Raw genomic sequence first — 72,089 nt, 5'->3', positions numbered from 1 at the left:
CTGTACTGCATCTCAGCTGCATCCTGGCTGTTTGAGTTCCCTGTTGGGGTAATAAACTGACAGAATGCTCACACTGGAAGCTCATATATTGGAATTTGCCAAGCCACACGGGCTGCTGCACGAGCAGAGATCTAGGCTTATTGACCATTTGAACACTGTTGGGTTCGCAAGGCGCCGAAAGCTTCATTCTGAGAGGCAGTGCAGGCGGAGCTGAACAGCCGGCTTGCAGCTGGGCTGTTGACTGCCGGGTCGCTGCTGATGAGACTCTCCACAGACACTTCAATTGAACAAGAGCGGCTATAGAAATGACTCCAGCAGCTAGAATGACCTGTTTTGGTAGCTTTGTCACTGCTCATGAATAGAGTGCTTAAACGGGATCAATTTTCATGCACCGGCCACAGCTCATAATTGTCAGTATGCACTACTGAATTTTAAAGCTGAACATTTAGAAATCTAAATCTAAAACTTTCGAAATACCCATCTATATGCTTCTTACCTAACTGTTAAGGTTTTTTTTTTGTGGTAATATCTCTGAATATGATAATTGTACACTACCATTCAAACGTTTGGCACGATCCTACTCTGTGGCACGTATGGACACTAAAATGGAGGCTATTTTGAATAATCCAAAGCAAGAAACTTATTTAGTAATTTTGTAGCAGAAGAAAGTAAAGTGTGTTGTTGAATCAGTTTTTTCAGTGTTGCATCTTTTTAACTGACTGCTTTGGTCACTCATCATCAAAAGCCACTCTATGCAATCCCCATTGTCTAAGGTAGTTCAGAGAAGCCAATAGAGTGAAATGCTGCCACAGCATCCCTGCGTTGGAGAATTTCAAATATATGCAATATTATTGTTTATTACATAGCCTCACGTATTTCATAGTCCTGTGTCTTTAGCTCTATAATGCGAAAAATGCCAGAAATTAAATCTGCCTAATACTGTGTTGGTTAGCTGTAACCTAGTGAAGGTGGCCTGTCATAACTTGCAAAAGTGCTGGACTGCCCATCGGGGGCACCAGGAGAATTTTCACTGGCTGGACCAGCGTCAGTGAGCATTAGTTAGTAATCTCTCAAACACTGGGTGGAGTCAGAAGGGTTGTCCCCAGTCTAGCACCTCTTTCAGCAATGGACCCTTTACTTGATGCCCTTCGAATCCCATCCTTGAAAAGTGCAATTGTTACAAGAAAATCATGAAAATCATCTCTCACTGGCTTCAGTGTTGTGGCTGATTACTGCATACATTTGCACTGTCCAGTTCCATTTTGCAGCATAATGTTATGTTGCTGGAAATAGAACAGTTACGCTGAGACAATGCTTTGACAACCGAATCGGAGTAACTGATGAGGTGAACGGTGGAATGGTACCCAAGGGAGTGACAGGGGAGAAATGGTCACTCTCTCTCTGTGCTTTCCTGAAATCAGTTTACACCCACCATTGCCTTTTGTGACGTGGATAGAATCATGACTTTGAGAAACACATGCAATTCAGTCCACAGCTCTTGGCTCCAGAACGCCCGGCTTGTAGTATTTTTGTCATGCAGTACAACAAAAGGCACAGAAAAAAATCAGAAAATGAATGACCACCACTCACTTCTGAATCATAAGACTCTCAACTGAAAGAGATAATAATTATTTTCATGTTCAATTGCTAGTGTGTATCAGTTATATGATTATTTGATTTTCTATGCATACATTGGATACTTACAAAATGTACAGTACAGTACATTTACTTAAATGTATAGTACATTTAAGTATATTTAGTCCTGGGCTAAGTGAAAAGATGAGCATCATTTAACATGGATGGAAGCCAAAGTGATCCAATGTGCAACATATCCTACACAGATTCGTCTTTGGACCGTTGCTGGTCTGTTAAGTGAGTCTCTTACGAAATTGATATTTTCCAGACCTGGTGTCTGAGAAAATGGCTTTCTTAAAGGACTGACACATTGCTAATAAGAATCACTCAATGGTTCAAGAATATCAGTATTTAACACATGAGCCCTTATATTCAGTATTCCAAAAGAATGGTGACTATTTTAGCTGCAACAAAAATGAACAGTTAATGTAGAAAATAAATAAAATTTTCTCTTTTGACTTTATTTCTAATTGCAGACATGGGACTTTGACAAGCAGGAGCAGAAAGTGTTAAGAATGATCTGGTTAAACCACAAGAAGGCTTTATATATAAGATCTGGCAATTGCGAAACTTTGTTTAAAGTGAAAAGTGCAGAAGCAAGATAAGCTCTTTTCCCAAAAATAGCACTGAAGCCCTCCTCAAGAATGAAATCTCCCACCTGCTGTCACAATGCTATTCCTACACATTTTCTCAAAGATGTCTTTGGCAGGTTATCAGCATGAGAACTGTTATCAACGTCCTCTTGAAAACCGGCTGCTGTTGGAGTTCAGTGAAAGCATCTTATGTCAAACTTATACTTGTGAAAGCTCTGAAATTATTTATGTTTAAATGACTTATTGACTCCTTAATCTTCTTTAAAAAACACCATTTCTTCAGTAGTCAGTCCGTGAAGTCAATGTCTTCAAGGTCTCGATCCTGAGATTACCTTATCCAGACATTTTGTTCACTAAAACAGGGTTTTTAAGCAGGCTACCCACCACCCCAGATATCTGGAAAACAAAGTGAAAGTGAAGTGATTGTCATTGTGAAACACAGCACAGCACAGGGTGCACACAACAAAATGTATCCTCTGCTCATACCAATCACCTTGGTGAGCAGTGGGCAGCCATGACAGGCGCCCGGGGAGCAGTGTGTGGGGACGGTGCTTTGCTCAGTGGCACCACAGTGGCCCCTTGGCGGTTCAGGATTCGAAGCCACAAGCTTCCGATTACAGGTCCCCTTGCTTACACACTAGGCCACCACTGCCCTTATGATATTAAATAATTATGAAATAAAAAACTGTGGACAGTGTGTCTGGTTGAATAGAAACCACATTGTTTAAATGCAACATCTCCCAGGCATTGTTAAATGAGAATGTCTGGACTGTGGAGATTTTCATATTTGCATCACCATCTGTCACCGGCATGCACTGAAACTTAGAATATGTTGGTTTGTGAAATATTCAACAGATAGGATTTTCTTGAAGTTGTGTTGTAACGAGTCTTCAAATGCAGTCTAAGAAGAAAATGGCCCTGAAATGAAACAGAGCTCAAAGGAATTCTGGAAATCTGTTAACGTGAGGTGATGTTACCTTGAATATGACTGGAGAGGGGTTTGGAGAGGGGTTTATCAACCTCATTATCTCTGTAAATACTGTATGTGATTAAGTCTGCCGTTATAATGCGTCCATGTACTTTTAATGTAAAAGCAATACCTTTATTTAGAGGACCTCTCAATGAATTACAGGTCAAGCTCCTGACATCTGTCTCCATTTAATGTCAGGGGACATATTTGTGGGCTGTAGACACATGATGTGTTTGTGTGTTTGCTGTGGAAAATTCTGGAGCTGTAGAATGTGAACATCTACATAAGACACAGTTTATATAAAAGGTAATATTTTCCATTGTCTTTTGTTCTGCAAATAGAAACCAGCATGCATACAAGAACGTGGTCATAAGACAGACAATTGTGGGGTCTCATGTAAGAAAGCACAATTCTGTAATTTTTCTTTTCAGAGGTGGTTGCAGATGAGGGCTGAGGAATTGAAAATCACTTTGAGCAGGAGCATTTCTGACAAATGGGTTGTTAACCTGATACACGCAGTAAAACTTGGTTTCCGAGCAGCGAGGCTTGTAGCCTGACAGTCGCCGCAGAGACAGAGGGATTGTGCTAACGACTCAGAGTGTTCCAGTAAATGTTATTGGTTGGACGCTGGAGCCATCGGTCTCATCCCAGTCGGGTGCACACATTCGGTCATTAATCACATACACACACAGGCACACACGCGCACACACACACACACACACACACACACACACACACACACACACACTGTGGTGACAGTCAATAGAGGGGCAAGTTATGAAACGCCAGCACTTTTCTGTTCCCCTCTCATTATATGCACATGTACACCCTCATATACACACACACACACACATTTACACATGCACTCATTCTCAGCACCTTTCTCCCATGCGTCATCATGGTCGTACACATATACAATCTTTGTGTGTGTCTGCACTTTATTCTGCTTAAAACGAGTCTTTCTCTTCACTCTGTGAAAGCAATTAGAGCACCATTCATCTTTAAATGGTCTCTTCCTTTATTACTGTAACGCATGCATTGCTGGCCACTGTCTCCATAGCGCGTGTGTGTTCTCAGTTTAAATATCCATTTGTCTTTTTCTACAACACAAGAAAGAAGCCTCCATTAGTAAACTGGTGAGTGTGGTTAATATAAACAGATGAGTACCAATAAAGGGAATATTTCCCACATGCCAGCTGCCTCAGCATCCTGTGACTGCAACAGTAAATAGGACAGGGCAGATGTAATAATTTTTTTTTAATGCGAGGAAAAACTTTATTTCCATGTCTGGAACATCATTCTTTTGACAAGCACGAACAAAATGTAAGCCGGAGCTCATGCCGGGCTTCGAGGAGTGGCAGTGGCTCAGTGCTCACAACTCAGCCATTACCCATAATCCCCTGCTGAGTGTGTCACAGTTGGAGCGGTGCGCGGGGGAAGGGACTTGTGTCGTTCAGTTCGTCGTGCAGGTGTCTTGTTTGTCTCTAGATGAGATCAGCTCGGCCCCATGAAGAGAGCACCGAGTGTGTGAATTTCTGTTTGTGGGTGCTTTCTTTACGTTAATAACCAGTCTTACCCGGTGGACATGTTTTCTCAGCAGTCTGTGGAGCTCTTTGACGGCCTCAGAATTGTGTGGCAAAGACACACACAAAAGTTTTTAAAAGGAAGCTTGCCATCAATTTTATTTTCTAACCATTTGGACATCATAGTTTAATGTATATTTTTTGTGACTCATGCTGTCTGTGGTTGCATATTGTGTGGGAGGACATTTGAATCTCCAGATTCCACAGTGACGATGATGGACAATGATTGACATTGCCTTGAACTTGAACTTATCAGAAGACCACTAGCAGTTGAGCGGAGGTGGAATTTAAGACCTGCACTGATGTTGTCATCTGTGGCAGGTTGTGTTGTTGGTCGCACTGTCTGCAGTAGATGTCACCTTGTCATAGCGTTTGAGTGGTTGATCGGAATATTTGTTTAGACCCTCGGTGTGTTGGCTCAGTCTCAGCCCCTGGTTTCTTAGTCTCATATATGATGTAGAGTAACCTGTTGGGATCATTTTTTGAGGGTTTCCGGGGATTATCACTATTAAATTAAATATTGTAATTCTACAGTTTGGGGCTTTTCGTTGAGCTGCCAGAAGATGGATTTGTTTGCTGCGGCAGCCCGTTTAATGCCGCTGTGCCTCGGGCTTTAGCAAAAAATAGAATTATATTGCACAACGCTGGAGTTCTCAGTGGATGGAAGGGTGCTACGTAGAGAGTAGATTGTGAATGATCTTGGGGTCCCTGCTCATGTTCGGACTAAAGCTAATTTGCCACATTGGCATGTATTGACACAAACATACAAATATGGGAGCATTACCTCTATGTTCGTAGCACTTTTAAAAAGGAAGAACAACTCCAGGACGTTGGCTTGCGGGCAATGAAGACTGTGTTAGTTGCTGCCACCCCCTGCTGTGCCTGCAACCCTGCAGACAGACCTAAGGAGTCATCGGTCGCACCACTTAGAGAATCGGTATCCTGCCTCATTCACAACCTCTTTGAAGTTCTCAAACTGTTTATCATATCTTGATGACCTTATTAATTTTTCTCCTGATTTATTGGACGAGTCAACACTGAAGAAGGTTTTTGGGTGGTTAACCAAATTCCTCCCTTTCATTTTAGCTGCTTGTGAGTATGACCTCAGGTGGGGTGAATTGTAATTGTTCACACAAAGATTGTAACTTTCGCTTTTTCCTCATCATGGTGTAAAAAAGACCATGTAGTGTGAGAGAACAGAGTGTAGAAAAACTCTTTCTCCCTCCACACAAAGCACTGTATTCAAACCACTCCAATTTGATGTTACCTGGCAGAAAGAGGCATGGCACAATAGAGGTTAAAAATGAACAGTTTCTAATTTATTAACATCGGTAAATAATTATTGTAGTTACATGTGATTATTGAATGTAAAAAGGTACCAATGTTACAGAGAAAACAAAAATAAGAAGAAAGAGTAAAGAGAGAGAGGGAAAGGGAGAGAAAAAGCCATGAGAGAGAAGCCTTCCGGCTTCCAATGGAAAAACCCCTGAGCACGAAAGCTCAGTCCCTTTTCCACATATGAGCAGACCTTTATACCCCTGGCCTACAGGAAGTTGTCACTGGCCTACAGGAAATTGTCACTGGCCTACAGGAAGTTGTCACTGACCAATCAGAACCTGTTGTTTCTGATGTCACGGCCCCGGTGCCTCCCATCTGGGGAAGACAAAGAGAGTGGGCGGTCCTGACGGCCGACACTTCACACGTTGCCGTCAGACAAAAGGCATGTAAAACAGAGGTGTTGAATCTTCACGCACAACAATTGACACAGGAATGTCACATATCTTCTTGTAGACGGTCGCTATGCAAAACAAAGGCATGGTCCTGCGACGGCCGCTAGGCAAAACAAAAGCATGGTCCTGTGATGTCCAATCTTACAAATGGCTGGTTACTAGTTTTTGTTAAGTACCCCAGTTGGAGAAGGAGACACTTTGTAGGCATTTTGATGTTTACGTAAGCTTCATCCCTCTTTTTTCTTATCACAACCCACTCTTATTGTTGTGAGTACAACCATTGTCTAAGAAGTGGGTGCATTTGTTTAAGCAGCATAATGACACAGTCACACTCAAAACAACAGAAGGCAACAACACCACCCACCAAGACATGATCTTAGCGGAGAGTTTCTATTGAACATCAGTTGTTGGTTTTAAGAATAGTTATACAGGTATGAAGATCAGATACAGAACACAATGCCTCGATGTACATAGCTCTGCTAAATGCCGTAAATGTAAAATATTATGTTCTTCTATTATGTGGACAGTAGGGTGAAAATGTGAAATATTTACATACCTAAATTGTTTAAACTATATTTTCTCTACTGTAAATTGAATATGGCATTTTGTTGTATTGTTTCTAACCCTGATTGCAGCATGCATTTGCTGTGGCAATGATTTGATGAGCTTGAACAATTATCAATTATTTCCATCCAGATTTGCATTATGTTTGCTAAGATCTTGTGGGAATGGGACAGTCAAACCAGTGTACAAATTCTTCTCCAGCACAATCTTCTCCAGATTCTCTGTGGGGTTAAGGTCTGGTGAGAGATTCATATATGAAAATTATGTCAGATTAATCCTGACATTGTTATCTTACATTTACATTTACAGCATTTATCAGACGCCCTTATCCAGAGCGACTTACAATCAGGGACAGTCCACCCTGGAGCACTTAGGGTTAAGTGTCTTGCTCAGGGACACAATGGTAGTAAGTCGGGTTCGAACCTGAGTCTTCTGGTTCTGGGTGACAGAAAGGTGTGGCAGCATGCAGAGATCATGGTTTCACTGGGGACAGGCAAACTCGAGGTTTCTATGAAGAAGCTAGCATCTCTGAGAATTAAATTCACCAAAGAGTGGCAGCATCTCACCTGCCCACCTGACGTTTATTCTGGACACTGCCCCCCCTCACTGGCGCTTCCGGGACGCTGTCTCCCTGGCTGATCTTGCTCCCTCTGGGGACTGGAGGTGATATGTTGGCTGTGACAGAACTATTTTGTTTCTGCTGAAAGAGGGCACTACCATCAGTGTGTTGGAGGTCCATGGAGGAACATGATTTAGACTATTACACCTGCTTCCATTACCCCATGGTCCAGTTCTGTTGCTCATTTGCCAACTGTATTTGCTTTAGTCTCCCCACTGTTCCCTCAGGGGACAGAGCCCACATTTCACTGTGTGCACTGGGTGCTGTGCTTTGGGGTGTCACATGTGACAAATAATTACTTTCACCACTTTCATATACAGTGGGTACGGAGAGTATTCAGACCCCCTTAAATTTTTCACTCTTTTTTTGTACCCACAGCACCCCATATTGACAGAAAAACACAGAATTGTAGACATTTTTGCAGATTTATTAACAAAGAAAAACTGAAATATCATATGGTCCTAAGTATTCAGACCCTTTGCTCTGTATTTAGTAGAAGCACAGACCCATCTTGGAGGGAAAAGTCACACACCTTTCTATTTAAGACCTTACAGATCACAATGCATGTCAGAGCAAATGAGAATCATGAGGTCAATAGAACTGCCTGAAGAGCTGAAAGACTGATTTTTTTTTTGCTCCACTTAAGCACAGTGGGAGGAATTTGGGAAGATCAGAACTTTTCCTAGAGTTGGCCAAGGAAATGAATCCTGAACCGCCAAGGTGGCACTGAGCAATGTGTCATCCCCACACACTGCTCCCCAGGTGTCTCTCTTTGTAATTCTTCTACTGGATCTAACAACATCCCATAAGAGCTGAAGTTCTTGAGATGCTATGGCCCAGCCTTAAAGCCATGACATTTTTTCACAGGCCAACCACTACCTGCCTAGCCCTACAACATCCACAGCCCTATACTGTCAGTCAAAACCATAATGTAAATGCCTGTAAAAACTGAAAAAAATTCTCTGACAGGGTTCCTAAATCACTGCTTGCAGCACAGGCCTGCAGCTTGAAAAAGTAAGTTTATGGGTGGTAGTAGCCTAGTGGGTAACACACTCGCCTATGAACCAGAAGACCCGGGTTCGAATCCCACTTACTACCATTGTGTCCCTGAGCAAGACACTTAACCCTATAATTGCTCCAGGGGGGGACTGTCCCTGTAACTACTGATTGTAAGTCGCTCTGGATAAGGGCGTCTGATAAATGCTGTAAATGTAAATGTAAAAATGCCACAACGTCCATCTCCAAAGAGCTTGGAGTCATGCTGCAGGCAGTCAATCACCACTAAGAGATAGAAGCCTCCATCCCTCTTTGTGTCAGGATTGCCTGCAGCTGGGCTCCACACCTGACTTTAATCCTGACGCCCCATAAATGCCGGAAGTTTCCGCCCTTTCTGGGTCTCTGGCATTTTCGTGAACTTCAGTTGGTAACACTGTTTATAATTTGAGTTCTGGCAATCGCCACACGCCTACGGGTTAGTTTTAGTTTATCTGTATTTAAGTTAAATCGTTTTCGGCCACCGCTCCATTGTTTCTTTGAGTTTATTGTTTATTTGTTGTATAATAAAACCCCCTTCCCAGCATGTCAGACCTCTGCGCTTCCTTCCCTCGTAAGTCCGTAGTCGTGACAGAATGCCAGAGACCTCCCCAAAAGCGCAGAGGTAGAAAACAGAGGAGAAGAAACGCCGCGAAGGACGCAGCCCGGCGCGGCGAACGCGGACACCAAGGGAGAGACGCGCCGCCCGTTCTGGTGGAGCGTTTTCTCCCCGAGAAGCCGTGGTACGCGGCGCCGCGTGATGACGTCACCCCCGGGAAACTCCGCGAAACCCGGAAGCGACAACGTCGGCGGGTGAGTGGGCGGAGCGAGGACGTTGGCGTCGGCAGCAGCGAGGAAGTGACGTGGGCAGCGAGCGCAGAAGATGCGACCCCCACGATCTTCGCCATGTCGAGCCAAGAACTCTGCGCTCTGCTGGCAAGGCTCCCCGTGGACTGGGACGACACGGACGACGACGAGAGCACTGGAGACGAGAGTTGGGCTCCGCCCATCGCGCCAGTCTGCGATCGTCGCAAGGTCCGTGGGGACCCACGTCACTTCCAGGGGGGTGAGAAGCGGCAACAACAACGGCGGCGTTCCTCCAGCGAGGAGGTGGGCAGCCTCCAGCCCAAATGGCCAGAGTACTGCCCATGGGAGCTTATCGCGCCATGGGTCCAGGATGTCCGCAGGGTGGACGACCCTCGGAGTCACCGGTGGGAGGACACGGATGACGAAAGCGATGATGACGTGGATTTTCGATGGGCGGTCGGTGCCGGGATGGCTCCGCCCAGCGTGCGCGTCCAAGATCATCGCGGCGTCCGTGATGACCCATGTGACTTCCGGGGGTACGAGGTTGACACGGACGACGACCAGGATGACGCCGTTTGGGCAGTCGGTGCCGGGATGGCTCCGCCCATTGCGCCCATCCAGGATCGTCACGAGGTCCGTGGAGACCCACGTCCCTCCCAGCAGTGTGAGGAAAGCTGGTGGAAGAGGGCGACGGGAGGTCGCCAGCCAGCAACTGCGCTGCCGGGACTGCCTCGCAGGGAATCCTCCATTCCTGCTCCAGTCGCCGACCCGCCTTCCCTCTGCCCGGACGTTCCCCAGCGAAATGGCAGCACAGCACCAGCGTCCACACCTGCTGGAGAAGACGTCCACCCCCCTCCACACCACACACCTACCACCATCTCCAGCGACGTGCCCAGCCCCGTGTGGGACAGCCCAAATGTCCCGGGACCCTTCAGTGGGGCAGCAGACACAGACGAGATCACTACCATCCTCACGTTTCTGACTGGATCAGCATGGGGCTGGAGCACAACCCTCTGGCAGCAGGGAGAGACAGACAGGAGTTTTCGGGACTTCCAACAGAGACTGAGGGCGGAGTTTGATCGGCCTGAGCCAGGGATCGAACTCTGCCCCTCCACCACATCCAGTGCCAGTCAGGATCCGGGGCAAGAAGACCCAGCACTGGTGGGCGACGAGAAGGTCGCTCCTCCCGAGATCCTGGCTGTGCCCCCTGAGGAGGTTCCGGAGAGCCCAGAGAGGGAGCCAGACGACCCTCTCTTCTGTCTGTCTCTGTCTGTGTGTGTGTGCGTGGTTTATGTGTCCGTATGTCGCCCCCACTTCCCCTCTTTGTGTCCACCAGATGGCGACCCAGCTGTGGAGCCGAACCCCAGGGAGGAGGTTCCTGACCCGAATGTGCTGGTCCAAGGCGAGGTGGACAAGCCCCAAGGTACCCCTAAGTCCAGCCGGGGGGGGTGCTCCCCCAAAGAATTTTTTGGGGGGGTGCAGTTCGGGTTGGGGACTCCTCCTGAGGGGAGGGGAGGTGGGGAAGCGATTGAGCTGGGTCCTCCGGTAGCCAGTGAGGAGGGCGGGCCAGGCATGGGCCTGCGTCTGCCTCCAGAGGGGTGGAGCGCTATAGAGCCCCCGGGTAGGCATGAGGACCCAGCTGGGACAGGCAGGAAGAGGGCCTGCTTGTCCCAACGGACGCAGAAGGGGCTAGCCGGATGGTCTGGCAATGCCCCCCCCTTGGCACCAGGGCCGGGCAGCGAGAGGGGCTGCATAGTCCCAGAAGGCACCAGCCTGGGGTGCCTGGAACAGTCGCCGGAGGTTCTGGGACAATCTCCCTGCGCGGTGCAGGGGGTGACACAAGACGTGTCAGAGGAGACGTGTGGAGACAGGGCCCACACGTACCCAGATGGATCGGCCCTGATTATTGTGTGCAGGTACGAGGGTCCGGGGCCGCCATGCGGGACCACGCCGGGGAGCCAGGCTGAGGGTCCGGGGCCGCCATGCGGGACCACGCCGGGGAGCCACGCCGAGGGTCCGGGGCCGCCACGCGGGAACACGCCGGGGAGCCAGGCCGAGGGTCCGGGGCCGCCACGCGGGACCACGCCGGGGAGCCAGGCCGAGGGTCCGGGGCCGCCACGCGGGACCACGCCGGGGAGCCAGGCCGAGGGTCCGGGGCCGCCACGCCTGACCACGCCGGGGAGCCAGGCCGAGGGTCCGGGGCCGCCACGCCTGACCACGCCGGGGAGCCAGGCCGAGGGACCGGGGCCGCCACGCCTGACCACGCCGGGGAGCCAGGCCGAGGGACCGGGGCCGCCACGCCTGACCACGCCGGGGAGCCAGGCCGAGGGACCGGGGCCGCCACGCCTGACCACGCCGGGGAGCCAGCCGAGGGACCGGGGCCGCCACGCCTGACCACGCCGGGGAGCCAGCCCGAGGGACCGGGGCCGCCACGCCTGACCACGCCGGGAGCCAGCCCGAGGGACCGGGGCCGCCACGCCTGACCACGCCGGGGAGCCAGCCCGAGGGACCGGGGCCGCCACGCCTGACCACGCCGGGGAGCCAGCCCGAGGGACCGGGGCCGCCACACCTGACCACGCCGGGGAGCAGGGCAGGAGCCCTGTGGTTGCCGCCGTCCGCCCCGCCGCCTCCACTGATGGTACTGTTGGGGCTCCGAGGACGTAGCCCTTGGAGGGGGGGCTCTGTCAGGATTGCCTGCAGCTGGGCTCCACACCTGACTTTAATCCTGACGCCCCATAAATGCCGGAAGTTTCCGCCCTTTCTGGGTCTCTGGCATTTTCGTGAACTTCAGTTGGTAACACTGTTTATAATTTGAGTTCTGGCAATCGCCACACGCCTACGGGTTAGTTTTAGTTTATCTGTATTTAAGTTAAATCGTTTTCGGCCACCGCTCCATTGTTTCTTTGAGTTTATTGTTTATTTGTTGTATAATAAAACCCCCTTCCCAGCATGTCAGACCTCTGCGCTTCCTTCCCTCGTAAGTCCGTAGTCGTGACACTTTGCTCTGTAAATCTGGAACAATTTTTAAGCCCAGTGGGAACTAATGCCATTGGTTACACTTAAAATGGCAAAACCTCTTGTTATCAATGAAATAAAGATCTTGAAAAATCTCCACATGATGGTGTACACAGTTATTCTCAAGCACCATCTGGATTTAACAAAGCATATATTCAAGAGCCTCCCATTGGATAATTATTGTATTGATGTTTATGTTCCATCATTATTTAACTCTAACTGTTGCAGTACTGGTTCTGCTACTTATGGCTTAGTGTCAGATAACGCAGTATAACTTCCTTTATTTTTTCCTCCGGCCAGTTATAGTTGACACATGAAAGTGTCTATGTGTCACACCCCAGTCTAGGGGTGGGGAAACGTGACAACGAAGGAGAGGGATGTGTGAGGCGGGAATACACAAGTACCAGGCCCAAGTGAAATATTGTGCTTTTATTTACAGTGAGAAGTGAACAACCCTCCAAAACCTAAAGTGCTGTACATAACCATAATCCCAATCTCCGCCCAGCAGACAGCCTAAAAGGGAAAGACGCACCAACACAGAGCACCCCAAACCATTCTATGGCCCAAATGACATAACAGTAAGTTGAGGAGAAAGTCAACATATGAAAGAGGGAGAGGGGGGAGATGTTGGAGAAGGAGGAAGAAAGAACAGTATAATCTTCCAAGTTGGGTTCCATGCCTTAATGAGTCATGGAAAAATTCTAGTTGTAATATTACAGTTGTTCACTGTATAGTCTTCTGTAGTTTTATAAATTCTTAGATGCAGAAAGCGTAAGTTTTATGATGAGGCGTGATGGAGAGTCCAGGCTAGTGTTCAGTGAGGATGGTGTTCAAAATGTGAAAGGGAGAAGGTTTAGGATCAGACAGCAGTATGTGCTGAACTGGATATTTGGTGTTTAGTTTCTAAATGAAAAACATTTTATTTATGAGATTTTATTGTATTTACAGATCTACTGGGGAAATTACCCTTACAAGGTCTTGTTTTCCTCCCCTCTTGGACAAGAGGACTTGTTTCTCATTGTCTCAGGCTCTCCTTTCCAGCCAGGTCCAATAGTTGGTATCAAATTTTAGTAACATTTAGATTATGATGAAGACTTCCCAGAAGTTCTGTCTATTTTCAGAAATGGCAATTCAAAATGAGTTCTGTGTATGTTCACAATCACAGACATTGTGGGATGGTAACATCAATCTTGTACTGGATGTAGCATTTAATAATATCTGTGTCTGATAATTATAGTAAGGTATTGGCACAGACATGGTATATCATGGAGGAATTGATAACAATTGTTTAACAGCTGAGTGGAGGGTAGATAGAGGCTGTCATCAGACAGTCATCTCAGAAGCTATTGATTGGCCGGTTTTTGAGAGAACTCCCACTTTCTTATTGATTGGCAGCAAAATGAATACCAGCAAATGCTGAGTATTAAAAATGATTGGTGTGTTTACCGACTGAATTACTTTCATTGCCTTCCAGTAAAGTCCTGAGGGGGAAAAGCCCTGATTGCAGTAATTCTACATTATGCAAGAACATCATCGTTCATTCAGTCTTCATTCAATGAGTGCAGTGAATAAGACCTCCTGTTCTGGAATCAAATGCACGCACTGTACCTACCACACCACAGTGGAAAACTATGCTGGTTCGAAAAGTTTGGCATGTCATTCAACCAAGATGTGTGTATCGTTTTTTTAATGCCATTGTGGTGGGGAACTGTATTGCCTAAGAGTGTAATGAGCTTTTGCTCGGTTTGTGCTCTGCTAATGCTCACAAGTGCTGCCGAGTACAGTATGTACTGTCTCTCCTCCCAGCACACACACTCACACATTCTCACTGGCTCTTTGAGGAGTCTGTCCTCTGTTCTTTGATGCCCATGAGCTTCCTCTCCCTCTCTGCAGATAGAGTGCTAATGAGTTGTGCTCAGTGGGAGCATCAGTGAGGCATAAGTTGCTGCTGTTCTGAGGGAGGTGTGTGTTTTACCCAAATTCAAATCACCCTGCCTGTCCCTCATAGCTTCGCATATTGTGCTCTAACACCCAGACGTCACTCACACATAACATCACGCATGCAGACAACACATAAAGATGTGAAATCAACACCCACAAACAGCCTTATAACAGCCAATAATACACACAATAACAATTAATTAATCCGGCTGCAATTCCACTATCAGACCAGGCTTGTCATTTCACACACAAACACACACACATACATAATAAGCTCTGACTTTCCTTTCAAAATCATTTTTTTCTACCTGTCAGCATGGACTACACTGTAAAATAATCCTGGTGATGTCTCATTGGCATAATTAGATGCATCTGTTTATACTGTGTCTAAATTCAAAAGAATCCCCATTAACGAACAGTTTCAAATAAATAAAATATTTAATCTGACAACAGCACTGGTGGCAAGATGTTTCTACTGCAATTGGCTGTTTGTGACAAGACATGCTTGCAGGAAAGTTTGTTCTGAAAATATGAAAGACAGGTCAAGAATATCATGCTGTGAACATTAAAGGGACACTTAAAAGCCTAAGAGCTTATAATGGGACTGTGCACATGTAAAGGTTGTTTATTTGCAATAGAAACCTTGAGTTCGAACAACATGGCTAAGGGCACCACAGATTGCTTGCAGCCGATGACTCTGAGCCTTCCTGGTCGATAGTATCTGCACACCAATCTGAGACCTTGCCTGTGAGCCAGTTGTGGTTAGCTGTTTCGACATTTGTGTTTCCTCTGAGGATTTCACAGGCTTGCCAACAGTGGTTTGGCAGGTAGAGTTTCAGCCCAACATTGGATTGGGTCCCTCTACTCCACATGAAGGGGATATGTTGTCTCAAAAACACACCAAACATTTAAGTAACACACATGACTATTGTGTTTGATATCAAGTAGTTTGTTGGATGAAGTCTGATTTCCAGAAGTGCCCTCCATTATTATTGGAACCATTTGAAATAAAAAATAGCCAATGGGTAAGAAAAACTGAAACTCTCTTAATTACCTACATGTGTTTTCTAAAATTCATAAAATAAATATTAACACGTGCCGAATTTCTCTTTCAAGAATCTTGATGCCGTAGCCTATCAAGCTTATCTGGGCAGATAATCTTTTGGCATAGTGGTGCATAGTGGTTCTGAGGGTAGTTCAGGAGACTTGGTAACTCCAGGATTTTATCTGCAGTTTCCGCATTCTTAGAACAGAGCTGTGTTCTGTTACCAGTCCCTGATTTATACTGGCCTGCATACTTTCCCCTGAATGTTTTCTTTATTTTTGGAATGTATTCTTTATACATTAACATTATCTCCTTTTTAGATGGGAATCATGCTTCATAAATATATATATATTTATTGTCAAAGTGAGTTTTGTTATAGAAATTGAAACACTGCAATATTTTTACACTGTAAAAACACACAAGTTGTTCTATCCGTTTTATCTCGTTTTTAAAAGTGGTGCCAGTGAGACTGGAGGATACTCTAATTTTTTTAAGAATTTAAGAATCATGGACATATTCTCTTTGAATCTGTGGAACATCTGCCACAACCAGCATGGACAAGTAAAGTAAATAACATTGATTATTTTACAGTGGAATCAGGGATCGGATATAAAGTATTAGGCAGCCATTAAACAGTCAATGTGACTGACAGGTATTGTGGAATGCTTCACCAGATCAGATCGCTTTTGGCATAAGGGGTACCCCAGAGTTAACGATGTTTGACATTGGTTTTAATGTTGCGGTGATGAGTCTACTGAAGTGTTATATATGGGTCTTCATGCAGGTCAGGCTCAGCTCCTGCATTCATAAGGCATGTTAAATACTCCAGTGCTGTGATTTTATCTCTGAGTACATTTATTGCTATTGATGAACCAATAGAAATGGGCCAATCAATAATAGCTTGACGTCCTACAAAGAGAACCGCCTAGCAAACAAACGGACAGCGACATGAAGAGAAGGGGCTCTATTGAAGGTCAATAGAGAAGAAGTAAGATTAAATTAGTTAATATATTGACAGAATCAGTCAGCCTGTTTTCAGAGATCAGCACCAAGGACAGTGACTTTTCTCTTCGACGTTAAAATTCAATAGAAAATATAGCACAATGCATTATTTTGGTGTAAATAAAATATACATTTCATTTGTTTTTCATAAACTACATGTGTGTACAGTCCTATTCAGGTGAATACATTATTCTTATTGAGAGATTTGAAATGGGGCAAGCCAGAAACAGAACTGAACAGCTGGCTAGAACTGGCTTGTCTGTGTGGGAATGTACTTGGTGTTAAGGTAAACACAATCCCTGTGTTAAAACATATTTAGAGCTTTCGGACCAATGTAAAAAGTGCACCAAGGAGCACTTTAGAGATGGCTTCAGGGGCTCAGGCTAAATCACTGTGGAAACGCCCCCTAACCAGTGTTGTAATGGGATACAGTGGCCACAGGAAATGGGGGTGTCAGTATCATTACTTTCACCCCAGGCAGGAGCACAGAACCTCCAGAGATACAATGCAGTTATGTGTCTTCGGGGAAGCATCTTGGTTGGAATGATACATGGTAGATCTATCTCAGCTCGTACTAGCAAACCTTTGTCTTGAAAAAAAATGTGAAAACACCTTGGTTGCAGGGCAAGAGCTTTACATATATCCTGCTTATTCATTTATTTGTCTTCGATAACCCAGGTTTACATGGCAATCAATTCTTTCTGTCCTCTAATGGTGTTGATCTCAGTGATACCCGTCTAGGGTGCGGTTTATGAAGATGGGTTCAGCGTGCAGCTGAAAAGAGAATAGTAGAGAAATTATATACACCCCTGGGGGTTGAATGAGCTATTGATCGGAGAAAGGGGAAAAGAATGTTAACACATCGGAGTGTGGTTATAATAGATCACAGCATGTGTGAGTTTGAGCTCCTAATTGGAATTGCATGCAATACATGTCAAACAACAGCCAATAGCAATCAAATGCTTCTCTTTTTTCCTCTTTTTTTAGGGAAACTTTGGAGAGAACACCTCTGACCGGGGCTATGAACAACTTGCCATTTATTAAACTACTTTTACACCACTGCTTGCACTTTCATTAAAAGTGATGCAAACCTCTAAAAAGAGGATTTCCTTTGGAAAACAAATAAAAAAACATGCATTACCAGTTGCTGTGATTGCTGTCACTTTAGCACTTCCTAGCTTTTTCATAAAGGCATTATTTGTGGGTGTAAATCACCTCATGCATATTGGTTTTCATTCACCATTGGGAAACACAATCTAGGAAGATAATCAACATCCCCCATGAGCTTCGAATGAATGACTGAGGCTCTAAAGTGTACTGTAAAACAAAACACAGCCACACACATGCACAAGGAGACAAGGTCAAAGATTAAAATTGATCTTGTGTTGCATGATAAAATCTCTTAAAAATGCCTGCACCACACACACACACACACACACACACACACACAATCCTCTCAGGTTTCTTTTCAGAGACTTGTGTAGCGGGACATTCTGCGGGCAATTTCGTGTGGTTCCTGCCGTCTCTTCCTGCATGAAAGTAATATTGATTTCCACCCCTCTCTTTTCCCCACTCGCTGGAGCTCACACACAAACACATGCTTGGTGTCACTGCACATTTGGGAGTGTGCCTGTGTGCCTGTGCGCCCTAAATACAAGCTGCCAGCACAGTCACAGCTTCGCTGTCTGTCATCTCAACACTAAACTGCCTCTAGACCCATATTCTCCACAACCCGTCCCAATGAGACACATGGAGAACTAATAACTGATGAATTTACCCCCCAAAAAAAGAACAGTTTTGTGACCAAATTTTTGTACTATTACGATTGCATACAGTACTGTATATTGTAAAGCACATATTGTATATGAAGTACCACGCAGAGCATAAGATTAAGTAAAATTTCAGCCAGGAAATGACCCTCAGGATGCTACAAGATTAGAAGAGACCAGATAACAAAACAGCAGGAGCACAGACTGCAGCAAGACCACAGCTTTCAGTTTCTCCTCAGGGCCTCTTTCGGGATTTACCTTCATAAAGAAGGTTGCCTGACACACGACACCGGGACCCTGAGAGCAGGTACAGTGCTGCACTACATCAATTGATACACTTGTTTAAGATTGCCGATAATGAAAATATGGAAATATGTATTGGCTCCTTCAATATTTAATGAGAGGAAAGTCATAGGGAAAGCAAAAATACAGAAAAAAACAGCAGATGCTGTAGACACAGAAGCTGAAACTGGATCCTGAATTAATAATTAAAGCCGGGTATCGCTATTGATTTTATTTTTTAATTCCCCCTGCCGCATCTGCTGGTTTTGCCTAGGAACACTTGAGAGCATGGTTATGAAGAGAGAGGTTAACCATGCTGTGTGCCCCTCCATTATTGTTTTTTTCTTCATCCCTTTTGAGCCGGATGTAATATCTTACTCAATAATCCCTTAAGATATTATTGCTTGTCTTTGATTGAGGACAGCAAAATTAAGCCTTTTGAATATTATTTATTTATTTGATCACTTGCTTGTCAGTTCAGTGCTATTTTGATGGAGTGACAAATCTCCACTGAGCACTAGACATTTATGTTCCATAAACACTAATGGCATTGCTGAGGGCTTTTTTTTTGTCCTGATGAAAGCAATTGACCATGTATTGTTTTTTAGCACTCGGTTTATTTTCGCGTTCAAACCTGCAGCGCTAAGCCAAAAACATCCTTGTTTGTCTTTGGGCTGCGGAGAGAGATGTGAAGGGCAGATCTGTCATTTAATCACGGCTGTTTCAGTGCGCCTTCATTAGCGCCGGGCCAAGTCCCCTACCTAACGCAATAATATCAGGTGGAGGAGCCGGAACGCAGGCGCTCCGAGGAAAGGGCGAGACGGTACTTGCGTGGGGGTGTATGAGCTGTCTGCTCTGTCAAGATAACCTTTACATCAAACAAGAGTGACTGAATATTTCTTAAACAGGAGGGAGAGAGGGAGAGGGAGAGGGAGACAGAGAGCAAGGAGTTTATGGGGTGTGAGAGAGAGGGAGACATTTGTGAAAGGGATTTTAAATGTGAACAAAAAAGTTGGATTCCTTTGCAACACTTTAACTACAATGATAACTATAATAATACTGTGAAACATTCTAAACTGTTGATTTTAACAAAAGCTCTTAAGTAATAAAATGATTACCCTATAAAAAACTGGTAAGCATACGATCGTGCAAAGCAATAAAGTCTGCATTAGTACGGTGAGTTGTAAGGGCCGTGTAATGTCTCAACTGGGACATGCAGTGCCATTGTGTGAGTGGGTGAAGGGTGGTGGGCATTGAGAGAATAGATTATGTTCAGATATAATGGAAGGGAGAGATTGTGTTTGCAGTTTGAAGGGTACGCCTCATTTCTCTTGATCTTCTGCTTTATCCAGTCTCCGCCGGGACCCGGCTTCAGAGCAATGCCCTTCACAAGCTGTGCAAAGACCTTCTTTGTGCGTTTTTTTCAGCACCTACCCTCAAAGGCAAGAAGGCCTGGAGCCAGACAGAGGGCAGAGGTTATGTCTTTTAAAATATATAAAACTGTATTTTTTTTTCTTTGTGTTTAATTTATGAAGGGTTATGTTTGTTCTTTTGATGCTTACATCTTGCTTTCATATCCTATTGTAAATCTGCTGCAAAAACTGACATGTGGTTATTATACCGAGAATATACCCATCACAAGCACTTTGCCAATCTCTTTGATTTGGTTTTTTGTCTGGAGTTGGTTGCTTGAAAACCACACTTTTGGGTTGCGTGTGCGTGTTTGAGGCTTCACCTCTGCTGACTGGAGGGAATTCAAAGCTATTACCTGAAAACTCCACCAGCCCTGGCACTAGCTAAATTACCCTCACGTCTCAAGACATGTCATTCAGAGATTTCTTGGTCCTTGGCTTCCTTGATCTTCTTGTAGAACCTGGTGTCAATCTGAAACCAATCAGATGTTCCTACTCTGGGGTATGTGAAAACAAAAGTGAAGTTATTGTCATTTTGATACACTGCAGCACAGCACATGGTAACACAACGAAAGGTGTCCTCTGCTTTTAACCCATCACCCACACCATGACAGGTGCCCGGGGAGCAGTGTGTTGGGACGGTGCTTTGCTCAGTGGCACCTTGGCGGATCGAGATTCAAACTGGCAGCCTTCTGATTACGGGGCCGCTTCCTTATCCGCTAGGCCACCACTGCTTACATCTTGTATCCATAATTACATATGGCAGCAGGACTCCAAAGACACTTTATTGCAGTCTGAGCCTCATCACACACAATGAATCTCTTTGTTCTTGGAACGTTGTGGAGTGTGAGCTTCAAGTGTGTGGGGGGTACATTTAAGTGCATAAGTATACGTTTTGATCATTTATTTATTCTGTTTCCTTCTCACGTCATTTTTATGCCATTTAGGAGACGTGCATTGCATTTTGATCTCTTCCTGGCCCCACATCATACTCCTCAGATTATCCGGAGATGCTCTGTTAGCTTGAATTGGATATTAGCTGATTCACTCAACCCATTTGCCCCTCAAAGTCAGGAGCGCTGGCTCCTCCACAGCGAAATCTCGTACGGAAGGCTTTGAAGTGACACTGCTTTGATCTCCTCTTCTGCTTTTGAATTGTTGGATACTTTTGTTTTGATCACATCCAAACGCACGAAACATTAGCAGTACGTGTATACATATATTTTCCAGAAATAAGGAATTTGAGAGTGAATAATTGACGTGGTATTAGATTAATGGACCTTTCAAATCACCACGAGCACACAAAAACACACATATTATATGTGAACTGGGAACTGTGCGTTTTGATGCACGTATGATCTTCTAACAGATGCTTATTTTGATAAAGAGGAATACACAACAAGGCATAGATAAAGTGCCATTCACAACAGCATAACAGCATTTGTCTGGAAGAGTGGCACCTGCGACAGTCTCCGCTGCATGTGCATTGTTCTGATGCATTTAAGGTAGCAGCTTCGCTCAGAACTCAGTGTTCTCCTTTATCGCTGCTATAGTCACTGGTGGTGTTTACTTGACCCATATCTTGGCTTAGAAGAAGCATTCCCAACCACACATGAATGAGGGGGGGCTTTACTGGGATTTGAACCCCTGCTGTCTAGTGCGGGCCTAGTCAGAAGTATGATTTATACTTTATACTCTGCACAACACTTCTATCTAATACTAAAGAGGTTTGTCTTTGAAAATCTATTCATGACTACTTCTTTTTTTAGACGGCTCGCCCTTGCATATTGTAAACAAAGTGAAGTGTATCATGTTCATGTCAGTACTTCGAATTCCTTTTGATGCTTCAAGAGCTCCGCGCTCCCCCTTTTAAAAAGGTTTCTTCTCCATTCAAGTCGATTTGGAATATGGAAAGTCACCTCGTCTTTAGGCTCCTTCACAGATTCTTCCTCCTCGCTGGAAGCATCTTTAGTCTCTCACCCTTCTTCTCACCAGGAGTTCAGTAGGTAAGCCATGCATTAATGAGGTGTGAGTGTGTGTCTCTTTGTGACATGCGCTTCCATTTCCCCCTTTCTCTCTGGAACGAGATCAAACCCCTTCTCCTGGGGGATCTTCAGAGATAGAGTTGTTGCTTTGCCTAAGTCCTGGTGGCATGGTTTAGTACAGCACTGCAGGCTGAAGTCACACATGTTAGATGACTTTCGAACCCTTCATTTGACCACGGACCTATTAAAGCTGTTGAAAGTGAAAGTGAAGTGATTGTCATCGTGAAACACTGCATCACAGCACACGGTGACACAACGAAACCAGGGACGGATTACAGATTACAGCGGGGGCGCTGCCCAGGGGCCTTTGGGGCCCGTGGGGCCCCTAGCCCAAAACAATTTGCAACGCAAACATTTTTTTTTCACATTGGAGAACTTGCAATGCGTAAATCATGGGGCGAGACCGATCTTTTCCCATGGTAATAACCAGGCTGCTGAATAGAAATGGGATGATTAGCAAAAGTGCTTTGATTTAGAGCATGAATTGTATGCCATTCAAATAATAATTGTTATGGTACGATCTGGTTGTGCTACGTTGCTACCTGTCTCTATAAACAGAGAGACAGGTAACCTGGTGCTAACATTAACGTGAGGTAATGGCATTAGGCTGTACTGATTATAATTTGAGATCCAACTTACTGTATCAACTTAAGCCACCTTCTTTTCGCTTTTTCCGAGGTAAAAAGCGGCAAAAGATCTTGTCCATATCATTCTGCTTTTACAACACGGCACACCGCACTAGTTTGGACCCACAAGTGGCATGGTGACCAGCAACTAGCCATCCCAGAAAATGCTGGCGTTATTTAGTTCTTTATTTTGGGGGGGGGCACACGACCCATAATCCGTCCCTGAACGAAACGTGTCCTCTGGTGAGCAGTGAGCATGTCTAATATGTCCATTGTTTTTCTTCTTACCAATTTAGCAACTCCTTTGAAGTGAACCGTCCTGCTTCATAGGCGTGATAGAATGCGTTTGACGTGGTGTGTGTGTGTGTGTGTGTGTGTGTGTGTGTGTGTGTGTGTGTGTGTGTGTGTGTGTGTGTGTGTGTGAAGGCAGAAAGCAGAGAGAGAGAGAGGTAGAGAGAGGTAGGGTTGAGGTAGAGGGCTGGTCTGACGCGTCTCTCTCGCCCGTGACCGCCCTCTCATCTCTCGCCTGGCTGAGGCGCACTCCGTGGATCCGCGCGTCTCGGAGAGGACGCGCCTTCGCCGGGATGCTGTGCCGCTGGGATTCGGGGGGCATGGAGCGCTTTGGCGCGGGATCTCGGAGACGCTGCTGGCTTTTTGCTTTCGCCGCGCTGAGCGTCCTCGGTTCTGCTCGGACGGGGAACAACTGTGAGTAACTTCGGTGCGGGAGCTGGTGCAGAGTTGTTCCGAATAAAAGGGCTGATGTTGACGTCCGGGAAACTGAGTTCGGCTCATTTCGGCCCCCTGACAGTCTGTGGTTGTTTTGCAAATAAAAGGCTGCGGTTAGTCAGTTTTACAACCATTTTACAATATCGAATCATCTCAAATATAATATTCCCTTGCTGTCTGTGTGTGTGGAATACCGAGGGTGGTAGTAGCCTAGTGGGTAACACACTCGCCTATGAACCAGAAGACCCGGGTTCGAATCCCACTTACTACCATTGTGTCCCTGAGCAAGACACTTAACCCTAAGTTGCTCCAGGGAAACTGTCCCTGTAACTACTGACTGTAAGTCGCTCTGGATAAGGGCGTCTGATAAATGCTGTAAATGTAAATGTAAATGTAAATGAGTCATTCGACATCCATGAACTCGCGTAATTAATTGAGTTACTTTGAATGAATTGAACGATTGTGTTATTTGTATTTAAGTATTTAAGTGTCAGATTTAGTTAGCAAAGTTTAGTTTAGTGTGTATACACATATACAGGGTATACTGCTGAATCTTGAATCTGACAGAAAAGAAAAGCCCCGGACCTTTTTTGTTTTCTTTGCAAGTCTCGCGATATCTGTCGATGTCCGAGTTCACGTAAACAGCCGTAAAAAGTTGGCGGCACCTGGTTTTGTGTAGCTGGCTAGTTGACTACCGCAGGCAGTGTGAAACGTCCGCGTTTTCGTCTCAGCGGTCGGGTGAAGCATCGGAAAGGTGAAAACACGCACAGGGACGACGGTAAACACGCGCGGAGAGACCCTGTTTGTCGCCAGTCCCTCCTCTGGCGAGGTCCTTTTTACTCCACAGAGGGCAGAAGCAGAAGCGGCCTCGTTTCGACCTGGAATATTTCCATCGCAAATGCGGACAGAAGAGATGCGTGTGGCGGCTTCTCGCGGAAATAGCAACACATTTTATGCGGCGTTCAGTCCCTTCTGGAGACGCTTTTATCGTTTTCAGCATGCAGGAACGCTGTTGTTATACACGTAATAATGCTGCACGTTGTCATACATTTTTTTAATCAGTTACCTACTGTTACGCTATATACAACTGGCAAGAAAAAGTGTGTGAACCTTTGGGAAATGTCGTGGGTTTCCGCATTAATTTGTCATAAAATGTGATTTAGACCCATTTTTCTTGCCACTGTATGTGCACAGAATGGTTATTTCAGAGAGCCGCTGGTCTCCGCAAGGCAGCATTCATCCACCTCTCAGAATTGCTCTCTGACACTCGTTCTCACATATTTTTTTCCACATTTTTAAAATTATTTTTGTCACAACAACAAGAACTATGAATAGGACATATTCTCGAGTAAGTGTAGTTGACACAACAATCTGTCATAGCCAGTCACTTAACAAGTCATTCAATATGGAAAGAGGGAATAATAATCTGTTTGCTGCTGTAAATGGCCTTATTATTCATCTCATACCATCATTATCCCACTTCCTGCAATGTGCATTACAGATTTACACCTACTGCACTGAGTGCACTAATGAAACTGGACAAATCAAGTGAATAGTGAAGTGAACGGATTGATTATCTTGCTATAATGGCAAGTGTCAAAGGGGAAATTAATAAATAGAGGCAAGTGAAAGGATCTGGGCCAAATGGTGATGGATGGATGACTAGGCAGTGTTAAAAATGCTCCAAGTAAGGACGACCTGTGAAGCACCGACAGGTGTCATTGGCACCCTTATGCATGGGGAGTCTAGGCTTGCCAGTCTGGTCTGATCCCACACAAGGATGACTGTACCATACTGCTGAAAGCCTTACACTGGTCATGATAGAAAGTTGTCAGAACGCACAGTGCATCACAGCTTGCTGCATATGGAATGTGTAGAGTCCATGCTGACCGCTGTCCAGCACTGAAAGCTGAAACAATGGGCGTGTGAGCCATAGAGTGATAAAATGCGACCTGGTCTGATCATGTTGTCTTTAAGATCACTTTTAGGGTTCATGTGCTAAGGAAATGCAGCAGAATTATCATTCAGTATTATGAACCATGGGTGTGTCCCAGTTAGGCTGTATAGTTCTGGTGCTGGATTTAAAGGCTGAATGCATCACAGCAGATGAAAACATTTTAATGGAGGCGTGGCAAGGCTATCCAAAACCTAAGACTCAAATATAGTTGTGAACCTTCACTCTTCTCATGACTCGATTTGATTAGATTATGATTATCAGTGCCTAGATATCAATGCCTCGCTATGCATCCCACAAATGGCAGAAAAACAGCTGATTTAGACATCCGTTTTTCTGGTCATTGGAGAAAATCTAAAGCCGCTTTCAGTCCAAACGCGACTGTGGCGCCACAGTCACCACCGGACCTACTTTTTACAGAGAATTTTTCTACCGTCGGCAGAAAATCACCAAGCAACGTCATTAGGATGTAATCGATAATGTTCTGCACTGCATCGATGCAGAAACGTCCACGTCTGCATGGCAATGCATCGATTATACGATTCATTTTAACACCCCTACTTTCAAATACAGTTAAAAACATGCGCTCTTATGCCATCATTTTTTCCGAACAGTGCAGCTGTCACAATGTAATCGACAGAGGAACACACTTTTACAACGTTCCTCCAGGATAAGATAAAAAAAAAAGAAACTGATTCATACCTTGTTGGAAATGTTGCTAATGTGATGTGAGAGGTGCTGTAATTATCATTTAACAACGGTTGGAGACTGCAGGCGTTGGAAAATGCAGCTGACAAAAGGCCAAAGAATTATCACGTATTAATCTTGAACATCATCTCCGCAGTCACTTCCTGACTTGCACCATCTGTACAGCAGTGTTTCTGTGATAAAGGTTAATGCGACTTGTTTCAAGTCTACTCCACACCTAACTACAGGCTGCCTTACTGAACGTTCACTTATCCAACTCTTCAGACCTGTCCAGGGCTGATAGCGATCAAGCACGTATCTCATAATCAAAAGCGCTGGAGCATTACCATAAAAAATCTTTAAGTGCTTTTCATCTGATGTTGCGTTCACTCACTCATTATTTAATTTTTTACATCCAATTGCCACGGCATCTGAAATGCTTCAGTGAGGAAGAAGTCCCTCTGTTGTGGCTAGCTCAAGTGTGTGAGTGATGGAGGGAGTCCTGCATCATTCATACCCTTCATCTTCAGCACAAGACTCAACCGCGGCGGAGGGCGTGACGAGAGAAATTGGAGTAGCATGGCGTCTGCAACAGCAATTTGTGCCAACTTAACCTTAAGTGCCATTCCCAACGGCAACAAGATAAAGTACTGCCACATAGTTGACATTTTTTTGTGGTGGCTTAAAACATTTAGCGGTATTTTCAAACTGGCGTATTTTCTAAGCATGGGCCATGTTTGCTTCAGTAAAGTTGGACGTGTCCACATTTTTTTTGTAAGTAAAAAGTAAGTGATTTTTGCACATTTGGCGTGTTGACGGCCACGGGTTTTAATCATCCAGAATGAGTAAGCAGCCTGCGTGAGACCTGTCAGTCATGAGGCTCCTCCCATTAATACTACATTATTATGGAGCATGTTCTGTCCAAAAGCAATAATTAGACTCTAAAAGAGTTTCTTGTTTTCATGTTTTTTTTTTATTATTTGTGACGCTCAGTTTGAAAAAAGTGCCCATGGTCTTGCGTCATCTTGAATGTCCTTTTTGCAGTAGGCTGACAGCAGTTTCTGAATGAAAGAGAATCATGCCCTGGAGATAATAACCTGCTATTAAAGATGCATGCATGAATTAGGTTGGGATGTTTTCACAATCTGAACAAACAGACCTACAAACGTATCTTACAAAATGCATGTGGATGTAGTGTGCTAGTGACAGGCAGGCGAATGTTTTTTTTTTAATATATACATATTATGTATTTATTTTTATTCTAGGACGCATCCACTAGGGTTTGTTAAGTTTTGTTCTTTCTGTCAGTTCAAAGAAGATTTATCCTGCGCCTGTTTCATTCCTGAATTCTTCCGGCAGATTTTGCATGATTGTAGCTTTTACCAGATTCACAAAATGTCCTTGACACCAGTCTTTTCCCCCAGAAATCAAGCAGGTACTTCTTAGAGAAGGAACACGGTTGATTTTTTTTTTTGAGAAAGGAAAACAGTCCTTCTTGTTTAAAACTGTTGTCAGTCATCAAGCCACAGTTATTTTGCACAGTTGTCCCCCAAAGAATCGTATGAGACTTGGCTGATTTCATTCTTAAGCATTTTAGCCTCTGCTTGACGACAGTTTGCATGTTGTCTTACATAAGGTTTAATCATTGACTGTACATCTGATCATTTTACAGCGAGTCATTTCAGGACTACATGGAGAGTGATTCATTCAAATCCCCTTCATTTGTGTTGACACTTGGTATTGGTAGCTGGTCTTTTTTTAATCTGGGTTGGGGTAAAATCATCATTTTAGGAGTAATAAAAAAAAATTTTCATTTTGAAGTCATTTTTTTTATATAATGTGTGCTCTCTAGCTTTCAAGCTACAATCATACATTTAAAAAAATGGACAGACAGATGCTTTCAGCAGATTCTCCTGATGCTTTACAAGCTGCATTTCAGTGGTAAAGATTAGGCTAGTCATCTGTCACTCTGATGAAGTAAAGGGGGGTTTTAATACATATTTTTAATATCGTGGAATATTTGGTTTTATAAGTTCATGCCAGGTCGTGTAGCCTACATAAAGGTTCGTACACTAGCTGGAACAGCTTGAACAGTGCTGATTAATACTCTGGCAGATAATATTCCAGGCTGGATATAATTGTGCACAATACCACTGTGTCTGTCAAACTCAGCCCCTCCATCTTTCTGCCTCTGGCAGCCTGTGCGCCGGACTCTGGCGGGGTGTGCGTCGTCTCTGCATGACGGTACGCGCTCACACAGTGGCCAGGCTCTTGACACTGACATCCTGGGGCGCCGATGCTTTTGCACTGTCTGGCAGCATTTTGTATTCCGACCACTTGCCCAGCGGGTGCCTGTCACATGGTGATGTCAGGTCGCTACCGTTTCCCCCCCATTTTATTCCTCCCTCTGGTGTGGTGGCGGGGGGCTTGTGGTCCAGGCACGAGTGCAATTGTCAAGTGTGAGCTCGCTCTGTGTGGCATGGAAAATATTGAATGCTTTCCTACTGTTTGGGAGCGAAATATTTTCACTGGCCCGGCTGGAGGAAAACACTGTCTACTCTATTCTGGGAGGACACGCAGTCATTCTCTTCATTTGAAAGCGAATATGTCCTCCAGGGTAATCGCAGCTCAAAAAGTGTCTCATATCTTGCCCATCACCTTGACCGCACTGTTGTCTTTAGCACCAGTAAGTGTAAAACATAAATATCCTATAAAAGAACAATGCAACAGTTATTCATTGTCCAACATGCATTATAGCCAGACAACCTGGCTTAAGAATATGGTCCTTTTCAAACCAATTAGCTGCTTCTATTTGACTTGTTTTGGAGTATAAGCTGCGAAGGACACTCTGGTCAAGTCCTCAATGTGTTTTACCATATGTGTTATGATTTTATTTCAATTGGCAGAGTCACTCTCCTATTGCTGGCTGTCTAGCTTTGGATTCCCTTTCTTCTGTTCTCCCAGCAACCTCATCTGCTGTAAGATCATTACGTATGTAACAGTGCCTGACTACCTGCCCTGCCTTGTCAGTTCAGTTTTCCTTATAAAGCGCTTGTTACAGTGGTCGTGTTCAAGATGTCCGTAAAAGAGCCCCAGAGAAAAGGAGTGCTTAATGAACACAGTTAATATTAATGTGCTAATATAAGATTGCGGAAGACTTTACTTTAGCTCAAGTTATTGAAGTTATTTATTGTCATTTCAGCTACATATGTTAGACAGTACACAGTGAAATGAAACGTTTCTCTGTAACCTGCTACATGTAACATTTAAACAACGTTACATACTGACATAACGTGCATGTGTGGCTAACCGGCTACTTAAAGTGCAAACCTTTACAGGACACAAGCAGTGCAAGACGAGCAGTGCAAGAATAACAATACAGACAGCGCTAAAACGCAGTGATACTGCTGTAATAGAAATGTAATACAGAACTGTTCTGAACATAAGAGGTTGGGTGTGTGTTTGTCAGTGCAGAGTGGAAAGTCCCTGAGTGTTCAGGTGTCTGATGGCCTGTGGTATGAAGCTGTTGCACAGTCTGGAAGTGAGGGCCCAAATGCTTCGGTACTTTTTTCCGGATGGTAAGAGGGTGAAGAGTGCATGTGTGTAGAGTCCTTCACAACGCTGGTGGCTTTCCAGATGCAGCATCTTAACTTTACACCTAACATTACAACTCCTGTAAACTTTTATTCTGTCACTGCTGCTTCAATGATGTGCTGAAAGCTAAAATTTTTCTTGAAATTTAGCTTTCTGAAAGATGCAAGGCAGCATGCCAGATTTTCATGATCCCCTCCATCTCCGGTTCCCAGACAAAATAAAGCAAACCCCAGAGCCTGGTGTCTTGCTGAGCTTTCAGATATTCTAAATTCTTAGAACATTAGAAACATCATGATTATTGCACAGACTCCTGTGGAATATTTGCTCCAAAGACATTTTTACAATGTTCCCGTGTTACATAATAAAAAAAGGAACACCACTCGTTGAAATTTGCTGAAAGCACAATAAATCCATGGGTATTGTTGAGTGTTGTTTGCACCGATAATTGCACCACAGTTGTTATCCCACTCCTGCCGAATGACTTGACAGCCAGGTCTTGCTGAAGGGCATCCCAGAGGTGCTCTGTGGGCCAAGGTCAGGAGAAACTGCAGGCCAGGGCAGCAGCTGCTCACAGGCTTTAAGGTGATGTTTCACGGTGCCTGTCAGGTCATCACGTTGCCTTGGTTCTGTTGCTCAATTGTTCAGACAAAGCTCTAAATAAACCTCTTCTTGCTAAAAGAGCATCTGACATCTATAAGCATTGAACACAGACTTGGCAGAAGGTCTCAGATCATGGCTGAGAAGTTGCAGTATGGATAAGTGGATGCAGGACTGAAGGGACGAGGAAGCCTAAAGTAAAGTCCAGACAGTCCAAAAGCTGGTAATCCATAGTAGGAAAAAAATTCAAGTGGCTAAATCCACCCCTTAAAAAAAAACAGAAAAACATGGACAGTCTGTAAATCCAGTTCAGAGAAGAGGTAATCCAAAAAGCTTGCAGAAGGTGAAATTGGACCATGTCCAAGCAACACGTGTGATCTGATTGACCCTTTAAAATGGCCCCGCTTGAGGTTTCCAGATTGTATCCTCCTGGTGAGGCATATTTCAGGGATCACCGCATCCTGACTACAGCCAAGTGAGATAGGAAGGGTGGCATATTGTATCTGTTTTATCTCTTTCACATAACGTGTCATTCTAAGCACTTGCATATCCTTGCAAGTGCAAGTCATTTGGAACGTTGATTGTTTCCAGACACAACGTCAGAATGGCAAGTTTTGGAATAGCAGGTCTGACATAATTGTTGGCCTTGGTAAAAACAAACGAGTCCCTTACAGAGCTATGTGAGTGGGGACCTGAGCGACGCACAAAAGGACGGCTGCATGCCGGAGAGAGTCCCACCAGGGCTTAAAAAGGCGTTCTCACTCCAAAGCGCATCATCTGCAGCTCACTTCAAAGAGAATGGCACACATTCCTCTCCTTTTTTCTCACTCCTCTCTTTCATAATCTTGGCACTCTTCTCCCGCAGAGCCTTGATCCTTTGGGGTCATGAAAAGGTCTCTACAAACAAGGCTGCAGAGTTTAGGGCGGGGCGGGGGGGGGGGGGGGGGGGGGGGGGTGGGGGGGGGGGGCAGTCGGGGTTCAAATTGTCAAATCAAGACTCCCCTGCACCGGCTGGTGGTGTAGGGCTAAAGACAGGCTTTCTGACAACAAGTGCAGAGGGGCCGAGTGTGGAGCGGAGGCAGGATCTGGGCAAGAGGCCTCGGTAATGATGAGGCTACACCGAGCATTGCAGATGGAGATCAAAGCTGTGGGTGGGCGTTTCCAAGACGAAGGAGGGGAAAAAAAAGAGGGAGATTAAAGAGAGACGAACAAAATCCCCTGACTTTTAACGAGGAAAATTAAGGCCGCGGCTAAGTGTCGGATGAATGCAAACAAACAGAGGCGACCCGCAGACAACGCGTCCCAAATCATCTTGGGGTTTACCCGCATCTCCGTTGCGGCCTACGGCCAAGGCGCTCAGCTTCCTCGCAAGCTCTTAAGAGCTGGGGGTACAGGCTTTTCGGTGTGTACACAGCTCGGATAAATACTCAGAGGATTACTGTTCTCTGCTGCACGGTCAGCTGCTCTTTGATTGCATTTTTTTTTTAAATCAAATGGCCTAGCCGAGAGATTAGCATTAACAAAGTTTTAAGAGTTTGCGCCGACCCTGTGGCTCCGTGTATTAGCAATGAATATGCTCAGACATGTGGAGGATTCTGTCCATTTCTCCATGCACGTTTCAGTCACAATTAAACCGGTGCTGACTCGGCCATTTCAAATTTTAAAGTGGTTCTCTCAACTCATACCTGACCCTCAGCCTCTCCGATCACGATACAGCATGCGGCAGAAAGTGCTGACGTGTGCTGGACCGGCAGAGTAATTTAGCGAATGATCCTGTTACAAGGGAGTCTTGAGTATTGAGTGCTCGGGTTGATCTGTGAGGGTATGATTAAAAAAAAAAAAGCAGCAATGGGAACGTCGGTGAAATCTGCTAACCTCCCTGCCTAATTCCGCCCATTAATCAGTCTAAGCATGGTGGCTCATCGCTGGCTAATCGATGCCTTCAGCTGTGAATAGAAACCAAATACTGGTACGTGGAGGCTTTGTTTGTCCGTTGGCTTATTTGAGGATGGGTTTTCGTTCTTTCAGGCAGCGCCGGAACCCGAGGGGGTTTGTGTGTGAGAAAAGGGAGGCAGTGAGAAGTTTAGTTGTTTTTTTTTTTTTTAACAATAATCCCACACACACACAAACAAACACAACCTGCCATCTCTAACCGTGCACTGAATGTAAGCGTATTCCCTCCACACGAATACACATGAGACTGGGAAGGTGCGATCGCTGATTCTGTCACGCCACTTGCCTTTATCGGGGTTTTGTACATGTACGTAAAAAAGAACGGGATGGCCTGCTGATTAGCTGAGTTTGTGGAAAAAAGGCACTAACTAGCCAGCAGAACTGTCCCGACCTCATACATTCCTTCCCGAGACGGAGGAAACCACACCGCTAACTGGAGACGTTGGCAAATCCTTCCCATGTGCTAAGTCTCATTAGCTCCATTCTGACCGCCTGACCTTTTTTGTTTCTTATTCACTGGCATTTCATCTCCCTTCATTCCATGTCTCTCCCTGCCCTCCACTCTGTATCACTGGTACATAATAACGTCCCCTGTGTTCCCCCCTTTTTTCTCAGTACGTCAGCACCTGTCATGAGCTGTGCTTTAACAATGGCTGACCTTTAGAGTAATGGTGTCGAGTTCCCTCTGTAGGACAGGTTAAAAGCTGAGAGGACTGGTCATTGTCAAACCTGCACAGCTTTCTTAAGGTTTAAACGTGCACATTTGAAAAAGAGACGGTTGAATTGCTATTGCAAAGATGGGATCTGTAATTCTAGGCCACCAGGAGGCTGTTGACCATTGCCATCCATGTCGTCATCTTCAAGCCAGAGGTCGGCTTGAGGCTTTTCCTTAAGTTTTCAAATTCAAATGTGGCTGTGTGCCTTTTTTGTTTTTTGCTTTGCATGCATCTGGAGTTTCGCAGTGAATGGATTTCAGCATCCTTTCAAAAAAGCACTGCTTCATTTGTGCCATTATCATGCAGGAACCTGTGACCTACAGCGTTGGTGTGTGCTAAGCGCTGGTCTGTCGGTTAAGCTCAGGAAAAGAGCACCAAATCACCTTTGAAAAATGTAGACCCTGGACACTGACATGAGCAGCCTGCATGCATGCAAATGCTCATCTGAAAACACACTTTTTAAGTTTTTTTTCTGCATTGCCTGTTGGTGTTTGGCAGCATCTTTTTTTTTTTTGTATCTATACACTTTCTTTTACATGTGAAATATAAAGGCCAAACTCCAAATCCTCATTGACTCTTAGCTATCAAAGGGGTCTCTGCTTCTTTCCCAAATGCTCTTTTCTTTGACCTTGAGGTTGAATTGCCTGCTCCCGTTGAGTCGGCTCCGCATGCCATGATTTCACCTCCTTCTTTCTCTGTACAGAAGAGCTTTGTGGTCTTTTTTTTGTGAACTTTTCTCTGTAAGAGGCTTGACACACTCTGAAGCACTGTCTGAAGCACTGTCTGAAACACTTTATTGGCCAGTTGCATGGACCCATTGTTCACCATGTATTCACGAGCGTATAAACTCAGATGTACAGTGGCAGAACTTGTGTAAATGTGGCAACTTGTACTTCACGCAAAATAGATGAGTGACTGTGTTTGAGAATTTGAAAAGCAAGAATGAAACTGCAAAGCAGAAGTTCAATGAGCCACTGGATACCCCCTTAATGCAGTGCGTTACTTCCCACTGTATGTATTCCGTGAACATCGTTGGATAATGCTGAGTCTCACAGGTTTGTCTGATGGATTCTGTAAACCTATAAATGCTTGTTTTGGTCTGGTGCCCTGAATACACAAGTACTGTATAACAAATCTCCGAAGGTTGACAGTGAGCGTCGTGCTGACTAAGGTTATCGCTCCCTTGTGGAAACACTGATGTTTCAGCTCCTTTTCCCAACATTTTTTTTTTTTTTATCTAATTCAGTGTCAAATTAGTAATTGTTGTACAAAATGTTTCGGTGGCTGTTTTAGCCATGCCGTGTGCAATGCACTCTAAACTGCTTACTCAACCAATAAATTTCAAATGCTCCCTGGATGGAGCTAATGGCTCCTGATCTTGCAGTTGAGTTCCCATCCAGTGGCAACATTTCATATCTTGCTGCTCAGCTAACAAGCGTAATATGAAAAGAATTGTCCATCAGTTTTTCAGCATGTGAGCAGATAAAAAAAGAAATATGTTACTACATTTTTAACTACTACATTTTTAACTATTTGTTCCTACTAGCCTGACATTTCTCCACAAAATGCTGTTCACAAGGGACATATCAGTCCCAAATGATGTTGACTGAGACCAATTAAAGCAAAAAGCAGGCTGCTTAGATGCTCATACCCAGTGGTAGCTGTAAACGAACATTTTATGAGCCTCTGCAAATCATTTGCATCTGCAGTTGTAGAAGTTTAATTGGTGCATTAATCATCTTTCTTTCTCACTATGCATCATCTGTGTCCTTTCAGGTAATAAGTCAATGTGAAGAGGTTGTCTGACAGCATAATGTCTGGTATAGGACACTCAGCCTTCTATGTCTGATGCTCTGCACAGATATTATGCATAACAGAAACAATGCGATCTTTTTCCATGAATTTTGGATTTAATATTCTACATGAAATTAAAAAGCTTTTAGCTCTGTTTCCATCTTTTAGCAAGTGCTCAACATGTGTGTAATCTCCCGTCTAGGACATGTTGCGAGGCCAGATCCCTGGAACTGTTCAGCCTCCTTAAGGGCAAGCAGGGGCAGGGGTGCAGAAATTTTAAATAAGAACTAATGGTTTCGGGGCATGTGTGTATAATGCTCTTAAATCTCTTAAGATGACAGTGGATGTACAGAAGCTGTTTCAGATGGATTTGCACAGATCAAACCTGTGTCATCAGGCTTCTGTTTTCTGCAGAATTCAGTTTTTCTCAGAAATCCATGTGACTGACACCAGATTCTTTTTCTCCCCCAGACCCCTGTGATGACCCTTTGGTGGCAGGTCTGCCTCAGACTTCCTTTGACAGCTCCTCAAGGTTGTCCAGTAGTCATTCAGCACATTTTGCCAAGTTCAACAGAAGAGAAGGTGAATATTCATGAGTCAGTTCTTTCTTTGCATGTCCTCACGGTGACTGTTTTTAGATTTTTATTTTCATGTAGCATTGCTTCTGACCTTCTGAATCAAGTTGGTTTCCTAATAGAGATTTTACATTTGTGGCATTTAGCAGATGTTCTTAACCAGAGTGACTTAGAACATGCATTCTTGTTACCATCAATTCTGGTTCACTGGGACCCGAACTATTAATACAAATAATTTATTTGTGTGCTAGACGGTTGTAGTTTTCCTTGTACCTTCAGAGGTGGAGGGACCAGACAAGCAGTACTGGAGGGTCAGAGGGTGCCAGGTGCAGAGCGAGGTATAATAATGGCTGTGAGGTAGGATGGTGAAAACCCATGTTTGGCTTTGTAGGTCTGCATCAGTATTTTGAATAGCTTTTCTTTGAATAGTCGTGAGATTACTAGGGACTGAAGGAGGATCTGTGTTGATAGATGTGTTGATAGATAAGGGCGGATCCATCTGATATTGCAGAGAAGGAATGGTGATGTGAGTCAAGAAGGAGGGTTGTTGTCTATAGCTACTCCAAGGTTGCTTGCATTTGCAGAAGGAGATATATGTGAGTTGTCCAGGTAGATAACAAGATCCTGATGTGGCAAAGAATATGCTGGAATGAATATTAGTTTGGTTTTGATGGAACTGAGTTTTAGATGAAGGGGGCACCATCCAAGATGAAATGTTAGTTAGAAATGCAGAGATTTTTATCTAAGCATGTATACCTGTAGGAGGAAAAGAGAAGATAAGTTGTGTGTCATCAGCATAGCAGAGATAGGATAACCTATGTATACCTCACCAAGTGATCTCGTGTAGAGGGTGAAAAGGAGAGGACCGGGTACTGAGCCCAGAGGGACACCAGTGGAGAGTCTGCGTGAATCAGACATAGTTCCTTTCCAAGTCACTTAGTAAGACCACTCATCAAGGTAGGAAGCAAACCACTGCCAAGCTGAACCCCAAATTCCAAGTCATTCAGGACAGACAGGAGAGTCTTGTGGTTGACTGTATCAAATGCTGCAGAGTGATCGAGGAAAATAAGCACAGATGGGAGTTTTGCTAAAGGATTTTGAGGGCAAAAAAAACACTAGACACATGTACTGTACAATGTGGACAGAAGTTTCATGAACTGCAAACAACAATAGAAGGAACGCTGATTTGATGTGGGACCTCTTTCTGTTCCCTGGTTTTCTGTAAGTATATTCCATATTGGGACTTGGACATTCTCTTTTATCCCTTTCTCCCTCTGTCCTGCTTTCCTTTTTGACTTCACTCAGGTGTCATGATTCCCCTTCCTTCTCTGTCAGTTTACAGCAGGGTGCCTCTTCTTGAGAGGGAAAGGCCAACTGTTCATTTTCAGAGGCTGCCAAGTCCCACTGGACGTGGGCAGATAGAGGGATTGATTGTCATTCTCCCCGAGGACTGATATTTCTTTTTCAGACTGTGTGTGCCCAGAAACCCATTCCTCTTATGTTTGTCAAGGTCTACACACTTTCTCTCTGTTTCAGCAGAAACAACTACACCACAGTTACACTTTGTGTGTGTAGAGTTAAAGACCATAGACACATCTGCTTTGTACAGTCTTCCAATTTTTGACCTCAGAACATCAGCTGGTTTAACCATCTCATGCACTCCACTCTTTACGCTACTGTTGTTACATAGTGCTCTCTCTGACTCTGACATGCACTTTTGAAATAAAAACTAGTGTATTGCATATTGTGTGCATTTTGTGGGTGTCAGGTAGCCATTATCAATATGCGGGAGACTCCTGAAACTCCCTGAAGAGGTGGGATGTCTGCTTTATATTGTTCACCTCTCCTTAGCCTCATGACGATAGCTGAAATTGTAGACAGCGCCTATACTTTATTTATTTATTTACCTTTTTTTTTTGGGGTGTCCTGCATTCAACCACTGAATCATGTCTCAAAATACATGATACAATACAAACTGCACAAGTGCAGGTGGGGAAGAGTCTACTATCTATCTATATATCTATCTATCTAATCTATCTATGAAAACCTGTATATTTTAAAATATATTAGGACATAAGGATATTTAAAATCAATTTTAATGATATTGAGGGATCCAAATAATGTAACTAAACAACTAAACAACTTTTTAAAAATGCAATTCTTTTTATGCAATAAAATAATGCAATTTCTGGTGAGGAATAAATTAGGACACCCCCACATATTATCCCACTTAAAATGGTCCAAGCAAATTGAGCCCCAGAGCAGACCGTAAGATGCTCATAGAAGTCATCAAAAAGGCTCTGGCTACTGTCAATGTGAAAGTGCATGACTCTACTATCAGAAAGAGACTACACAAGTTTGACTTTCATGGGAGGTGTGCAAGGAGGAAACCTTTGGTAAGAGAAACATAAAGGCCAGACTGAAGTTTGCCAGAGCGAACGTAGACAAAGACAAGGACTTCTGGAATAATGTTCTTTGGACAGATGAGTCTAAAATTAAATTTTTTGGACACCAGAACAGAAGACGTGTTTGGTGTAAACCAAATACAGCCTTCCAAGAAAAGAACCTCATACTAACTGTGAAACATGGAGGTGGCAGTATTTGGTTTGGGGATGCTTTGCTGCAGCAGGACCTGGCCAGCTCACCATCATAGAATCCATCAGGAATTCTACTGAGTATCAGAGGGTGCTTGAAGATCATGTGAAACCATCTGCAAAAAAAATTAAAGCTGAAGCGGAACTGGATACTGCAATATGACAATGACCCAAAGCATACCAGCAAATCCACCAAGGACTGGCTAAAAACTAAGAAGTAGAGAGTCCTGGAATGGACAAGTCAAGCCCTGATCTTAATCCCATTTTGATGCTGTGGGGTGACTTGAAACGTGCTGTACATGCAAGAAAACCCTCAAACATCTCACAACTGAAAGAATTCTGCATTGAGGAGTGGGGCAAACTTTCTTCTTATCGATGTCAGAGACTGGTAAAAGGCTACCAAAGTTATATCAGCCAAAGGGGGCAACAATAATTATTAGGGGGTAGGGTTTCCTAACCTTTTCCTCCATTAAAATACACATATTTTTGATGTGTTAAAAAATGCACATTTTTGTTGTTTAATTATAATTAAGTCACTTTCTTTTCCAGACATACATACATAAAAACATGATTGGACATTGATATGTGAACATTTCCTAATAAAAAGCTGATTATTTTAATGGGGTGTCCTAATTTTCTCACATGACTGTGTGTGTGTGTGTGTGTGTGTGTGTGTGTGTGTGTGTGCGCACGCTATTTTTTTTTTTTTTTTTTTTTTTTTTTTTTTTTGGATAAATTGAAATGAAGGAAGCTGATTATGGGAAAGATCTCAGTGTGTACTTTGACAAATCCATGTTTCACTCTCTCCTGTGTGGTTTAGCAGGCAAGAAGGTTAGTAGGATGCATGTGATTCGAACATTATATAACATAATTGTCATGATCTGGTCCGGCAGGGGCTTCTCCGGGTTTGGAGTTCGAACCGTTTAATGTTGGTCCTGTGCTATTATGTGACATATGCGTCCTTCATCCTCACCATGTCCAGCCATCGTAACAATAATGTAGCGTTTAGCCAACCAAACGCTGTTGCTAAACGCCCATGTGGACCCTTTGATTTGCTCCAATGAGCACATGGACTGAGTCATGTTCAGTCCATGACTGTCAACTGTAGAAAAATTGATATGCACATTGATAATTGATAAGGGGCAGTGGTGGCCTAGCGATTAAGGAAGCGGCCCCGTAATCAGAAAGTTGCTGGTTGGAATCCCGATCTTCCAAGGTGCCACTGAGCAAAGCACTGTCCCCACACGCTGCTCCCCGGGCACCTGTCATGGCTACCCACTGCTCACCAAGTGTGATGGTTAAAAACAGAGCATTCATTTCGTTGTGTGCATTGTGTGCTGTGCTGCAGTGTTTCACAATGACAATCACTTTGCCTTCATAATCGCTTCGTCAATAATTGGAGAATGGCTAATCATTATCGAATAGAATCATGAGACCAGTTAAGGTTGACACCTCTAGTCCTCATACAGTTAGTAATGGAAACTCCCAGGTTAATACAGCACTTATATTGTGCTACACAGAGGCTTCAATATTGGCTACAAAATCTGCCATTTTGGTTCATTCTGTGTGGTTAGAAACTGTCCTCAGGCAAAAAAAGCCCCACAGTGTCCATAATGCATAAGACTGGCCGAGTGTTATTTGTTGTGTGGGGAAAAAAAATGCTGTAGCCAGTGCCTTACTCTGCAGCACAGACTCTGAACCCTTTATAGCTCCAGGGTTTATGCATTTAGCTATCAAAGGATCTCACATTTCCACCAAAGGCAATGCCTCATCTTCTCCCCATCTCACCTGTTTTCATTCTGCTTACATTTGCTTCGAGGCAGCAAAGTAAACTTGACCTAATGCATCAATAACACAACTATTCTCCACTGATATCTTGCTGTACTGCTTTGACATGCAGCTATTTATATTTTTTTCAGGCTTTGGTCCAGGCAAACAAACAGAAAATATATCGGCAAGGGGAGGCAGATGTCTAGTGTTGGCAGAGCCAGCATTTGAGAGACTTTTGGGATGTTTTTGTAGGGCAAAAAATGAAAGCGCATTTTAGAATGAGGAAATCCAGCAGGCCTTCATTTCCTTGTTAGTATTACAACTGTGTGTGAAGTTGTAGCATCTTTTGCATTTAATTGGTTTGCTCATCAAATGTGTGATCAGAGAAATTCACCCTCTGCAGGTGGTGGTGGCTGGTCCCCAGCCCCTGAAGACCAGCAACCATGGCTGCAGCTCACACTGAGGGATAGGCTGGAGGTCACAGCCATTTCTACGCAGGGCCGCTGGGGCAGTGAGCACTGGGTCAGGCGCTACCAGCTCCTGTACAGCGACACTGGCCACAACTGGAGGCAGTACAGACATGAGAGTGTCTTGTGGGTGAGTGCCAATCAGATGTATTGTATGTGTAAGCAGTCCAGATTCGGCTACATGGTCTACTTTACACCTATGATCCAGATCAGGATGTGAAATGATAAATCCATAAGGTTGTAGGATACCAAATCACAGTTTCATCTACATCCCAATGGTCTGATTACCATTTAATAAATTATATCAATTAAATCAATATAAAAAAATAAAATCAGGCCAACACCTGGTTGCTTAGCAACATACAAAAGTATTATACAAAGTAAAACTTGGTGTATTTATATGCAATTAAATTATTATGCAGTAAGAGTGGTTATCTTTGAATGTGGCTATATAATACAGCGTAACATTTGCTCTAAACTTTGTTAATTTCTAATCTGTTTTGAATCTTTATCTGCCAGGGTTATGTCAGACAGCTTACTAATTACATTTGGACTGTAATGAATGGCCCGGGAAAAATGTCTTTCAGCTCTTTATTTAGAAGAGTTTGGCCTTGATGGAATGCTAATAGGCTCAGACAGCATATGGGTGGAGGCTAGTCTGATCTTCAAAACCAAGTTGAGTTTTTAGGGAATTTATCCCTTGTTGTGTGCACAGAACAAACAATGCAGAGTATGACATGACCTTGCCCAGCATTCTATTATATCTGATTATTATATAAGAACTGAGTGATAACACATATGCTGTGATAGACAGGAAGTCATTTAAAATGTTGCCTAATCTCGCTTTATGAGATTGGCAAAGGAGTATTCTTTATCTTGCTACAGCCATTTTACCCCTTTTGAACTCCTGCTATGTTTATGGCATGTGATGAATAGCAATTGTGCCCCTTTCTCTGAAAAGATTTATCAAGGGTTTCTGGCCCAGTGGAGGAATCCCATCAGCCATGCATCGTTTGGCTGCGCTCTGAAACAATTAAAGTACAGTCAGTGAGCCAGTCATCTCTCACCTCCCATGATGTCCCTGTCCCTTTCCGTCTGCACACCCACCTGCATAACGCATCATGCCGCCACCAGTCCTACCAACGTGGGACAGAATCACGACAGAGGATGACTGAGTGTATGCGAGAGTGTATGAACAGGCCTGTATTTGTTTTTGAGCGAGAGGGGGTAGAGTGGGAGTGAGAAAGTTAGGTGTGAGTGTGTGCTACTGAACTGAACGTGTGTGTGTGTGTGTGTGTGTGTTCTAAGCACCCTGATTAAAGGCATGCTTTTCCATGTCCTTGGAGCTTGTGTATTATGTGTGTAATGAGGCGTAACTCAGGGCATGGTGACATTACAGAGGACCAGAGCATGCTGATGCATCCTTTTCATTCACTGTCCCACGCTGCTATAGAACAAACACAAGCTCCTCTGATTAACAGTGCTATGACCTGTCCTCACTCTGAGTAGGATAAGACCCTATGCCACCTGGCAGGTATATCATGTGGTGTTTCAAGGTTAAACTGTTGGCAGCTCATGATGCTTGTAATAGGCGAAACTTCCCAAATAATAGAGGTGCACAATTCAGAAAACCTCACTATTCAACTTGATTTTGATTCTTGGGCTCATGATTCTCTATTCAAAACATTAATTCATAACACATATTATTTTTTTATTTTCCATCAGTCTGATACAGGGTTCCTACGGTCATTAAAAACCTGAAAAAGTCATGCCATTTGAAAATAAATTTTTGCAGGACCCGAGTTTAGGAATAAATATATAAAATCATGACAAAGTCATTGAAATCTAATTGACACATTAATGTATAACATTAAAGTACTATGCCAATATTTCAGGAAGGACACCATGTGGGGCTATTGGCTTCTTTTCCTGCTGTTTATTTTAATAAAAGCAATAAAACACTATTAAGGCCCCCAAGCTTACTTTTTATTACTGTGGTTTGGGTTTTTTTTTTCATTCCGATATCTTAATTAGAGTGTATAAATAGCTATACTAGTCAATTAATGTGGAAATTAATCAAGGATCGAATCAAACCAATTAGGAAAAACAAATCGTTAGATTCATCATAATAAAAATTATTGATGGTAAAAAATTATTGTTTGGGACAGCTCTAGTGGTTTGCTTTGCTTCCATATACCAGAACTTTCTCAGCCATGTGAAATGCAGCCCTGAGATAACAGTTAAAGTTACATCACAAAAATCTAAACTTTGTTGAGAGTTAAGCCTTTTTTCACATGGGCATCTAAATGGGCAGCCACAATCACTACCGGCACAACATTTTTTAACTTTAAAAATGCACTGCATCAATGCTGAATTGACCACATCTGCATCGCGATTCATCATTGATTAATTGATGAGATTAATGAGGAAATAATCATGAGATTAATTTCAGCACCTCTAGTGGTCAACATATTAGCTACTAAACACGCCTATGGCCTCATTTATGTGTGCTTGAACTATGAAGCAGGAGCAGCTCTACAGCTGTGGTGGGTCAGGCCCACATAATCACAAGGCTAACCCACCCATCCATGATGGAGAAGGAGAAAATCCCATTCCTATTTATATTGCTTAGTTTCTTAGTCAGTTTTTCTAAAAAAAAAAAATCTTTGTACACTTTTGCAGCTGCAGAACATCATGGTTTTCACTTCAGAGCAAGAAAAACGTTGGAATGATATATACCTCCCTTTTAACAGTTCCTGGACCCAGGCCTGGTTTCAAGGCAGTGAGCTTTCATCCATTGAATTTGAAAGAGATTTATCAATAACTAATGACCTCTATAGAAAAAAAATGAAAATTCTGAATTATGATTTAATCCATGTGGTTCAGCCTTTCAGTTCCTTCTAAAATGTCTATTAATCTTCACCTCTGCAATGGAAAGCTGCTTTTAGAGCATTTGCTACCAAGTCTTTCTGTTGCTTGTTCTTTGGTAAGCTTCTCTGAGCGGCCATTAAATGCTACTTGCTACGTGCTTGATTTCTGTTGCTATCATACATATGTTATGTTAGTCCCTCCGGAAATTTGCGATGTTGCAATCACAACTAATTAATGCAAATTCAGTCAATCAGTGCAAATTATTTGCGCTTTGCACTTTTGTCGAACCACAGCAGTACCTCCTACAATTATGCAGTTTCCTAGTGTTCTGCACGAAAGTGGGGGTAAACTAATGTTGCGTGTCCCTTTTCCTTATAGTGACTTCTGCAGCTAGGCGAATTTCATTTGTGGTGAAACACAAATTAAAAAACATCTTTTTTGTTCTACCGCAAAGCACTCACAGAGAGTTGCAGACATGTGCAACCAACCTAGGCTGATGGTGTCCCACTTATTTCAGCAGTTTTACAGCAACCTTCCCCAGAAACTTTTCCTTTAAGTTTCAGGCATTTTAGATCACAACAATCACAAAAGTGTATCACAAAATCCTGGAAAGGACTGTTATATACTGTCTTTTAATGCACTTCTTGGGCCGTAGAAGTGTGCTTTAAAAATGGTGAGCCAATGTCTGTCCTTTTCAGAGGCAGGCACAATTATTTACCATGCCATTACTATGATAAATACTCACTACCAGGAGATTATTACTGATAATACTAATATTCCTGCTTGTCAGTAAGGAGAGGCTACAGGCATTAAAAAAAGTCTTGCCTTCTTCACACAACCAGCTTCACCATGATTTCTTAACATGTGATTTTTAAAGAAACATGCAGTTAAGTTGCTGGAATGAGGCTTTAATGAAAGGATAGCTTTAGGCATACATTAATTACCCTAGTTTAAATTACAAACAACAGTTTGGGTATACTTTTCATTCTCAGCAATTAATTGTTGTTATATATAAAGTCATATACATTTGAGTGTGCACCTTGTATAAAAACCACCTTTGCTGTTCCCTCATTCTCTAAACCCTGCACTGAGGTTCCCCTCTCATCTGCACTAATCTGTTTTAAAAACGGCTGCAGTAGGATAGAAAGGAGCACAGCGTACACCCACTCTAAAAGCTCAAACCGCGCTTTTAAAAGCCACTACTTCTCGCAACTCTTTTTGAGAGGGTTCTGAATTGATCTCAGTGTGTGGAAGCTAAGTGGCTAGAAGTAATTCGGAAAGTATTAAATCACAAAATACTGTATTACGTTATCATAAACTAAAAACAGCTTTCATTTCAGGAAGAAAACGGTTATGCTCAGGAGGAGCACCACTGAGAGATTTAGGTATATTTCGGGCAGCATGGCACTTTTTTTCTTGAATTCAGTGTCAGATTTGTGGCAAATCTTTTTGGATGGTGCCATAGACAATCTAGTCTAATTTTTAGTGTCTGTCCTTAAATTATATCCTCTCCACATCGAACTTTTAAACTAATGTATAACTAAATTTATGTGCTAGAACAAGAACTGGAAGCTACAGTACAAACTTTTAAAAGCAAAAAGGAGAAGCAGCATTTTGAAAATAATTCAATTTTATCCTTTTATACTGTTAATATTTTAACCATAGTTAATGGACAGATTAAGTCATGTCTCGGGGCTCGAGGGGAAAGGAGGAGCGGAAGCGGGACATGATGATAAAGGGGATTTTATACAATATAAAATAAACACCATCTCATGGGCCAAAAGGAACAGGGTTCTCATTTATAAATGTTGCGTACACACAAAACAGGACCTAAAAGTTATGTACGCCTCTGGAGTCTCATTTATAACTGTTGTGTACGCACAAAACAGGACCTAATAGATGCATACGCCTCATTTATAGCCGTTGTATATGCACAAAATGTGACCTAAAAGATGTGTACACATCTTCCTATGCATATGTTCCGATTTATAAAAAAAACTTGATGGCAAAATATATTTACGCAATCTTTGCGACCATGGGTGAAGAGGGTGAGCAAAAACATGAGTGGCATTAGTACATAATATATAATAATATATGTGCACTGCTATAGTGGAGCAGTGTGTGGGGACGGTGCTTTGCCAAGGTGCCACTGAAGTGCCAAGTGAGATATGTAAGTGTAAATGTAAATGTAAGTGCCAAGTGATATATCTAATATATAATATGACTAAATATAGTAAAACATAGAATTCTAATTTTAACTTAATCTATTATTTTAATCTAGGCATGTAAATACTTTATTTATGTAAATTGAAAATATGCATTCTATAAATGTGCAAGTTATTAGAGCTGTAATTCTTAGCCCGAGCTGTTGTCACATTTGGGCTTGATTTTATCATCGTTGTCAGGTTGGGTCTCAAACTCAAACTTAGGGGCTATAGTGATTTGTAAATTTGTTTCAGTGACGCATAAAAGTTTATCACATGCGTTAATTCCTCAGGTCCAGTCGAATCGCATCTTGGTTGTGCATGGTTGTACATAATGTAGGATCCCTGATTCACCCTCCCTGTTTGAAATGTGTTGTCAATCCGAGGTTTGTTCTCACTGTGCATGTGCGACCACTGATGTAGCAGAACATGGAGTCTTGGCTCGTTCAGCTGTGGCAGACACAAGCAAATCTTTTTAACGTGGTCTTGCCTACTTATCATGACTGGAACAACAGCGAGAAAAGTTATTTATAGTGGTAAATCAAATCATTTTTTGTGACCACACCCCCTCTTTTTAAAGTTTAACCATACGTGCCGCTGCCTCTTTTTTTGGATTTCAGTTTTTCTTTTGTTCAGCATGACAAGGAAAAATCGCACAGTGTATGCCCAGCTTAAGTCTAGCGCTCATAACCAAGCCTCTCTGAATTATGTCGGATTTGGTTTGGCTCCGGCCCAACATTTTTTTCTTTTTTTTTGTCATCCTTCTACTGGATAAAACCCTCAAGATTCAAGATTGGTTTATTGTCAGTACCACAGTACAATCGGTAGTTACAGGGACAGTCCCCCCTGGAGAAACACAATAGTAGTAAGTGGGATTTAAACCTGGGTCTTCTGGTTCATAGGTGAGTGTGTTACCCACCCTGAGCAAGCAAACAAAGTATACACATTATAGCGTGTATTGAAATAATGTTTCACACAGACCTCCCATAGTGCAATCATAAAAGCGCACACTAATCTATACTAAATAAAACTAAAGCTTAAATACTATACAGGTTATCTCTATAAGAGAAAAGTATAACTTTTCTGTACAATGGACAGGTGGAACAGCACGTAACTGGACAACATCATGTAGGATGGATATTTCAAACAGGACACACAGGACAAACAAAATGAGTTGAGAGGGGCAAAAGTCAGATGAATAAGGCTGGAAGTGTATTTTTGTTGAGGTGAACAGTGCTCTGGTGACAAGCACAGTTTTAGAAAATGTTCTCTTCTTACTTTTCCCCTCGGGTGCCATGATGCAGTTTTTTAGGTTTACATCAGAGGCTTAAATATTCATGAGGTCATTTGTATTTACCATGAATGCTTGAAGGGGGACATGTAGAGGGTAGAATATGTGGAAAATCCATGTGCGAACAATCCTATGTAGAGGGCAATTTAGTGTATACACTGGCTCACATTTTCATTTGCGTCAGACATAAAAAGGAAGGAAAACAGAATGAAATAAATTAAAGCTGGTTCAAGTATAATAAGCAGCAGTGTAGTTGTTTCTGTTATTTGTAAAAGCCTACCCTGCAAGCAATCTTCGTTTGCTTTTTTTGGACTTTATGGATTCCTCAATATATTACTTTAATTCTTGAAATTGCCGATGCTTAGAATAGATTGATGTAATTTCCCTCCAAGCAAGTTCCTGGTGCAAGGTAATAGCAATCCCCAGAAATCAGCCCATCCCAGGCAGACTAACTGCCTGGTTTAGCATGGCTACCTAACCTTTATCTAACAGACAGAAGCCCAGGTCTGCAGCACCATTCTGCAAAAAAGATTGGGGTTAATCAGTGCAAAGCAGTTTAGACGAAATGTTTCACTGTGAATGCAGATATGGTTGTCGATTCATTTGGGACTGTCTAATTCTAAGATGAACGTGGTCAGCTTGGTGCCTCATTTCTCAGTGGAGGGTCCCACAAATGCCTTATCTGGACTGAATTATTCAGCAGCTTTATTGACCTCCTGGCACTACATATCTTAGTTAAGCATGTTGTCACAAGCAGTTCAGTCAATGGTCAGTTTCTTCTGTCACAACAACGGTTTAAGGGCTAAAAAACAAGTGGTGACGGAATGTTGTTTTTGTTAGAAATGGCAGAATGAAAACTGGAGCATGATCAGAAATCTGAAAAAAGGTGAACACAATTTTAAGACATGGGCAAAATGCTAGGACACTGGGACCAGGAGTAACTAGATGCTACTGAGTAATTTAGAGAGGGGGGATAAATGTCAGTTTTTCTCTGATATCAACTTCTACACTCAACAAATCCTACAACCAGGTAGGAACCGACTCTAATGTGATCCAACTCACTGGTCTAGACAGTCCCATAAGAAACAGGGAGTTGTAAGTTGAACACAAATATGATGGCGCACTGAAGGAATGCGGCGTGGGTTGCAAAAATGTATCTAGGTTCTTTGTCAGGAAATATCTATATGTTATAAAAAAAGTATTTCATCTGAAGTTTGAAACGTTGGTCCCTGGTGACCACTGGCTACAGACTGGCTTCCTAGAATGCAGGACCAAGGAAAAGTTAGTAAGTTCTGAGCCCAGATTAGAACCAGTGTATGTGGAGTAAACTGGGCTTTGGGTGGCACGATGATGAAGTGCTAGTCAGTCCCTGTGGACTGCACCCCATTCCGCTAACCCACAATCATGCTCTTTTTAGATTATGGTGACACCTTGCGTGGACTTAGATTGTTTCTCATTTGGTCTGTATTTGCTGTGGCAGCCCAGGGATTGATTAGTTTAGCCTCAAGTCACCATCAATTGGCCTGAGTTCTCCTGGAACCTCTGGTTGTGCCTTGCAATCCCCTTTTCTTAAAACACACACACCAGTAGATATCATGAGCACACGGTGCAGCATTCCTCCAGAGTTTGCCTGCAATACTTCAGAAGTATAAGCCAGTTCTCCTGGGTACAGTGTAAAGAATGACTAATCTTTCATTGGTCTGAAATATAAAGAAAATAAAAAAACTAAATTGTTACATTGATGGATGGGAAAGTGTTCTGAATACTTAGAAAATCTTGTTGTAATGAGATTTAGAGGCACTAGACAGACAGCACTAAACTAGTTAAATGAATAATAAATGTGCAGGGTGAAAATAGTGCAAATACTGCTGTGCAAAGATAATTCATAGATAATATTACTCAATTTAACAGAGGTAGTGTGTATGTTTCAGTCTAAAGAGTGTTTGTGGAAAGAAGCTGTTGCCCAGTCTGGCAGTGAGGGCTCGAATCAGGATGGCAGGAGGGTGAAGCATGCATTAGAGGGGTGTGTAGAATCCATCACAATGCTGGTGGCTTTCCTGATGCAGCGTGTGGTGTAAATGTCCGTTATGGAGGGAAGAGAGACTCCGATGGTCTTCTTAGCTGTCCTCACTATACGCTGAAGGGTCTTGCGGTCCGATACGGTGCAGTTCCCAAACCAGACAGTCCCTCTACAGGAGGTGGTGGGCGATGTGTGGTGGGCAATGGGCTTTCCTCAGCCTCCGCAGAAAGTAGAGACGCTGCTGGGCTTTATTGGCTGTTGATCTGGTGTTGAGTCCAGGAGAGGTTCTACTCTGGATGAACACAGAGGAACTTTGTGATCTCCCTTCGTTCTCTTCTAAAGTCAGCAATCATCTCTTTTGTTTTGTCCACATTCAGAAACAGATTGTTGACTTTACACCAGTACCTCAGTCGTTGCACCTCCTCTCTGTACACTGACTCATCATTCGTGCTGATGAGACCCATCATGCTGCTGACCCCCAGTCGTGGGTCAACAGGGTGAACAGCATTGGACTGAGCACACAGCCCTGTGGGGAACCTGTGCTCATAATTACAGTAGATAAAACAAGAAAGAAGTACCATCTTTAATGACATTTGTGCATGTGATGTTTTGTCAGGGCTTGTTTAAATCATCCAGAATGAGGAACTAGCATTCATGAGAGCTGTTAATCATCAGGTTCTTCTCAACCACCAGGGGTTCATTCTTTACTTTGGTAAATCTAACAGACTCCTGACCTTATGCTAGGACAAAAAACAGTTTTAGTCACAGATATCTAGGTTCTCTCAAAGAAGCACACATTATTAGGAATCCAGTCTGATTGAATGTCTAGGTTTTCTTTTGCCTGTTTAAACGTTGCATTTCTTTCATGTCGGGTGAGCTGAAACAAGTGAATATTTTGCCTGCAGGTATTTCCACATCAAATAATAGTTTATCTTACTCGGTCAGTTGTCTCTGTTGATGGAACACCACTTTTTAACCTATATAATAAGTTTCAAGAATCTAAGTCAGTAGTCATTGCAAATCAATGGCATTGACTTCCTGAGTTTTACCGTTAGATGAGATTAGGGATGAAATAGCAAGGAACATCCATCACAGCATGACAGCTTTCATTACGCAGCTCTAAAAGGTCAGTCAAATCCAAAACATGTTTATGTATAATTCCTTTGCCCTTTTGGAGACTTTGTTTTGTATCGGCCCCGCCAAAAGACATTTCATAATCCATTACTTATGATAGCTGCACATTCTCTGTTTTTCTCTTGTTCCATACATCTTATTGACCTGTATATAAAGGTATATTGATATGTTGGGATGACAATACCAACACATTCCAACAAGTCAGATGAAGTCAATGTGTGTGACAAGCATTTCTGCTGGCAAATATTGTCACTGTATATGTTTTGTTTTGGCAATTGATTGTCTGGCAAAGTGTAAAGGTAATAATTTAATTGTATGTTAAAAATGATATTCTGATTTGAAGGAACAAAGTACACCTTGATCTGTCTCAAATGGTTTTTAGATTCAGCTGGTTCTAAGGATTTCTACTTTGCATGGATACACTTTTTTTTTTTTTCCCCTCTGTTCCACACTCTTTTGCGCTGTCTTGCTCTGTCTCATTCTCTCTCTCACCCGTCTCCTCTGTAGAGGGTGGGAACAATAGTTAGGCTTTTGTTCTGTGCGCAGATTAACTGCTGTCGTCAGCATTCAATGGGTAGCAGAATTACTTGCAAATTAAGTTGACTTCTGTGTATTGGAGTGGATGTGAAGGGATTTGGCTAAAAGACATGCTTTCTCCGTCTCCTCAAAGAGACAACCGCTGTTTGAAAATGACTTTTACCATGTCTTCAGCCTCTGCAAAGTGTAAACAATGATGTTCTTTCATCAACAATAGCCAGCATTTTAACAGGAGATGATACGTCCCTATTTCCAAAAATGCATATAGACTACAACACAACCCTATATTTCTTTCATAGCAGCCAACCTCATACTGAAGATCTACCATACATCATGTCATGTCATTGGATGCAATGGGCCAGAGATGTGGTTATGGAGAGACCTATTGGACATTGTTGAAGGGTTGATTTTGTGCAATGTATTGTGATTTTAATGTTTATCATTTTCTTTTAAATGTTTTCCACCATAACACATGTATTACCTGATAGCTAGTGTGCATTTTGTGATATTTATGAACAAGTCATAGTAAGTCCTTGGTAACCAAGTCCTTGGTAAGTCCTTGGTAACAAAAACTATATATAAGTCTATGTCTATGTTATGCACAGTTCTGAATGCATATAATAGTTCTTGTGCAAACAACTGTGCCATTACAACTTAAACAGTAGCAGGTTTTACAGTCAATTTCAAGTAGCAATAAAAACTAATGACATGACAAATTTCCTTTTATTTATTTCGGAAGTCACATTGGTATAAATATTGAACATGCTCAGGGTTATTTAGCCCTGATTGTACTGAATGGGGCTTGACAGCATTAGTCATTTGTCACAGTCGTCTGTGTCACGGTGGAACTCAATACTAAATGTGCCTTTGGCATAGTCAAAAGAGACAAACTTTACTGTGACCAGAATAAAATGTTACTATTAATTGTCTTAACTGTTCCCAATCCAAAATCTATACAGTAACATACAGCGAATAAATATAAAACTGTATTTCCATTGTAATACAGATTTATTTGCAAAGAAAATTTTAAGTTTATGTTAAGATGGTACTGAATGCTGTATGGATAATTTCCCAGTAAGATGCAAAATACAGTGATGCTGCCTTACATCTAGGACACCTTGGTTGTCCTCAACCTCAACATCTCCCTTCCTGGTGTTCTGTCAGAGTGTGTTGCTGACTTGCTTTATATTTTATTTCTCTTTTTTTGCACAAGTCCAAGTCACCTCCCATAATCAAAAATAGCACAAAGCCAAAGTTAATCAAAGACAGCTGGAGCCAGAGTAAACTGATTAATCTCCTCAGGAGCAATTAATGCACAAACCAAGTTAAGTCACTTTGGAAATTAATATTGTTTATTTGCCATTTCTGTGTGTGACTGCTTCTGCATCTTCTGAAACTGATGGCTGCCTCTACAGAGGCATTTGTCAGAGAAATGTGATTGTCTGTGCTCAATAATGAAACATTGCATGCAGAATCTTGTTCACTCTCAAAGCTTTAAACTCCAACTGTAGGCCACACTTGATAGGTTGCATAAAGTGGTGAGGGTGGGAGGAAGCCCACATGCTCCAGCACAGAAATTGCTCTGTAGAGAACAGGCATTACCCTAATCATTGGCCCAATTTAGAATATTGCTCCAAAGTGGACATTGCTGTCTTCTTCCGCTGTCCTTTTCATGAGCCTCATTTTCCTTCCATTTCCCTCAGAACCTCAGTCAGTAGGGGCATTCGATCTTCTGTTTAAAAAAAAAAGGGTTGATCCTCTGTGAAGGAAGTAAAAAATGGCAGCCGTGTGTACTTTACTTAGAGACTCTGGCAGACATGTTCTCTTGCTTTGGCTCAGTGTAGTGATTTATGATCTAGGACACATTAATAAAACTGCCAAAACAAAGGAGCCCAGCAGAGATGAATTAGTGAAGTGAGAGGAGGGAGGAAAAGATCATTGCCATCCGATTTCATTCAGGGTAATTACGTCGTCACTTGGAGACCAGGATTTGCTGATTATATTGTATGAACATTGCGCTGCCTTCACTTTCTTCACACTCCACTCACTTTCACAAACGTTCCACAGGAGGTGCTCAACTATCATGTCATTATAATTGGTAAGGGTGTTGTAACTCTCGTGATATTGCAAACAATATAGCAAGATAGTAGATTTCATGACCCCCGGTTGATGAATGAACATGTGCCTGTCTGATTCGCCCTGTCGCCTCACATCACACTTCACCTGTGACAGTATCTGGATGTCCTTTAACAAGCCGCCTGACTCCGGTGATTAATGAGGCTGCGCTAAGCTGCATAATGAAATGAACACGCATCTGCATGTTATATTAAACAGTGTGAATAATCACACAATCTGGCATTACCAACTAATAATCATAAGCAGGTTAGCTGTCACGTTTCTGAATCTGTTGACCTGTCTTCTTTGGCCAAGTTTGCTAAGTGAAATAATAAGCAGTAGTTATAGTACTGAAGATCTGCTGCATTTTTGAAGGGCAATCAAAATTGCCCAGGGTGGTAGTAGCCTAGTGGGTAACACACTCGCCTATGAACCAGAAGACCCGGGTTCAAATCACACTTACTACCATTGTGTCCCTGAGCAAGACACTTAACCCTAAGTTGCTCCAGGGAGACTGTCCCTGTAAATACTGATTGTAAGTCGCTCTGGATAAGGGCATCTGATAAATGCCATAAATGTAAATGTAAATTGTACATTGCTGAAATGACTGCATCTTATATTCAGAACAATTGGAATAAGGACCTTGTGTTCAGATATCTTTAATGGTTTTTTAACGTGAGCCAGCACCACCTGATATACACTTACTTTTAGCTAGCAATATTCTTGTCATTAATGTTATTTAGATCTTGCAAATATGAATCATTTTTACTCCATCAATTGCTAAAAGCAATAGGTTTAACAAATTATTCTTATCCAACTTGTTCTTCAATATTAAAGGAATTATCTGGTTATACTTTTTAGCTACAAGGTTTGATGTTGTGTGACGCTGCCACAACTATTAAATACCAACATCTTTGCTCACTTTCTGATCAGATGGGTTTGGTTCCAATCTCAGTGAAGCAGTAACACTAACATGGTAGAGGGATTTACATTCTTTTGTAATAACGAAATGTGTGCTCACCTCAGTGGTACTGTGGTAGACAATGATCATATGCAATACAAAAATATGAAGTTTCTGTCTGACAGCTGCGCTAAAGCCTCTAAAATAATTGGAGTGTACATACAGGGCAGCAGTTTTGAATACAAGAAGTGTTTTTTGGCATATAACATGACATTAACCTACATGTTTTCATGGCATTATAGGAACTCTCTCTCTCTTTCTGAATCCAGACATTCACAGGCAACAGGGATGCTGATTCAGAGATCCACCACAAGCTCCCTCACTCCATCAGAACCCGTTTCTTACGACTTGTGCCTCTGCAAGGAAGCCCTAGAGGAGGGGCTGGCCTCAGAGTGGAGCTTTATGGCTGTGCATACAGTGAGAATTTCTCTTCTTTAGCACTATAGAAGTGGAGATATGTGCATGACTGGAATGCTTTTAAGGATAATGAAGTGCTTAGTTGTTGAGACTTGACATCCATCAATCAGTAAAGTTCCTTTTATTTATATTAAATGTGGACATAACAGGATTAAATGTTCAGCTTGCAAAAACACCTCAGACAGTGTCAGTTTATTTTGCTCACCAATTGTGTTAATATTTATGTGGCAAAATTTACACAAATGTCAGGAGCAATATTGGAAGTTTTACATATGTGTCATATAGAAACATGAAAACATAAATACAAAATGCAAAATGAATCTGATTTAGTCGGCACAGATAGAGCCAGAAAGAATAGCACAGAACACCTGGTTTTATATGTCCCTTGTTGACTGTTTGCCACCTATTCAGCACAAGTTGTTGGCTTGAACACCATGCTTTTAATGTTCGTGCTTTTCTGTCCATTGCAAAAGAAAAATGTTTAGCTATATAATAAGCAAATAAGTAAATACATGCAAAAAGGATTGCACTGTTAACATGCTAAACCATTCTAGTCTTTTAGTCTCTAGTCCAATTCATTGCTATTAGAATAGGTAGTGGACCATAAGCATTATAGCATTATGCAGCACAGCTTTTACAGAGGTTGTAAACAGATACCCTGCCAATGCCAATGTCTCAGCAGCCACTCACTGGGCTCATAAAATTGATCTTTGTTATCCCTAAAATAAAGTCTGTCTCAGTTTTAAGACCAGTAAGATTTTTTTTAATCTTAATTGTGATCAATTAAATACATTGGTTTGATTTAGTCTACAAGTCTACACATTTAATTGTAATTATACTCTATAAAACATCTGAAAATCTACATTACTGATTATATGATCATGAATTGTTTTATTCCCACTGTTTTCTTGCATTAGTTTGTGGACTGGAAAAATATTGGTTAAATATGAATGAAAAAAATGAATGAAATTCTTTTAACAAAGACAACAGAAAAAATAAGAAATCAACCAAGGAAAAACTCATGAACAAAAAGGGTAAAATGAAATTAGTTCATAATTTGTGCTTCTCTGCATGGCAGTCTGCATGAGATACACAAAATACCACAGTTGACGTTCTGTTCAGTCTTGTTATCTCAGTGTGATCTTGGGGCTGTGGATTTGTAACGCCTTTTTTGTATGTTGAGTGCAGAGTCAGATGTGGCAGACTTTGATGGCCGCAGTGCACTGCTGTACCGGTTTAATCAGAAGTCCATGAGCACAGCAAAGGACGTGATATCCCTGCGGTTCAGGAGCCAACAGGCTGAAGGAGTGTTGGTGCATGGGGCTGGACAGAAGGGTGATTTTATCACACTGGAGCTACAGCAGGGAAAACTGGTCTTACAGCTTAACCTGGGTAAATAATTCCCTGTCCAGGGGACTTTCGTTGAAATACGGACCCTCAAAAGGTCCAAGAGCTCAATTTATCCTATTTTTTTTTCCAATTCCCTGACTCTCTTTATCGCTTATCTTTTTATCAAGATGATGCCAAACTGCTGTCCAGGGGTGGCCTCACCTCTGTGAGTCTGGGAAGCCTCCTGGATGATGACCACTGGCACTCTGTCCTTATAGAACGCTTTAACAAGCAGGTGAACTTCACTCTGGACCACCATACACAGCACTTTCGCACCCAGGGCCAAGAAGACACTCTGGAGTTGGATTACGAGGTGAGTCCTGCACTGCCCTCCTTCTTCTACTCTTTTTTCATTTTCCACATATTCTCCCATTTCTTACTTTTCAGTGCCATTCAGTTTTACTTCATAAATAATTCATCAGTTGAACTTTGAACGATTCACAATTTATTAGGCATTAAATTGCTATTAAACAAATATTAGCAATTATTCCCTTTGACAGGTAAATGCATAATGTATAATTTACTGGCAGATTTTCAGTTCAAAAGACCATACCGGAAGGTAATCCCGATACCTGATAGAGGAGGCAAGTGAATAGGTCATGCTAAATAAAAAAACATCTGATGCTGTGGGAGTTAGGAAACTATGAAATTATACATGACAGGCTTTCGGAAAAACAAAACTATTATTTAATCATCAATTTTTTTAACATAACATTTTGTTAATTGATCTCTTACCATTTTCCTTTAACTTGTTCTTTCATTTAAGATCAGTTTTGGCGGGATTCCTCTTCCGGGGAAGCCAGGAACCTTCTTGAAGGAGAACTTTCACGGGTGCCTGGAGAACCTGTACTGCAACGGGGTGAACGTGATTGACCAGGCCAAGAGACGCAAGCCACAAATCTTTAGTGTGGTATGAGAGCAACTACATTTTGGAAAGTGTGTGTGAATGTGTTTTCATGCCTTATAGTAGAGTCATGGCAGCATACAAATGATAGAAAATTTGACTGTTCAACTTGTTGAAGGTGTAGCTGCTATCACCTTTTACTGTTTGAAAGAAATGTTTATTTCGTTCAAAAATGAAAATGCCTGGTGTGTCCATTTTTTTCCCAATTATCCCAGCATTTCCGATTATGCTCACATCCTCTGACCACCACCACATTCAGGTTCCAGCTGCTCCACATCCTACAGAGTGTGTTGATGAAATGATAGCACTTAGTGAGAAGAGTGATTGCTGCTGGGAGAAAAGGTGTCTGCTAAATTAATAAATGTAAATGTAGAAGGGATATTTGCATGTTGTGATAAACCCACTTCAGCACTGTAGTCACAATAGAACCGCATTAGTAAAAGGATTCTTAGCGTCTCCTCATATACCCACAATAGATGTATTCACAGCATGTTACTTTAGCCAAACCACACAGAAAAGTCATTGCATGTTAGTCATCAAAAGAAAATATTTATAATTAAAAGTAGTGCTTGATCATTAAAAGCTCCAGTAGAATCACCCTACCACTCTTTTCTTAAGTGGTGCCAGACATCTAAGCCATTTTTAATAAGGATCCAAACCTTGAGACTTGTAATAACATCATGGTTTTTTGTTAATTAACTAATTTTAACAGAATCTGTATGTTTAAGAAAACAAACATACAGATAAAATATAGGAATATGTGGTAAAATTTTATTCTCCGATTGTCCTGCTATTAAGGCTGTAGTTTCTATTTTGACTAAAATGAATTATCTCATTTACATGTATTGATTGTTCTTCTAAATGTCCACTTAGTTTTGAGCACCTTTTATGCTCTTCTGGGTTTTTCATTAAAATGTTATTTTTCTAACCTTGCTGTAAACTGTGAAGCTCATTAAAAGAAGAAAGTAGTGTGTTATAAAATACATCTGCCACAACATCAAATAAACAGCAGGATGCAGCTCAAATGTGCTTCACACCTCCAATAATCAGCCAAGTGCAACTGACGTCAGTTAGCATATTTAACACCGACAAGCGAAGGGATGTTACATCATCATTTTTGGAAAACGCTGATAGGGTAAAAATACATTGCATGGCTCTTTATAGTTATTTTTTTCCATTATGTCTATTGTTATTCCTGCAGTTGAAGAGTCTTTATGTTATTCTTCTGACTCCTTCACCACTTCACATTTCCTTCCCTTAGGGAAACGTGACATTTCAGTGCTCCGAGACTCAGCCAGTTGCTGTAACGTTCCACAGCTCCGACAGTTTCCTTATCCTCCCCATCAACCTTGGAATGGAGACCTTCTCTCTGCGCTTACAAATACGCACATGGAACGCGGAAAGCCTCATCTTCCACGCAACACTGGACCAGGAACTGCAACCACTCATCCTGTGCCTGCATCTTAATGATGGCCAACTGCTCCTCGCCCTTCATGCACAAACACAGACAATAATTCCTGTTGGTGAGATAACAGTTTAATATTAAAGGATTTTTCATTCACACCACTACCACAAGCTTTATTTCCTCGCTATGAGATAGGGGTGTGGCACTGACTCTATTGTACAAGTGCCATATACAGCATTTACACTGTATAAATTTGATTATGTGGCTTGGCTTTTTAAAGGGTCCAGAATAAATGATGGGCAGTGGCATTCAGTTGGTCTGGACATCAAGGACCAACAAATTTTTCTGTCCGTGGACCGTCAGAGGCCAGTGAGCGCAGACATCGGTCTTCGTGTCATCAGCCATAAGAACTCTGCCATGCTGACATTAGGAGGTACAATACAGTCTGTAGACCTCAACATGGTGCTGAAAATGTTCTACAGCTGCAAATGACAACAAACAAGGTCCTATACAAAGTATTTGTTTGTAATTCTTCATCTGCTTAATGAATAAAAAACATATTTAGACTATTAGGAACATATTAGGGATCACCCAAAATGCACTGTGCATGCAACATGTTCTAATTTGGCTCTTCCTACAGCTCAGTCACTGAGCACTTTCAAACGGCAGCTCAAGAACTTCCTCTTTAGAGAATATTTATATTAACTTATAACCTTCTTCTTGTCTTACATATGTATAGAAACTACAACAGAGTGAGTAAAAAGATTGTATTCATAGTTGGGGGTCCTAGTGAACCAGAATTGATCACTTCATTGATTGTAACATGGAAGCATATTGTAAGTCGCTCTGGATAAGGACTTCTGTCAAATGCCTTAAATGTAAATGTTCTAAACTGCAAATGAACTGGGACCCAAGTTTCCTTTAAGCGGCAGATATGTCTGCATTATACATGTGATTAAAAAGTATGGCCCATTGTTTTGATTGTTCATCATTTCAAGGAGCTTATCTGCTCAGCCACTTTCAGTCCACTTTCTTAGCTTCTCAGTTTCGGTCATCATTATATTATTTTTTTCAGACAGTCAGTTTGAGATATATTGCTCAGTATTTACAGGTATTGTGATTTTTTTAGATCTAATGCTGACAATGACAGCAATTTATTTAATCTTCTCTCAAAATGCAAAATAAGGCACCAAAATCCTTAATTATAGCTATTTGACCTAAGAGACAGAACTGTTTAGATGTTGTAAGCTGCTTTGTTCATACTTATTTGTGCAAAGATTTAGATCCTGAAGAGGCAAGCATCTGTGAAATCTTATTTGTTTGAGGCTTTTGTTTTCTCAGTGCTCAAAGATTGACTAGACTTTTGTGTCATCCAAGGGTGCCCAGAGTCCTTAAATGGCACAGGATGTGAGAGCTGTTCTCCTATGGGATTCCAGGGGTGCATGCGTCTCATCTTTGTCAACAACCACCCCGTGGATCTACTTCAAGTTCAGCAAGGCATGCTGGGTAACTACAACCAGCTGGATTTTGATGTTTGCAGCATCCAGGACAGGTGAAGATCCCTCAAGCACGGGAGAAACAATATTTAACCCTTCTTATATCTTCTTATGCAGCCATGTTGCATTTTAAAACATGTTCTATTTAGGTAAAAATCAACCCCCTGTGTTCTGTGTATTTTGCTTATACCGTTGAGCCATGGCTATTTAATTCTGTTATCAGAGTTTTTAATTCCAAATGCATTTAATGCATTTAAATTGGGCTAGGCATCGGAAAGAAAACAGATTAGCCCATTTCTTAGGGGAAATAGCTACAGTGACTACTGATGCCATTAATGGCCTGTAAATCCTGGAGTCAAGCTGAAAGGACCAGTGTTTCATCCATTGTGCTCTCTTGTTTATTCATTAAAAAAAATGATTATGGAGGAATCATGGACTTTCTATTCTTTTCGATTTCTATGCATCTAATTTACATAGGTGTACGCCCAGTTTTTGCGAGCATGGGGGCCAGTGTTATCAGTCATGGAGTCAGCTCTACTGTAACTGTTCTGGGACAGGCTACACAGGAGCAACCTGCCATAACCGTGAGTTCTGCCCACCAAAAGAACTGATGCTATAAAGGTCTTGTGTGGTCACGTATATTCAAGCAACCAACATCAAGTTTTATGTTTTATTAAAGATTTAGTACAAAACCTGATCACTGTATACTGCTATAAATGAGCTTAGATCAAGCATGATGGCTTATGTTGGCTGGGAAACTGCATGGGAAGCATGAGCTAATATGATCATTTAGAAATCGATGGAGGTGTTTTGAAAGCTAGCAGGATGCATTCATAAGATCAAATTGCTCTGACCATACAGCACCAGAATGAAAACATTTTAATGAAGTGTTTCGCCGCGGGTGCTGTGGTCGCCACTGTGATTACTGTGGCTCTATTTTTATAGGGGATGTAATTAGAGACATGTTTAATCAGGAGATTACTTTAATCAATATGTTTGTTCACTGCCCCGTTCTCTAAACTGCTGGTACATGCTTGTTTTCCTTCATAAGCCTGGGGCTCCAAACAGCTTCCCAGAGGAGGGTAGACCTGCCACAGTCCATCTGTGAGATCCATTCCAAAAAAAACTATAAAAACAGGAGGTTTTTTAAACCACTATTGACACCCGTGAAGAACGAATCCTTCTCATTACACCCTTCTCTCATTAAAACAAGCACACAATAAACTGCAATCAGCACTGCTAACAAAGTAGTTGTTTGGATACGAGGCATTGGTCTTATCAGTTAATATAGAATTAATTTGACATTGATATGAAAAGATTGGTTGATTGCTGCTGCTAATGATACTCTGAACAGATTTGTTTTGTTCCCTCAGCTAGAGTAAAAAGACCATATGTAGTCACAGTAGCTGCAGAATTTTAAATTACAATGGTAAAAACACACTAGAGCTCATGTGTGTTCTTGATGGAAAATACCAATATTGCTGACTGCTTTATTCTTTCATTAACGTGCCCTACAGCAATATACAGGCAATCATGCGAAGCATACTGGAAAACAGGCCGTCCATCGGGAACTTACAGTATCGATGTGGATGGAAGTGGCCCTCTGGAACCCACTTTGGTGAACTGCAGCATGACTGGTGAGCCTCACAGCATTGCATGTATTATGGTAGCATACCCTGTCATCTGCATTGAAAATATTCAAAATTGTACACCTTACCTATTCATGTAAGACATGTACATACCTGAAATGTAGCATGATGTCCTCAAGTGGATTGATTCCATGTTTTGAATCAATTAAGCATTAAATGAACATGAATATATCAATCAACAAATCAGTTTTTATTTGTACTTTTTACTGTGTACATTGGAAAAATTGGCATCTCACATTAGAAGTGCTCAAGGTCCCTGGGGAGAAAACATAGCACTAAATATGTTAAAGCTGTGTTATATCAGGTTCCCCATGACTAACCTGGACATGTGGAATGGAGGGATGGTAGCTGCTTCAGCTGCAATACCAATACAAATAGCATTGTGATCATACACAGTGTGTGAGATTTGAGAAGTTTGTCCAAGTCTAATCTCAATTACAGAGGCTATTGACCTTACAAATTCCTAAAGACTAGGCAAACAGTCACTCTTGGCGAATTGGGGAGGATTTGCAAATGGGAATTCAATTTGAATCGAGAAAAGAAAGTGGGAGCAGAGGATCTCATCAATCTGGCTGTTCTTTTGAATGACCTTTTGTTCTGGGTTTAATATTCATCAGCTATTTGTACTTCACTCAATCTTTGAGTTAAATCTCATTCCCTGATTCACATTCACATACATATTGAGGAAAATTAATATTTTATTCTGAATCTTTCAGTGGATAGAGCCTGGACCGTGGTCAGCCATAACCAAACGCAATTGATCAAGGTTCGTGGATCCACACTTCAAAGCCCCTATACTTGGACTCTAAACTACACACTCCCTCTCAACCATCTTCGCAACCTAGTGACCACTTCAGACCATTGCCAGCAGGAAGTGGTATACCATTGCAGGAGGTCCCGCCTTTTTGACAACTGGGGTGAGTCTAACAAGATATTTGGACTGTGACATGTAAATATTTTGTGGAGTATAATACTTCTAGTGTATTTGTATGTATTGTTTAAAATATTCTAAATAGTCCTCTGAAGCTATTAAATGCAAAGTGTAGTGAATATAATATGTCGTTTTTATTTATGTTGGCAGTTAGGGCTTCAAAATCAACCATGCAGTATCAAAATTACTTGAATATAATATGATCTATTCAAAAATTACTTCAAATACAGAAAAGTTTTAGATGTTTACCTTGCAGAATTTAATTACAAACACAACTGTTCACAATACTCTCATTTCATAAATGCACTAGTATGTCATCAATCATGTCATAAAAAATACTCACTTTCTTAAAAAATATATTGAATAGGGCTAGTAATAACAATCACTATCATTATCTTAATTTGTATGCTTAGCATTAATTAACTAACTTTTTTATAGAAATTTCCTGACTTTTTAAGATCTTGTTGTCTTTGGCTATTATAGGCGAGAAGGTCATTGGACATGAATTGAACCCCCTTAACTAGAATTCATGCTACTTATGAAAGTTGGTGAAATAAATACAAAAAAATAAGCTCCTTGTAACTCAGGCTAATTGGGTAAACCCTTACTGATCTGTTGTTCAGCCAGTGTGAAAAAACTCGCAATTCACTGCAAATTTTCTTTAAAAAAACAACAAAGCCTTCTTCTTAAAAACTGACAGAATTAGCAAAACCACATGAAAGTGGGCAAATGCACACAGGCGCACAGATCAAGTTGAGGTTGATTGCCTGACATCTTGCGTAACAGATTGTCCCGGCAGGATCAATGGGACTGGCAATAGCTCCAACGCCGCAGAGATGACGCGCCGTTCATGCTGTAGATTTAGAGCTAGGTGTCTTTTCTGAAATGACTGCAGACACCATTTTAGCTCACGAAGGGGGTCACACCAAGCTGTCTCAATCCAAGTATTAACAGCATGGTGCTCCTCAGCTGGAGCCGGTTCAGCATGTCTGAAGAGAGAACTTGATTGTGTGATCTCTCTCTGCACCCTCCCTGTCCCTTCCATAAAAGTTGTTTCTTTTCCAAAGAAAGTTTTCTTCTTAGAATGTAATATTAAGTAAGAGTTTATATGGAAGTGTGTGTGTATATAAACAACAAAAGGAACCGTGACAGCAGAACATTATAACTTTTCCTTTCTTTCTGAGAAGTTTAGCTGTAACTATAGAAGTGCTGTTTTTGACAATTAGTGTGCATGTTTGATTATTTTACGTTACAGGCAGCATTGTAACTGGGCGTGTTATTTTGAGTGAACAATTTAATGCATATAAATAAATGAGCAAGAACATACAAGTTCATATAAATAAAGAATACTCTTCAAGGGCACATTCACGTACAGTCTGCATGAGTCTTCTGTCTTCCATAATGATTGCTTGTCATTATTGCTCTGTCAGAGGCAGAGCATGAAACCACTAAGATCATCTATATTCCCAATCAGACCCCTTCCATGCAGGTGAAATGCTCCATTTTATATTCCAGACAAAAATGAGGAATGAATTGAACTATTCTGACAGGTGTAATCAGAGATTTTATGTGAACAACACAAATCAGGATGCAAAAATTATATCTTTTTCCAATCAAACATCACATATTCAGAGTATAAGAAGTAGGACTATGGCTTTACATTTTATGTCAGAGGCATTATTTGTAAATCAGATGCTGAAATATATTTTTTATGTCTTGCTATGTTTTGTTGAGTTAAATTAAGTGCATAATGTTCTGTTACTCAAAAGCTTTTAAATTGCATTTTAAAAAGAAAACTGTTTCATGCATATTTTGACAGATCACCTATTTGATGCAATATTAATATACACTAACAAATAGTGCTGATTCAAAAATTCATAAAGCATAAGCATTATTGAGGAAAACATACATGTTTACACTGTTTGTGTATTTTTTACCAGAAAACAACCCGGGGGGATCAAACCTATTTTTATTCCTGAAGTGATATTATTCCATTATAGATGGGACTCCTTTGTCATGGTGGGTGGACCGGGATGGGGAGAAGAGGACATACTGGGGTGGTTTCCTTCCTGGAGTGCAGCAGTGCTCCTGTAGCCTGGAGGGAAACTGCATGGACATGAATTACTTCTGCAACTGTGATGCTGACCGTGACACATGGTAATTTTCAAAAACACCCAACAACCACAGTAAATGATAAGCATGAACTTGTGTTACATTCTGTCACATATTCTTTATATTCACTACAACAGTTGGCAAGTGTAATAAAATGAAGGTCAGAAGTCCTTTATTTTACGTTTGATGAGTCACTGAAGGATATCTCTTCTTTTTATACCTTCTTCCCAGGGTAAATGATACAGGCCTACTGTCATACAAAGACCACTTGCCCATGAAGGAAATCTTCATTGGAGACACAAACAGGACAGACTCAGAGGCAGCCTTCCAAATCGGTTTACTGTTGTGTCATGGGGACAGTACGTATGCTTTTCTGGCCCATTGACACATAAAGGAGCGCTCTGTTCTGCAAATGCCAATCCTTGCCATATTTAAAGGACCAGTTGCCTATGGATTTAATCTTTTCTTTAGGATACCTGTGGAATTCTGCCTCCTTCTACCAGGGGCCATTGTACTTTCACATCCCCAGCCTGCAGTCTGATCTGAGTGTGGATATTTCCTTCTACTTCAAGACCAGCTCCTCATCTGGGGTGTTCCTGGAGAATAAAGGGCAGCAGGACTTCATCAGACTAGAGCTAAGCTGTGAGAAAAAAAAAAGTGCAGTCTGTGTACTGCTGCATCACCAAGGTGCCCTCTGAGCGGGAGGGAATTAGCTGAAAATATCAGGAACAGCAAGAGTAAAATGGCTTTCATTACCTGGGTAGATCCATGTGTAACGTTAAAACATTATAACACTCCAGTGCACAACAATCTGCCTTTGTCAAGCCTTGACTGGTTCCTCACTGGGTTTTTACTACCTTCCTCATTATTTTTAAAGCAGATTCATGTCTATCGTGTCTATTCTGATGAAACTGTTACCTTGCTGTAGATTTAAAACCATTGAAGTCTACCTTTCTCTCTCTCTTTCCATCAGCCCCATCATCTGTGACATTCATCTTTGATGTTGGGGACGGACCCATCAATTTAACATTGATGTCCCCTGAACCCCTTAATGACAGACAGTGGCACTATGTCCAGGTTGACAGGAATGTTAAGGAAGCGCTGCTACAGGTCGATAACCTGACCCCCCAAATCTATGGAGCTCCACATGAGGGACACGTACATCTGCAGCTCAGTACCACACTGTTTTTAGGTAATGCCCTGAACACCATCATCTCACTCTGGTCTTATATATTGACAGAATATTTTATATATAAAACAGAACATATTATATATTACAGAAAAAAATTTGAATTCCTAGAAACATGATATTGCATAAAAATATAGTATTCCTTGCCTCACTGACCATTATCAATATGTTTCATTATCTACTTATATTTTTTAATTATATAACGATACACATTATATCACAATATAAATCTCATTATCTTTTTCTCCAATATACAGTATAATGCTAAATGCTTTAGTTCAGTTTTTCTTCAAAACCAATTCATCCGCCTCCAACTCCAATTAATGTCTCTGAAATCGTGTGGGCTTACATGTATCTCCACGGATTTGCTCTTCTCTGCTGTTAAGCTGTTTGCAGACCAAACGCAGGACTGTGCTCTGAAACCCTATGGCGTTGACATCTGAAGAGCGATTTTTAGCTGCGGCCAGCAAAGTGGCCAGCGGCATGGCAAAGCCGTTTTAGTTGAACTTTGACGTCTAGTGAAACCACTAGAAACAGGGCATCGAAGCAGGCTCTCAAACCAAGATGGAGGAGAGGTTGATTACAGCAGTGATTGTAAGTTGATTGCTGTGATTTTATTTCAACCACGGCACCGTGAAGAAAAACATGCATGCGACAGGAGAGTTTTCTGGATGGACTGCAGAGAGCAGCTGTCTGGTTTGACGGGGCAGAGAACCGAACCTTGAAAGTGAAGTACATGCTGTACATGTATAGTCACGATATAGTCATTTACCACATCACACATGGAACAAGTATAGTAGATATATTGCCCACCTCTATTTTGAATGTATTTTGAACCTGAGAGCATTGTTACTCAATGTTGCCTCTTCTCCAGGAGGAACTGCCTCTCGACAGAGGGGCTTTCAGGGCTGCCTGCGAGCTTTGACTCTGAACGGATTATCCCTGGACCTAGAGGAGAGGGCAAAAACCACCCCTGGGGTTAGTGTGGGCTGCCCAGGACACTGCAACAGTGACAGCGTCTGTCTCAACCAAGGGAGGTGCGTGGAGGAGAGGAACAGCTACGCCTGCGACTGTTCTCATTCTGCCCACACAGGGCCTCACTGCAGAACAGGTAGCTCAGCACCAGGATCTCTCCTGCACTCTGCCACTGTGGTCTGAACATTCTGCTGTCTGTAGCCTGAGCCAATTGTGGAGCAAGCGTGGAGGACAGGGGGTCGCGCACAATATACATCATCCAAGTAGTCAGAAAGAAAGTGATGTAGTTCAATAGAGCCGTAGAGATCGGGTCAGCAGAACCAAACATGTCTGTCTGAAGTTCTACTAAAAAGAGTGAAATCAAATAGATTAGTCAAAGTTGCTTCCTTATTCACTTTACTTAGAAGTGCCAGACTCTTGGTTTTTAAAGTGCCAGTTAAATGGATTAACGCACAAGAAGGAGACATTATGGCACATGCTCTTAGAACCAGATGTCTGTCTCTCACTTTGACACAGAACTGAAGATGCACCCTTCGAGACAATTTTAGCTGAAGGCCTCAGACTCTGGCCAATAATCCTGTTGGCCTAATTGGTAAACCACACGCAAATCCTAAATTTGATTTATTGGAAGTTAGCTGACTCCAGAATAATTTCACAGTTGCCTAAATATCTGTATACAGTTTAAAAGTAAATTGCACAGAGGGAAGAAAGAAGAAAAACCAAACAGCATTAACGTCCCCTGAGATTGAGCTGTAAGTTGATTTCGTGTTAGTGAAAAATGATTTAGCCGCTACGCTCTACGCTAATGTGTTCCATGCACGTAACGATAAAGAATGATATGTTTCATTATCTACTCAGTGTCTGGCAGTTTTTGCGTACAGGCGGAAATGTTTCCTTTGTCCTTAACCTTCTGATTTGTATATCGTCCTCCTGCCTACAGCCGTGTCTGCTGCTTTCGAGAGCAGCTCCTCTGTCACGTTCAACTTTGAGGAGAGGTCCTCTAGAGGTCGTTCAGAGAGCTCGAAACCATCTCCTGCCCGCACTGAGGTCAGAAGGACGCGGGACAGAATCACGTTTGGTTTCATGACCCGGCACGCGCCTGCTGTTCTGCTGTTGGCTCAAACTCACACCCAGCGCTACATGGCAATCCTGTTGGCAAAGAATGGTACATAGCCATAATTCAAATGTAGAGGGCTATTTTATGACATATGTATATATTACTCCATGTAATATATACACCATCCTGTGGCTGGTGTTGACATGAGTTCCATGAGTGGTTGGGTTTATGGGATGGAGAAGTTAGATTGGGAAGCATGCAAATAATGATCTGACTCACCTTTCCACCAGGAGAAGACAATGGGAATATTAAATTGCCTGTGATATTGTTTCCTCATGTTGATCCTTGAATTGACTGTAGTGGCTAAGACTCAAAAACACACCATCAGTAGAAGTGACCATGCTTTTTGGTTGCAAAGGTGTCACTGGGGATTTTCTTACAAATGTTACATTGCATCAGGGAAAATTACATTATGTTGTACTAAATATGAAGCAGACTATACAGGAGATTATGCTACGATGAGGACGTAAAACTGGGGAATTGACTAATAGCAACCAGGCAAAAATGTGACTTAACGTGAATGACATTTTTATTTATTTTAATTTTGTTCTACTATGATCACTCAGGAAGTTTGCACATCAAGTACCATCTAGATCAAGGCAGGGGTTCTGACATGTTCAGCCCAAAGTGCTCAAATCTAGCCAATGAGCAGCTCCACTGGATTCATCTGAACCGTGAAGGTCTGGATGTTTCTGTACAGGTGGGCTATTTTCTGTCTATTGTTGCTCACAATGCTGCCATTCTCACACTTTTAATTATGAATGAACTCAATCTATGTTTCCAATAAGAACAGGACATTTAGATGTAGCTGTTATGTAGCTGTTAAGGGTGAGGTGTGCAACTGAGAAAGTTTAATGCTCACTATTGTAATTATTTGACAAAATACACCAAATCAGACTAATTGTGTGCTTTACATGTAAACAGTACCAATAAATACTATACATCAGGGGTGCTCACACTTTTTTTGACTGGTTGACCTACTTTTAAAATGATCAAGTCAAAATCATCTACCAACAATAAAAATGCTAAACATATTCTTATTTATACATATAACGAGAGTTATTGTGTTACAAAAGACGAGAGCTCAGACTGGCTGTACTGTATGTCAATAAAGTCCCAAATGCAACAGTGATCATAGATCATAGGGTAACAGCATTTTTTTAATGACATGCATTTAATGTCATTTCAGCTACATACATGTTAAACAGTACATAGTTAAACTAAACAACATTTCTCCGGAACCTGGTGCCATATGAAACATTCAAAAATTGAAAGTTACAGGGCAGTGGTGACAGAGTGGTTAAGGAAGTGGCGCGTAATCATAAAGTTGCCAGTTCGAATCCCGATCTGCCAAGGTGCCACTGAGGTGCCACTGAGCAAAGCATCGTCCCCACACACTGCTCCCCGGGCGCCTGTCATGGCTGCCCACTGCTCACTCAGGGTGATGGGTTAAATGCAGAGGACAAATTTCACTGTGTGCTGTGCTAGCACTAAAAAAAAAATCAGTGAACCTGGTAATAAAGCTGCAGAGTAACAAATGTGCAAATGCTGCTGAGGTTACACACATACCCCCACTCTACCTGTACTTGAGTGAATTCTACGGCTGGCTATTCACTCATTGTTATGCTGCGTGGTCTCCTGTGCATGGCAGAGTGTATTTTGAAAGGCAGGGCTCCGCGATCGACTCTCATTGCCATTGCAGTCGATGTGTTTGGTACCCCTGCTGTACATAGTATACATCTGTGTATCTGCAAATATGAAAGTGCTTACTGAAGTCTTTGTTTTGGTAATTTTTGCTTTCAGATTGACTATGGCCTGACCCAAAGATTTACTCTTCCTCCCAGCTCTGATTTCAGCCCCATAAGGAATGTAACTCTGGGCAAAATCTCAGGTAAGATCTACAGATGGCATGTAACAGTCCAGATGTGACACATCTGCCTCAATCATTGCACTTTGCTCACTGCTCAAGATTTACATCTGGGTCCATCAAAGAAAAAGATAATTTTTTTGTGGAAGACATAGATGTCAGAGATGCAGGGAAGAGCATTTTGTGAGCTGCTGTGTTAGATGGGTTGAGTGAATGGTAAATGGATCTGCTAGACGTTGCCTTGGAGACATTTTCATTTAATTTGGGAAGCCAGTATAGGGCTAGATGTGACTTGGCCCTGGCACAGCTTGGCAGATAGAGGTACATTTTAGATAAATTAGTGGTAAGCACACACAAGAATGGGTCAGTGCTTTTTTCTGAAGCCCAAGATGAGTCATTACAGGAGAGGAAAGAAAAAGAGGAAACGTGAAAAGATGGAACTATTGATTTTTCTTTCTGCTCTTGTTTTTGCTCTGATGTAATTAGTAATGATGGGGATTGCATTCTGACCTTACTGGGATATTGCCCCATGTCAAAATTGCTGACCAAAAACAGTTCTACAAACAATAGCCTATTAGGTTCAATTTTTCTGATTGAGGATTAGGTGTCAAATGCAACATCCCAACACAGCGCACACATTTTCTGTGTTGCAGAGGCGGACTTCCTGGATCCAGAAATCACGCGGGCAGGTTTCATTGGCTGTCTGACGTCTGTACAGTACAACGAGGCTGCTCCATTAAAAGATGCTCTGCTGAATCACAGAAGCTCACGAGTCCGCGTCAGTGGTCGTCTCTCAGAGTCGAGCTGTGGGACTCATTCTACTCCAAACGTCTTCTCCACAACACACTCTCTCCCAGGTAACTGGTTTTACAGGACATTATGAGACCTGCCAATCATATAGTAACACACATTTGTTCTTTATTTACATCCGCACTGTGTAGTACAGCTCTCTGCATAAAAGAGGTTAACACCTTTCCTATTTTTGTATTTAGCACACTTACCAGTACTGTGAGTGACAGTCTGGGCAATCACAACTCCAAGGGCTAGATATAGTGATGCAGCTTGCAGACTGTGCAAGCTTGGCACAGCATGTGTGATTTCACAGATGTCTGCTTCTAATGTTTACACTGAAAATTGAAGTGTCTTGTTGTGATGTGTGGCGCTCTGATTTATCTCTCCACAGATCAGGCCGGGAAAGGAAACAGAGCTAAAGAGCCTCTGAAAGAGGCAGCTCACAATGAGTCAGCATTAATTGGAGGTGAGGCAGCTCCCGTTGTTGAAAGGGACAGAAGTGAAGTGACCTTAAAATTGACTTGAAGCACCTTTCCATGATTGTGTTTCTTCACTGTACTGTATGTAGTCAAAAATCCGTGTTATTAACATGCTTAGGTTTCAAAACATTGATTATATGTGTGTGTGTGTGTGTGTGTGTGTGTGTGTGTGTGTGTGTGTGGGAGGTGGGGGGGGGGGGGGGTGACAGGAGTTTTTTGGTTTACTTCTTACTGGTTGTCGGTATGAATCTGAAACACTCATTCCTAGAGTAACTCAGATATTTATTCACTGCAGATACTAGGAAACACATAAAAATAGCATACAAATGCATGGGGTAAAATACAGAAAAAAATACATGGGGCTTAGAAGATGATTCATCTTTCAACAAGAAAATGGAATACACAGGGAAAGGTACTCTGAGGTGGCTTATAACTGAAAGGTTACTGTGGTGCAGGCAAAGCCCAAACCTTAATGCACCAGATAATTTGCGGAAGAAAAAACCCAAAGCCACAATATTCAGCAAAAAGTCCAAATATTTAGATGGACAAGATTTATGTTGTATAATATCTGGATTATGGATATTTATGCATTTAATTGTAAAAAAAAAAATAATGTGTCAGTGTGGGACACAAAATAACAGTGTAGGTCATGCACGTGCAACCTTGGATGCACTTGCAAACCTTGAATGTGTGATGCAGAAGTACCATATTTCAAAATCTTTTTAGCTCTGTAGTGTGATAACATGGCATCCCTTTTGCATCCTTCTGATAGGAGTGGTGGCAGCAGCTGTGTTTACCGCCGTCTGCGCAGTAGGGGTGGTGATCCGCTTCCTCTACCAGCACAGGAGGTCTACAGTTCAGTCCACCATCACTGAGAAGGATCATCAACCTAGTCTCGAGCACCCTTATCGTACTGAGCTCAACCTCCACAAATCAGCTAGAGACCACAGAGAATATTTCATCTGACCAGGGCTCTCCCTGTGTCATTGCTACCCATGTGTACAGAATGCAGCACAAATCGGATGATACCACATGTAAACTCCACCCTAAAGCCTTCTGACCTTCTGCCACCGCCACCTTTAATACCAGCTGTGGAGACTTCATGAAGTCTTTTCAGCCAAAAATACGGGACGGGTGCTGTATTTGTTATTATACAGACTTGTAAAATAAAAGTAAGCCTGGTATTCCAATATCAGCTTGGAGTGTTCGGATTTTTGCATTTACCAAAAATATTATGGTCCTAATATTGTTAGAATGTTGAAAAATTATACAAATTAGATTTTTTTCATCTGTTTTTCTTAAAATTAAAGTCTTTCAGAGATATAGGCTTAATTCAACGCAACTTAAGGATTGTTGTGTTACAGCTCTGTCCATCAGCACAAAAATCAAGCTGCAGCACGTCCACAGTATCAGGAAGAGATTTGGATAACCCACATAGCCAGTATCTTAGCAACAACGACTGATGTGTTGAGGGCACTTAACATGTGCGGGAGAAACAGGCATGTGTCTATGTTTGGTTTCTGTTCCCATGTAACCTGTGAAGCTGTCAATCCGACCTGCGTTTCCTGGAGAGTTGAGACGTTTAATGAGGAAAACACAGTAAACAGCGGATTGGTGTCTCCCTTCTTATCATGCAGTGTTGCCATGTGGTCTGATTCTTCTAACTTCTGCTGTGTACTTAGTCCAACTTGGCCAAAGAAACTGTTTGGCCAGCATCCTACTGAAGTGCATTATGTCTCAGAAGGCACTGATGTACAGATCACTTGTTTTTCTTTGTTTTTTTTTCCTCTTTTGATGGGATGTTTTATGGCTACTAATGTAAATGTCTGATGTACATACATTTGGTAAATATATTTATTAAAAAAAAAGCTTTTCTACAGCTTTACTTTATGTGCATACCAGCCCGTGTCTGAGTATTTTGTGCTGATCTGAAATGAGAGACATGTTAACGGTGTCCATCTGTAGTCTGGGTTTGTAAAAGTGGCCAGCTCCACTAACTGCTATGTTATTTTTAGTTATAGGTTACAGTCACCTCTGACTAGTGTCCCTGGATTTTATGTATATGTACGAATAGTAAAAGATACAAATATGCTCATGGACCACATATGCCTGTTGGTAACCATGGAGATGACTCCCT

At 42.2% G+C, this 72,089-nt stretch overlaps 1 protein-coding gene across 1 annotated transcript; it reads left to right on the top strand.

The window, feature by feature from the left end:
• Positions 1 to 23,197: 23,197 nt before the first annotated feature.
• Positions 23,198 to 71,853, top strand: cntnap5l (contactin associated protein family member 5 like). The gene is made up of 24 exons (XM_028979523.1): positions 23,198 to 23,375; positions 35,163 to 35,273; positions 40,034 to 40,227; positions 53,500 to 53,647; positions 54,836 to 55,039; positions 55,165 to 55,349; positions 55,803 to 55,946; positions 57,202 to 57,463; positions 57,626 to 57,778; positions 58,723 to 58,897; positions 59,319 to 59,425; positions 60,359 to 60,478; positions 61,207 to 61,407; positions 63,422 to 63,578; positions 63,765 to 63,892; positions 64,005 to 64,175; positions 64,507 to 64,725; positions 65,597 to 65,833; positions 66,638 to 66,862; positions 67,381 to 67,514; positions 68,618 to 68,705; positions 69,335 to 69,538; positions 69,865 to 69,939; positions 70,725 to 71,853. Exons 1-24 carry the CDS (start codon positions 23,255 to 23,257, stop codon positions 70,916 to 70,918), a joined length of 3,957 nt encoding a protein of 1,318 aa, XP_028835356.1. The 5' UTR covers positions 23,198 to 23,254; the 3' UTR covers positions 70,919 to 71,853.
• Positions 71,854 to 72,089: the final 236 nt, after the last annotated feature.

Source organism: Denticeps clupeoides, chromosome 5 (genome assembly GCF_900700375.1).
Source record: "Denticeps clupeoides chromosome 5, fDenClu1.1, whole genome shotgun sequence".
NCBI lineage: Eukaryota > Metazoa > Chordata > Actinopteri > Clupeiformes > Denticipitidae > Denticeps > Denticeps clupeoides.
The sequence above is the reverse complement of the archived record's forward strand: the minus strand, read 5'-3'. Positions and strand labels throughout refer to the sequence as shown.

Bases quoted from the DNA above. Each gene is read 5' to 3' on its own strand.
- cntnap5l (XM_028979523.1), top strand. From the start codon at position 23,255: ATGCTGTGCCGCTGGGATTCGGGGGGCATGGAGCGCTTTGGCGCGGGA. The intron at 53,648-54,835 runs GTGAGAATTTCT...TGTTGAGTGCAG, and splicing joins GCTTTATGGCTGTGCATACA to AGTCAGATGTGGCAGACTTT. The intron at 57,779-58,722 runs GTACAATACAGT...GTGTCATCCAAG, and splicing joins TGCCATGCTGACATTAGGAG to GGTGCCCAGAGTCCTTAAAT.